The 66,729-nt window shown below is 58.6% G+C and overlaps 2 protein-coding genes and 1 long non-coding RNA gene across 3 annotated transcripts; all 3 read right to left on the reverse strand.

The window, feature by feature from the left end:
* Positions 1 to 3,019: 3,019 nt before the first annotated feature.
* LOC138068537 (protein maestro-like) lies at positions 3,020 to 9,027 on the reverse strand. Its single transcript, XM_068956369.1, has 10 exons — positions 8,923 to 9,027; positions 8,732 to 8,812; positions 8,489 to 8,635; positions 8,006 to 8,188; positions 7,707 to 7,859; positions 7,401 to 7,523; positions 7,156 to 7,258; positions 6,956 to 7,021; positions 3,574 to 3,657; positions 3,020 to 3,428 (listed from the first exon to the last, which is right to left on the reverse strand). Exons 1-10 carry the CDS (start codon positions 9,025 to 9,027, stop codon positions 3,379 to 3,381), a joined length of 1,095 nt encoding a protein of 364 aa, XP_068812470.1. The 3' UTR covers positions 3,020 to 3,378.
* A 2,684-nt stretch (positions 9,028 to 11,711) lies between these two features.
* LOC138068490 (uncharacterized) lies at positions 11,712 to 12,875 on the reverse strand. The gene is made up of 4 exons (XR_011143321.1): positions 12,826 to 12,875; positions 12,507 to 12,642; positions 12,282 to 12,377; positions 11,712 to 11,796 (listed from the first exon to the last, which is right to left on the reverse strand). It is a non-coding gene; the product is annotated as an uncharacterized lncRNA (long non-coding RNA).
* A 152-nt stretch (positions 12,876 to 13,027) lies between these two features.
* Positions 13,028 to 29,036, reverse strand: LOC138068538 (maestro heat-like repeat-containing protein family member 2B). The gene is made up of 21 exons (XM_068956370.1): positions 26,688 to 29,036; positions 21,601 to 21,740; positions 21,110 to 21,232; positions 20,690 to 20,855; positions 20,196 to 20,294; positions 19,483 to 19,634; positions 18,917 to 19,060; positions 18,293 to 18,385; positions 18,023 to 18,092; positions 17,797 to 17,910; positions 17,547 to 17,620; positions 17,173 to 17,292; positions 16,868 to 16,975; positions 16,071 to 16,230; positions 15,634 to 15,674; positions 14,611 to 14,718; positions 14,320 to 14,439; positions 14,041 to 14,136; positions 13,729 to 13,881; positions 13,258 to 13,380; positions 13,028 to 13,126 (listed from the first exon to the last, which is right to left on the reverse strand). Exons 4-21 carry the CDS (start codon positions 20,778 to 20,780, stop codon positions 13,028 to 13,030), a joined length of 1,965 nt encoding a protein of 654 aa, XP_068812471.1. The 5' UTR covers positions 20,781 to 20,855; positions 21,110 to 21,232; positions 21,601 to 21,740; positions 26,688 to 29,036.
* Positions 29,037 to 66,729: the final 37,693 nt, after the last annotated feature.

Raw genomic sequence — 66,729 nt, forward strand, 5'->3', positions numbered from 1 at the left:
GCCTGTTGCATGTTTGTAACACTGGTTTACAGCAGACAACTTGAACACCACAAACCCCAGGACAACAAGCGGTTTTAGTTAGTAGCCTGCAGCTGGGCAGGGAAAGAGCACTGGAGGCTGCCCAAAGGCAGCACCACAACTCGGGGAGGGAAGCAGAGCATTTCAGAGCACGACCGAGGAAGAGGCACAAAGCCCACAGAGCACAGGGACGCCTAGGGGAAATGGCCTCCCATTCTCTGAGTTGCCCCAGGCACCCTGCAGCACAGACCTGGCTGGCAGCAGAACCAGAGACCCAGACTTCTCCCTTGAGGCAGGCCTGACAAATGAAGGTTTTCCAACAGATGACCAATATCAGAAAGGCCCAGCAGGGAGCACAGATTTTGTTAGCTCAGTGCTCTCAAGGCAGCCCTTGAATTTGCTTGCTTGTTCCCTCATCATACCTTAGGGCCTGGGGTCTCTGGGAAAGCTTTCAGCTCCACAGGAGGCTGAGCTGGGGCCCCCTAAAAGGGAGGGCTAAACATGGGGCAGGGCCTCCAGGGGCAGGAGGCTGCACACTCTGGAGAAACACAGCTCTGACATGCTGCGCTGGAGCTACCCAGGCTCTGCCTTCCCTGGCCAGCATTACTGGTAATTAGGTAACCAAAGACAGAGAAATGCCATCTCTATCTTCTGAAGGGGTTGCGGAGGGCCTTGGAAATACACTTTGCTGCTATAACTGCGTGAGACTCTGCTCCACGCTTACCGAGGGTCAAACAGTTTCCATTTAAAAAAAAAAAAAAACAGCTCTGCAGGCATGCAGCTCCAAGGCCAAAAGAACCCACTCCACCAGGGCACAGCTGCTCAGGGAAACACAAAGAGCCCCTGAGCAAGCCTCCTTGGCTTCCTTTTGGTTTTCCCCTCTCTCATTTAGGCTTCTTAAGCTGGTGACAAGTAGTCAGAACTGACTGGGCTCTCCTGCCAAAAAGGCTTTCACAGCTCACCCAACACCTGAAAGCTGCACCTAGCCTATACCTTCACTGGGCAAGCACCACTCCTTCAGGGACTCAGGAGGCAACCTCAGGAAGAAACTTCCACCCAAGCTTACCAAGCCTCCTGCTCTGCACAGGCAGAACAGACCTGTGCCCACCAGGCTTGGAAAGAGTCCCAGGCTTAGTGCAAGGCAAATTCATATCACCCACCCAAGCTGAAGAGTCTCCTTTCAGAAGCTAGTGGCCTTCAAGAAGACACTTAAGCACACCGCTAGGAGTCCAAATGGGCACGCCAGAGGTGTCCCGAGCAAGGCTGAAGCGGGACACAGCTGCTTTCCTTCGCCAGGAAACCCCCAGGCTGGGCTGCAGCAGCCTCCTTGCCTGCCCTGGGGACACTGTGCTAGGAACTGCTGCTGGCAGCCTGCAAACACAAACACGGGTGCTCCCACATTAGCGGCCCTGGGGGGCAACAGCCTGCAGGCATCATGCTGCAGCAGAAAAGCCTCTCAGCTGCACCAAGAGCTACGAGGTTAAGGAAAGCACTCCCAATATGACACTGACTCGGCCCAAAGCTGCTTCAAAAGCCAAGTGTGCTCAGGGCAACCTCTCCGCTCTCCCCTCAACAGGCTCCCCCAAGTGCATGGCACAGGCAGCCAGGTGGCCACGCCTGCTGCTGCCCACCACACAGCCCCACTCACCTCCAGCGCCTTCATTTCCCCAGCGCCACCTTGGGCACCACCACCTCTTCCTTGCTCCCCAGGCACTGCTGAGTGGTGGCCATCTGCTGCTGGTATCGCTTCTGTGCTTGGCCACCACCTGGCACCTGCCCTCCCCTGAGGGGCCGAGAGCCCGGGCCCTCCACAGGGCCAGGACTTGCCCTCCCCTCCCTGTGCCAAAACGCTCCACAGTCACCACGCGCCCTGCAACCGCCCCACACCAACCCTCAACAGCCGCCACGTGCCTCAGCCACCTCGCTTTAATGGCTGCCACGCACTGCGGGCACCTGCTGTAACAGGTACCTGGTGGGTGAAACGTGACCCATTGCCCATGCAGTGATTTAGGAGCAGGTCTTCATACCAGCTCTTCTCACAGAGCTTGTGGTTTTTTTTTTCTCCTGTTAATGGAGAAGGATTTACAGGTGCAGAGAGAAGAGCCTACTCACCAGCAGGCAGTTGAAATGCTCAGTGACCTTGCCTTCCTAAGGGTCTTATTTTGCCCTTGAGCAGCTGAGGTTTCTGTCCCCTTCAGAGGGAGCTCAGCCCAGGAGTCAAGAGGAAATTCAGTGGTGAGCTGCCTCGTAAACATGTCTGGGGAGAACTTCCGTCGTGTCCTCAGGCAGCCTTTGTGGCAGTGGAGGGGGAGGCTCTGTGTCCTTGGCACAGGTGCCACCAAATGCCTGAATTGTTCACCCACCTGAGAGGCAGCTTGAAGAGGGTGCCAGCTGATGGTGGGTTACAGGACTGGGCCTGCTCAGAAGGTGTGCAGTTATTGGCAGTGGTGCAGTCTGGCTGGTCCTTGTGGGGCTAGTGTCTTCTGCTGCTGCTCCCCACTGCTGCCTGTGTCCTTGACTTCTGGGTGCAAGAGAGCTGGGGCAGCTTCTTGCAATGAATGCTGGCACACTCCCTCAGCAATCTGGTGAGGTACTCCAGAGGCACATGCTCACCCAGAGGGGCCTCCCCTTTGTCTCTGCCTTCTTCAGGCCACTCCGCAAGCACTCGTGTCCATCGCAGCCACAGTCCCTGGCGCTGCAGTCCAAAAGCATCCCCGTTATCACCAGTGCCACTAAAATTGCTTTTCAAAAAAAAAAATTTTTTTTCTTTTATTCTGTGGCAAGTGAACGGCCAGAGGTGGCTGTTCAGTGCTGTTCAAACTCAGTGAGGTACCTAGGGTTAATCCCACTTCTGTGGCATGCTCCTCGTGCAAGGTTTAGGCACTCTGCTCCTGTGCAAGCTGAAGGCTCTGTTGTTCGTGGGGGGCAGGAGGGAGCCCTGGATAGGCAGTTCTTCAGCTTGTTCTTTCGCCTGTTAAGGACAAGATACGATGTACGCGTGCTCTGCGAGTTGCTTGTGTGTCAAATGAGCCCTTATTAGAGGCAGGTATAGCGGGGTTTTTTAATGCCAGTGCCTAAAAAGAAATGGGGTTTTGTGGGTGTGACTGACCCGAAGGTGTTTGGTGGAGGATGGTATGTTTCTCCTGGAGATCTTGGATTCCTGTCCAGGCCAGGAAGTTGTTGCTCTCGGATACATGATGGTGTGTGCTGGAGAGCCTCAGTGTGAGGAGGGATGCTGTGTAGGAACCCAGAGGAGCAGGCCAAAGCAGCTAGGGGCCAAAGAGAACCATCTCCGAAGCTGCTTGCTTGGGGGACAGCAGATGCGTGGGTCCGTTTGCCACCAGCCTCGTGGCAGGAACACTATCCAGCCCCTCCACGCTGGGCTGGGTTGCTCTTGGCAGCGTTGTGTCCTGGGGACGGTAACAGGGCAGCAGCTGCAGGGCTGTTGCCAGTGGTATGCCTGCTGTGTGCACGTGTGTCATCTTCAGGCAAGCAGGGGAAGGAAGAGGAAAGCTGGAGGATGGCAATAAATTGGGAAGATGCCTTAGCACTTACCTAAAAACACGTCCTCTTCAGTGGTTGTATCTCTTGGTTTTTCGTTCTTGGTCCCCCTAACGCACACCGAGGCCCCCGTTGTTGCTGGGAAGGGTGAGCACCCAAGGGTGCAAGACACTCAGCCTCGTGTGCAAAGGAGGCCTGAGCTTTGGTGGTAGTGGCTCTCCTTACTTGTGCAGTGTGTGACAAGGCACGTGAGGTTGTAAGGTTCTTGCAAGGGATGTGAATCATGAGCACACAGGCCTTGGCAGGGCAGGCCACAGTCTGGTAATCTGTCTCAGAAACACTGGGCTATGTTGTGCTGTTTGGGCCTGAATTCATGAGCTAGCAGCTAATTGGTTAATAACCTGCAGCAGTCTGCCCCCCTCCCCTCCCTGACTACAAGAGTGACCTCTGAGGGACTCAGCATATCCCTGGTCAAACCACCTGGTGAACCTGTGAGGTGTGAATGGACAGGGAGATTCTGTGGTAACCACCTCCCATCTGTCAATCATAGTGAAGGGGCTGGAATATGCACATAAAGGGTTAGAACATACCTTCCTGATTGGCTAAAGGCCACATGCCCTAATTTGCATCAGCCTATAGAAAGAGAGTGGGGGGGGGGGGGGGTGAGGGGGACCTTGAGGTGAGCAGCTGGAGAGTGGGGGAGGTTTGGGGTGGAGGAGCCCCAGTGGCCTTTCTGAAGGCTTGAAGGAGCTTGGCAGCCTTTTTAAAGGCCGGGCTCCAGCTGAAGACATCAGGAGCAGGGGAATCATTGATGACCACAAGAGGGCCTGAATGGTGGTAGCTGACCACTGTCCCCTAACAGGGCCTTGCTCTGCCTCTTCCCCCTCAAGTCAGGCTGCTGGCTGGGACCACCATTGAATCTGACACCCAGGAGACCCCTCTCTGGGGGGCAGGCACATAAGTGTGGGTGTACCACTTCTTGAGGGTGTGGGTTTGAAGCTCCATTCTCATAACAACCTGAGACCAGTAGGGCCTTAGTGAGGTTCAGCTCACCCCTTGCCTATCAGGTGGCATGTTGTGCAGGTGTGACCCGATAGACCATCCTACTCTTTACTGTGCACTCTCTTGCTCTGTCTGTCTTCCTTTTTGGGGGTATGGGGATCTTACTTTTGAGCTAGCTAATAGAACAATGTAAGCCCTAGATATGTGGTATCTAAATGAGTTATTTGTGAATAAGTTGTTAGTGTTGTCACTCCTTCTTGCTTATTTGGAGAATCTCTGTAGACCTATGCACTCAGTAAAGCTCCCATCAGCCCCCAGGAACCTGTTAGTTGTGAGTGGTTAATGAAGTTGTTGAAGAGGCCTTTTGCTTGGCTCAGGCATGCTTCTTCATCCAACAGCACCATAAGCTTTCCAGGTGTTGTGCAACTGTTGACTCACTGCTGACTAATTGAACTAACTGAGCAATTAGCTTAGGAATGGTGGCTTGATATTGACTCCCTGGTCAATAGTGCTTCAGTACCTAGAAGCTAATTGCTTAAGTAGTGCTGAAAGTACTGGAGAAATGTTGAATAAATGCTGGACTTGGACAAGGGTGTGACCCCCCCCCCCCCCGTCTCCCCCAAAAGAACAGTTTCTGGCATGAAAGCATCTCAATGGGAGGTTTGTCCTGGTGCATGCTGGTCTCCTTGCCCTCTGGGTGCTTGCAGATGGACCCCCACCCCACCTCGAGGAGGGTCCATGCACCCTGTCCCCCACCTCAAAAAGGGCCCCCTCAGCCTCTGCTTTGGGGCTGGAAATGCCGGAGCTTGCCTCTGTTTCCAAGTCCCCACAAGGCAGGACTTAGCCCCAGTTTCCAGCCACAGAATCAGCCACCTCAGCCTCTGTTTGCGGACCCCAAAAGGCAGGACTTAGCCTCTCTTTTGGAGCCCAAAAGGCAGGACTCCTTCACCTGTTCTTGTGCTTGAAAACAGGGAAGCTTGAACACCAAGCTTCCCTTGGTGGCCCTAAAAACACAGCACTCGGCCTCTGCTTTTAGTCCCCACAACAGGCACCCTTGCCTCTGTTCTCAGAGTCCCAAAAACACAGGACTTGGTCTCTGTTTCTGGAGCTGGAAAACCTTGGACTCTGCTTGGAGGATGCGAAAGGGCCAACTACGCCTCCATTCCAGGCCCCCAAAACAGAGGCCTTAGTCGCTGTCTGCAACCACAAGCACAGCAAACTTAAAAGCCTCTGTTTCTGGCCCCCAAAATGCAGGACTTGGCCTGTCTTCAGACACAAAGGCAGCCAACTAAGGCTCCCTTTCTGGGCCTCAAAGTGGCCTAACTAGCCTGGGTTTGTGGCCCCAGGAACCCAGGATTTAGGCCCCCTTTAGGGCTCAGAAGTGGGGAACTTGCTCTCCGTTCTCAGCCAGAAACACAGCCAGCTCAGCCCCTGCTGCTGAGCTCCACAATGCCTCCCCAAGTCTCTGGTGGTGGCCCCCAAACCTCACCACTTCCTGCCTGCCCTGGCACCTGGCCCCCAAAGCCCCTGCCGTCGGGCTGCAAGTGCAGGGCTTGGGGCAGCAGCCTCCACCTGGGATGGCCCTGGGTGGCTCTGGGCTGTGCTTAGGGCCAGGGCCGGGGCGTCCCTGCTGGGAGGGCCCGGCCCCGGGTGTGGGGCAGCCTGGGGGCGTTGGGCTTGGGCCCTTCAGCCTTTATTCCCTGGCCTGGCCCCACTCCCAGCCCTGGGAGAGCGGCCCTGCCCCCTTCCCCTCTGCAGCCCCACTCACCCCCAGGGGCTCCCAGTGCCCCTCAATCCCTGCAGCCCCCACTCGCCCCTTGGGCCCTCCGCTCGCCCCGGGGCCCCTCTCAGCCTCAGGCCCCCCCTTACCCCACTGTCCCCAGTGGCCTCTCCAGTGTCTGCAGTGCCCTCCCTCACCCCATCTCTCTGCTTCCCATGGCCCCAGGCAGGGCCCCAGGCTGGGCCGGGGGCACTGGGGCCACATCCTGGGGGCAGCAGGGCCGGGGCCGGCGCAAGACCCCCACAGAGCCTGGAAACAAGCTGGCGCCTTCCTCATGCGGATGGAGCTTTATTGTCCTCCAGCCTCGGGCTACTGGGGCCCCCGGCACGGGGCACCGCTGCTGCCGCCAGCCACGCACGGGGGGGCCTTGGCGTGCCACTGCCTCTGCTGAGCTGCAATGACACCAGAGGGAGGCACCGTGGGTGCTCGGCTGCTGTTTCCCCATGGCCCCCCATGGCCTCCGGAGCTCCACAGTGCTCAGCTGGGGGCAGCTGTCCTGGTCAGGAGCCTGGGGGCTGTGCAAGTCCTCTCTCCCCATTCCACACCCCCCCCCGCCCCCCCCACTTTCGGCACCAGCCACCCTGGCCTGGTGCTCGCGGGGCCTCTGGACACCTCCCCAGGACGTGGGGTGGGAGCTCGGTCTCTGTCACCTACCTCCCCACAAGAACGCCAGGTCCCATCGCTGGAGCCACTCAGCTGGCGCTGTGTCCAGGATGATGCCTGGCACATGGGGAAGTGCAGCCATCAGGGCATGGCCCCAGTCCCAAACCCAGCTCCAGCCCTGAAGCCCAACCCCGGCCCCGACCCGAGGGACGTGACCGGGAGCAGCGCGACAGCCCTGCACTGCCTCTCACCCAGGACGGTGACGGCTGTCACCTGCGACGCCTGGCAGCTCCCCATGCAGCAGCTCCGGGCTGTGCTGAAGAGCCTCTCCAGCAGCGCGGGGCAGTCTTGGGCCTAGGGCAGAGCAGGCACGTGGGAGCTCATCTCTGGCTCCAAGCGCCACCCGCTCCCGGGTGCCCTGCAGCCGGCACAGGAGCCACAGGGCAGCCACCCGCCCGCCTGCAGGGACGCAGGCCCCAGTGCAGAGCTCGCTCACCAGGTGACTGCAGATCTCGTCCTGCAGCTCGGCCGCGCTCAGCCCAGCGCTCGTGGCAATGCGCCTCCGCACCCTCTTTGACCCCAGAAACGGGGCGCACAGGTGGAGAGCACCCTTGCACGCCTGGAAAAGAGCATTGGCCCGTCACAGGGACGCTGAGCGCCTGCCCGCAGCACCAAGGGAGGGAGAAACCTCGCTGCCGCGCTGTCAGCGAGGGCCTGCAGAGACACCAGCAACAGCAGCACCACAGCTCTCCTGGCACCACAGGGCTTTCTGCAGATCTGCAGATAGCAGAAAGCTGCTTACATCGGAGACAGCTGGGGCTGGGTCCCGCAGGTGCAGCACAAGGCTGGGAAACACTTCCTCCACCTCTCTGCTGAAACTGGACCTCCTCCCTGAGGCAGACGAGGCCAGAGTCCCATAGAGGGTGAAGGCCAAGCGACGCAGCACCTCTTCCTCCTGCGAACAAAAAAGCCTATGTGGCAGGTGCTAACAAGGGTGCCGCCTACAAACCCCTTGGCACTAGCGCGGCACTGCCCACAGGGGGATGGCAGCCCCAGGACGGCTCTTGCCTGCCCAACATGAGAACGAGTGGCTTCACTTACCGCCCCCAGGAACGCCCGGGTGGACCTGGCGATGTCTGCCAGGGCAGAGCCCACGGCACTCGCCTTCAGCTGCCCCAGCACCTTCACCAGCGCCAGCAGGCTCTCGGCAGCCACCTCCGCACCGGCCACATCCTCCAGGCCCCTGCACAGCACCTCCACCACGGCCGCCCTGTGCCCCCGCAGCTGCAGAGTGATGGGTGCACGAGCTGCTTGCTAGTCCTGCCCCTCACTGGGGCTCTTCATCACAGTGCCAAGGGCTGCGCTTGCTCGAGCAAGCCCAGAGCAACCCCCTGCCTGAGGAGCCCCGCTTTGCACCCACTTTCCCCTTTGCCACCCTGCTGACATCAGAGCAAGGAGCGTGGCCTTAGCACGGCCCCGCGTCCACCTCTGCTCGACACTCCAGGCTCTGCAAGCCCCGCGCACCTCTCCACTGGCACCTCTTGAGTTTGGGCTGTGTTCAGAGCACAGGAAAGGCCATCTCACCTTTGTGGGCGCTCCGCTGGCCACGTTGCCCACGCCTCTCATGGCCATTTGCCGCACGGTGTTGATGGGGTCACGTGATCTTTCTAGTAGGGCCTTCAGCAGGGGCTTCAGGAGCTTCGTCTTCTCCACCAGATGGTCCTTCACCAGCTGCAATAAAGCCACGGGGCTGCTAGCATCGGGACGCCATTCACGCCAGGCAAGACAGGACCCCTCCGAGCCCTCCCTGCCCTCCTGCTGCCTCACCTCAGCAAAGAAAGCCGTGGCCGTGAGCCGCAGGTTTGCCGAGGGTGAACCCAGCCACGGGAAGAGGCTCTGCACCAGGCGCTGCGGGACAAGCTCCGCGCGGATCAGCACGCTGCGCACAAAGCACGAGCAGGCTCGTGACACACAGTCACACAGGACGGCCACGGGCCACAACTCCCAAATTCACCGACTCCAATGCAGATGCTGCTCTGCACCTCAGCAGAGCTCCCGGGCATGAAGGAAGGTCCCAGCAGCCCTTTCCCTGGGCATAGCCCCCGCGACAAGGCAGGACACATTGTGGGGGCTCTCACCTCGCCAGGAGACACACGCCGGCGGTGTGAGCCTGGGGGTCTGCCAGGGATGCCCACACTCCCTGCTCCCGGAGCAGCCGCAGCCAGCGCTCCTCCAGGCACCTCGCCAGCACCAGCTCTAAGGTCTCCACAAAAAGACTGTGGGGGAAAAAAAAAAACCCCAAAGAAAGCTCCAGGGGCAGAAGTTTGGGGGCAGATTTCTCTTTGGCAGAGCTAAAGCAGCTCAGCCACTTGGGGAGCTGTTCCTCCGCTCATCCTAAACTCCACCAAGGGACAGGCAAAGTACCCCTGAAATGACGCTCCAAGGTCTTCAAGTCTCAAGCTAACTGAAAACTGGCATTTTTGCCCTTTGTCCTGCCCCAAACCCACAGACAGCAGGAGAAAGCCCAGAGTCCCTGGGCTGACTCCACGCCAGGCGCCCAAGGCACTCCCCAAGTGCTCTGCTCAGCAGCACTTTGGGGAGAGTGCCTTGTAGGTGGCACACAGCACCGATTTGCTCCTGCCGTTGCACAGCAGGAGCGTGGGCAGAGCATGGCACTGTGGGGAGCCTCACGATGGCCCCAGCTGGCGACACAGAGTTTACAGGCAGCCCTGCACCAGTGGGACAGTTGGGTGTGCCTGCAAGGCCATGAACCACACAAAGAGGCCAACCCCTGCCCCTGCCCCAGCCGCTCCTCACCTGCCCGGTGTGTCGTTGCTGCCCAGCTCCCCCAGGGACAGTGCCATCTCCTCCCCCAGAGTCTCGCTGACCTGCCCCAGGAGGCTGGGAAGCAGGGAGGGAAGCAGGTGCTGGACCAGCGTCTTGCTCCGCAGGACCACCAGCACCTCGGAGAGGGCGCGGGTGATCTACAGAGAAAGTCAACCAAGAACCACCTGGTAAAACAAGGGCTTTTCCCACTGTCCACGTCTCCCTGCCACCCTGGGGGGGCTTTTACTGTCTCCAATTCTCACTGCAGCGACAGCCTTGTGGCCCGGCAGCAGCAAACTGTCCCGACTCCCCACACCACTTACACTTCCACCCCCCTGGCACAGCACCCCGCCAGGCTCCACGGGTGCCCGCAAAGGGCACGAAACTCCCTCACGCTGAAGCACGAGTTGGAAAGCAGGCGTGAAGTGGCATAAATGCCTCTGCCGCTGACCGTACCGTGCGAGGCTCCAGGGCAGCCTGGCTGCTGCCCAGCTCTTGAGTGCAGCAGTCCCTCTGGTGGCTGCTCTTTCCAGCTGCCCTTAATTTTTTGGTTAAGCACACCAGGATGTGGCATCCCAGGGTGCTTCTTCCCAGGCTCCTCCACAGCTCCACCATGTCACTGCAAGAGAACAGACGCTCGCCCATGAGCCCCTAGCTAGCCTCGGGCACCTGCAACAGCCTCACGAGAGGCCAAAGGCTCTCCTTGTCTGCAACGGGGCTGGCCATGCCCAGCTCGGGACAGAGACACGAGCCCACGATGCTGCAGCGCTCAGCCTTTCCCCGGGGAAGAACCACCTGCTCCCTCGCGGGACCCCGCAGGCAGGTGCGCCCTGGGGCTGGCTCTGACTGCAGAGGGAAGGCCGAGGGCACAGACCTGTCCATGGGCAGGCGCTTCTGGAGGAGGCTGTCGAGCACCGGCTGTTGGTGAGAGCGGGCCAGGAGGAACATTGCCCGCAGCGCGAACCCCCTGGGCGTGCTCTGCCGGGTGCTGCGCAGGCAGCTGGAAAGGATGGTCACCATTTGGGGCACCTGAAAGCAGGAAGGCGAGAAAGAATGGCTCGGTGCGTCCTTTCCCCGTCCTTCTTCGGGGCCAATGGTCAACAACAGAGAGCAGCTAAAGGCGAATAGAAAAAACACCCCCCTCTCACCTCCTCCTGGAAGATTTGCTCCCCGCGCTCCCCCAGAAAGGTGAGCATCCACCGCCCAGCGGCCCACACACCCATGGGCCTGGCGCACAGCAAGCTCTCCACGATGGCGCTCGTGAAGTCTGTGGCCTGGGCTGCGGGGCAGGATTTGCAAACAAGCTGGGGAGAAATCAGGAACAGAAGAGACCACGTCATGGGTTGCTCAGATGCAAAACTCATGTCCTGACAGGAGTACTCGCATGCAAACTCGCACACACACACACATATACCGTGGCCCCCTCCCTGCTTTTTGGGGGCCAGTTACCTTCGCGATGTTGGTGGAGGTCGTGAGCAGAGACTCAGAGGTGACGGCGTTGAGCCTCTGACACAGGCGCCTGATCTCGTTGCTCCAGGCCGCCTCATCCGTGGTCTTGGCTGGAGCCAGGAGAAAGGGGAGTCACATTCAGGGGGAGCGAAACTCCGACCCCACGTGCTGGGGACGTGAAGTCTTGCCCACTCTCCTCACCTCCTATTTGGAGCAGGCGGCCGAGGCAGGTCGCTGCCCGCTGGCGGGACACGGCTGACGCGTCGCATGTCAGAGGCCCCAGCAGTCCTGCCAGGGAGCCGAACTGCTCGCACGCATGGCCTCGCTGCAGGAGCAAGAGGCAGGCAAAGAGGTCACTGGCAGCCCCCGCGGCCACTCGCCCTCTCCCGGCCACGCTGCCCCCGAGCTGTGGCTGGGCAGGGGGCAAACGAGGAGCCGTCCTGCAGCCCCAGGAGACCCACAACCCGGCGCCTGCTGGGGCAGCTCTCCCTACGCGCATGGTCCCTGCTCACCCTGTGCTCGCGTTGCTCTTCATAAGTGCCCAGCAGCTGGACGCAGACCTGCAGGGCCCTCTCCCGCTCGCATGCGTGGGCCGAGGTGAGCCAGCGCCGCAGGACCTGGGCACGGGCACACCTGTCTCACCACGGGCGTCTTTCCACCCGAAGCCCTTCGCCAGCCCCCTCCTTCCTCGGCCTTGCTGCTTGCACAGCCCCGGTCTCTCTGGGCACCCCAGCCCCAGGCGAGGAGCCCTTCCCCGTGGGGACCTCCCTGCTCTGGGCTCTCGCTGCGGGCAGCATTGACCTGTGCAGCACCCCTCGCACACGGCTGCGGCTGGGGAGAAGCTCTGGCTCATCCAGGGGGCTCGGCAGGACACTGCGAGCTGCCTGCAAGCAGGCTGCTGCCGATGGGAAAAAGCTTGGGTGCCAAATTAGGGCAAGGGGGCCTGAACCTAGGACCATTTCCCTGTCCGCCACAGCAGGGTGTTACCCCTAGTTGCAGGGAAGCTCCCCTCCTCACACCAGCCCTGCAGCAGGATCCCCACGCCTCTGTCCCGCTCTGACAGCAGCGACGCTTTCCCCGCCCCCGCCCCAGGGACACTCACCTGCACCAGGTCCTTAAAGCAGACAGGGGCCGGCTCCGCTCGGAGAAGGGCTGCCACGAGCTGCCCCAGCACTCGCAGAGACAGCGCGTGCACACCCTGGCACCAGAAAGGGGGACTGAGTTCGGGCACCCCATGCACTCGCCAGCACAGCCAGCGGCTGCCAGAGTGCGGGGCGCCCGCAGCTGGGCCCCCGCCCAGGGGTGGCCAAGAAGCGCCGGCAGGTACCGATGTGTGTGGAGCAGCTGCCCCCGTCTCCCCTTCCTTTGCCATCTGCTCCGGGCGACGAAGGCGCACGACGCCCTGGCAGCACTGAGCCAGGAGGTTGTGCTTTTCCTCCCTCCTCAGATGGGGCTTCAGCTTGCTGCCAGGAGAAAAAGGGAGGGACGACAGAGAGGGGGCTTACTAGCACTCTCCAGAGTGAGTCACACCACCACTGGCTTTGTCCCCATCGACAGCCCCAAATCCAACACCCTCAGCTCCAGCCACACCGGCTGTCTGGGCTGGGGCACGCAGCCACTCCCACAGTCCCGGGGACAGACCCTACCTCAACTGCTCGATGGCCACGATGGCCCGGGGGTGCACCGGCGACTCCTGCGGCTCCTCCTGAATCACCTCCTGCAAGTCACAGAGAGACACGCGCAAAGTGGGCAGCGGGCAGGGGTGAGGGAGAGCCTGCCCGCCCACCCCGGCCACGCGTTCTTCTGCAGGACCCTGCAGGCACTGGCCCCTCAACCCCCATGGCTCCCTCAAGGGTCCCGCAGGACGAGGCAGCAGCTCCCCAGCACCCAAATGTCCCACGCTCCCCTGCCACGGTTCCAAGTGCCAGCACCCAAGCACCCTGCCCCCTGGGAACGAGGCTCGGGGAGCTTGGGAGCTCGTGCACCGCCCCGGGAGACCATTGCTCCTCTGGGCAAACCTGCCCCACGGCAGAGCCCACAGCCACCCCTGCGTGACGGCCTCGGCTCTGGGCACTCACCAGCAGGGTCTGCAGCAGCTCCCGCTTGCGGCAGAGCTCAAACCTGGGGCAGGCGCCCACAGCCCCGATGGCGAGGCTGATCTCGGTGACACTCTGCACCAGGGAGAGCCTCAGCTGGGCATCCTGATTGCAGGGGAGGAAAACACACTTTGAGCTCCTTGAAGGGCTGAGGAACCTGCCTCCAAGCACAGTGCGGGGAGGAGACTGTGCCCTCTGGGAGCCCAGCAGACCCCAGCTCGGCACCCGCGGCCTAGGAAGGGACTCTCCTCGCCCCTCCTGGGAAGGAGCCTCTCACGGGGAGGCAAGCAGCTGCCCCAGCTGCTGGCCAGAAAGACCCACAGATCCCGGCCCAGAGGAGCAGGGCAAGCAGCGCTGGCGCGGCTACGATGGGAGAGGTGCGCATGGGAAGGGTGAGGAGAGGCCGGAGCTGGCAGCACCCGGCCGGCTATGCCCTGCGCCCCGAGCACCCACCTGGCGGCCCTCTCGGTAGAGCTGCAGGACGTTCCCCACGATGTCTCTCTCGATATGGGCCAGCAGCTGCTCCCTGGGGGCACGCAGCGCCATCCTGCCGTACACCACCATGAGCGCAGCGCGAGTAGCGCGGGTCCTCACCGTGTTGCTCTGCTGGGGGTTTGTCGGAGAAGCACCGAGACATCAGCCCACGGCCCCACTGTGCCCGGGACTCCGCACGCTCCCGAGGCAGGAGCTGCTCTGCACACGACCGGCAGCTCGGCTCCCTGCGCACCTCTAGCAGCTCTAACAACAACACCCTGGGCTCTTTACCTTCTGGTGTTTCAAAGTGCCCATGAACGCCTTCACCGAGGACAAGGCCAGCTGGAAGTGGCTCTCGGCACAGCGGGACACAACTGAAATCATTCCCTGCAACGCAGCAGAAACAGGGAGTTGCTCCCACCAGCTCCACTGGCCAGGCAGGACCTTTCCCACGGCAAACAGCAGTGAAGGGAAAACCAGCAAAGGCTGGAGCAGGCCACGCAGAGCCCCTCTGCCCTGGGGACACGCCGAGGACACTCGGCAAAGCAGGGCGACACGAGGAAAGCTCACCTGTGCCTGCCACAGCTCCAGGTAGTTGGCTTCTTGGAGATATCTCAGTGTCTGCTCTTGCACGTGCCTGAGACACCCACAAGCTGCCAGGGCCGTGCCGAGAGCCTTGTACAGGAAGCGCTGCAAGAGAAGAGGCCGAGCCCTGGCTGTGGGGACAGCCCAACCTGGCGGGAGAGGGCCAGGCCACGGCCAACCCCACCATGCTGGCACCCATGCCCAGCGACCCGAGGGCTCTCCGGCGCAGCCCTCGGACGCGTGAGCAGCGGCAGCGGCACCGCACAGGGAACAAACCTTCTCCCAGGACAGGCGGGGAGAGCTGCCCAGCTGCTGGCTCAGCTCCCGGCTCAGGCCCACCGTCCAGGCCTCACTCCCAACGACCTCCAGCGAAGTTCTCAGGAACTAGGGTGAAGAGGACGATGAAGCAAATGCTCACCTGCCCCTTACCAGGGTCTTGTGCACATCCTCTGAGCACGCAGCACCCACGGCCGGGGCAAGTGCAGGCTGCTCGGGAAGTGCCTGCCCTGCTCCGTCCTCCCACCATTTTTCCTGTCCCCTGCTTGCCCCATCCAGCTGGGGACCCCACACGCATGCCATACCTTAAGCAGAAGGCTCTCCCACTCGGCCACATGCAGGGAGCTTGCGGTTGTTCCTGCAAAGCCAGAGGAAGCAAAAGCCCTCGCCGTTATTCCAGCGGGCTCCACAGCAGAGCCCAGGGGTGGTCTTTGCCGTCCAAAGCCCCACAGCCTCAGGCCAGTGGGCTGACAAGAGCCAGCAAACCCAGGACCGTTCCCCTCCACCAGGCTGGGGAGCTGAAGGCATTTTCCTGCCCCTCCGCCGGCCCAGCCTCTCCCGCCTGCCCGCACCTTACCTGCCAGGTGCTGCAGCAGCAGGGGGATCTCTGCGGCCCACTTTGCTCCCACGGCTCCATGGATCGTGCTGGGGAGCGCCTGCAGCAGCTGCAGGGCCGCTGCTCCACGGCCACCGCCCGCGTGCGGAGACACCGCCGCCACCACCTAGGCCAGGGCAGCAGGGAGACGGGCTCACGCCTGCCCCAAGAGCTGCAGCTGCCCCCATAGGCAGGCAGGCAGGCAGGCAGGGAGGTTGGCACTGCCCCAGCTGGCAGCAGGCAGCTGACCCAGGTGCTGCCGTCCTCCAGGAGGAGCAGGAGCCCCTGAGGGGCAGGGGAGGCTCAGGCTGCCTCCGACAGCTCCTGCCTCCTCCCGGGGTGCCTGGCACTGGCCTCGGCACCATCTCTCCCCGCCTCTCCTCTTGCCCGGGCCTCAAAAGCTCTTTCCCTGGGGCCCCACTACTCACCAGCAGGCGAGCCAGCAGGGCCTGGGGAGCCGGCAGAGGGGCTGCGGGCAGAAGGAAAGGCTGCGTGAGACACCCAGCCCCTCCGGCCCTCCTCGTGCCGCATCCCACATCCCCGCATGTGGCTAAAGGGGACCCGGCTGCGCCGCCTCCACACCAGCTCTGCCGGGCTCCCGTGGCTGAACAGCCACCGCTGAAGGCAGCCCTGGCATGGCAGGAACAAGCCCCCAGGCCCCCGGCGAGAGCTGGCTGCAGCAGTGCCAGGCGGCTCCGCCAGGGAAGGGGCACGCGGGGCAGAGCCCTCGCACCCAGCGAAGGGCACTGCTCTGCCCTGCACTGCCCCGGGCCTCCTGCGTGGGGCCGCCAAGGGACAACAGGGATATGCGCTGCCCCGCTCACACCCAGCCTGGCGCAGCATGCCAGGACTTTCTGCTCCCCACCTAGCTCCTCAGATTCTAGAGCCTCGGGTGCCGCCTCCTCTTCCTCGCGCCCTGCGCTCTCCTGTCTCTCAGCCAGGGCACGCAGACAGCGGCAGAGTGGGACCAGCATGCCAGTGTACTGGGCTGGCACCACGTACCGCAGCAGCCTCGGCCACAGGAGCTGCAGGCAAGAACCAGGCCGTTCAGCACGCCGGCATTTCCACCTCTCCATCCCTGTTCCCCCATCATTGCCACTTCTCTGGCACCGGCCCAGCCCTTCAGCCTCGGGCCTCCCCTAACTCAGAGGTTTCGGTCTCGCCCTGCCTTTCTCCTCCACCTTCTCTCCCTCTTGCCCACCGTGCTTCACACTCCTTTCCCCCTCCCTTTGGCTGCCTGGTTGATGAGAGCTGCTGGCACAGCTCACCCCCAGGGGGCAGGTCACCTCTGCACTCCAAGGGGACACAGGATTCCTATGGCCCCACCAGCCCCTACATCTCATGTACGGGATGTGGCCAAGACACATGCCCAGTGGGCTCGAGTCAGCCGCAGCATGCGCTGAACAAGCAAGTCCGGCCCCACAAAGCTAAACCCCAGCTCTTCTCCGCTGCTTTAGTGGCTAAGACAGGGGTCCCAGTGCACAGAGGAAAGCCTCGGACACCCCCAACCCCACTGCTCACAGAGCTTGCACATGGAAAGGACTGGTGCGTTTCCGTGAGCCGCACACACTCCGCGGTGTGTCGGGGAGAGGTTCAGGCCACAGGGAGGGTGAGGAAGAGCGTCCCCAGGCAAGAAGCAGCGGCAGGCGGAGGACAACTCACTTTGGCCACCCCTCTGGCAGACATGTCCAGCGTGCCCAGGACATGCCCGCACAGCCGCTGAACAGCCCTTTCTTCCCGGGCTTCCACCGCACAAAGGCTTCCCATGGCCTGCGAGACAGAGGTGGGAAACACCCGTCACTGCCCCTTCCCAGACCCTATGGTGCACAGCGATGCAGAGCCCCCTCCCACCGTGGCACCGGTGTGGCGGCCCTGCTGCACCCAGCTCTCTGCTGCCAGGGACGCCCGTGGCAGCACAGCACAGTCGGAGCATGGGACGCAGCCCTGGCGCCTTGCTCTGCCCTTACCAGTCTGCCCGAGGCCCGGCTGAACTCGCTGAAGATGTGCCCCACCACGTCCCACGCCGAGCAGCCCGGGGCACTGGAGCGCAGCAGCTCCCCGATGAAATGCAGAACTGCCTTCCTCACCTGCCAGGGAGGCTGCTGTTATGACCCCGGCCCACAGCCCCAGGGCAGGCTGCCTTCGCAGCGCTGCAGCCCTTCTGGCTGGGCCAAGACGACAAGGGTGCAGCAGCAGCCCACACTCCACTGTCGCCACTGGGCTTTAGCCCTGTGCCCTGCCTTTGCCTGCTGCTACAGCCCCGCCAGGCTCTGCGCCAGGGAAAGGGTGGCTCTGCCCCCGCGGCAGCACCGTGGCACCATCCCTGCCCAAAACAGCTCACCTGGGCCGCGGGGTCGCCACGCACAGACTGCACAAGCTTCACAAACAGGGGCAGCTTCTCCCTCATCTCGGCAGCTGCAAGGGACAAGGAGAGGTGTGCGCTGAGGCCGAGCCCCCATTTCCGGAGGGATTCCTCACAGCTCCCTGGCTTTTTGTACACAAGTGGGACAGAAAAGCAGGGCCAGACTGCGATGGCAGAGGAAGCAGCAGCATCCCGGGGGGACTCCATTTCTCTCTCCTGGCACACTGACCATCAGAGCGGACCAGAGCTTGCAGCACTTCCACGGCTGCCACGCGATCAGCCTTGCTCCCGCTCCTCAGCTTGCAGTACAGGAACACGATTGTCTCCGCGGGGCAAATTTGGGCTGCGAGGAGGAAATCACGCTCAGCATTAGTGACCAGCATCTTCGCACCCGGGTAGGTTTGCGACACAGCTGCCAGCACACGGCGGCACGGCGCTGCCTCTCCTCTCCTCACCCTGCAGCACGGCGCAGCGGCACAGCTCTGCTCTGTGCTCTGGGCTGGGTGGCTCGATCTCGTCACAGAGCTGTGAGAACAAGGTGTGTTTCAGAGAAAGCCAGATCGGTGTGCAGAGGGACAGGAAAGAAACTGTGCTGTCAGCCCTCGTCTCACGGGCAGCTCTGGGCGCGGCCCCACCACCAAAGCCCAGAGCTCCGGGCGCACGCAGAGCTTTGCAGCTGAGGCTGCCCAGGAGCCTCAGGCCAGCAACGTGGCACCAGGCCTTACCTGCTGGTGCACAGCAGCGTTGATGGCCAGAAGCTTGGCCCGGGGCACGAGGGTCTGAACGTCCGCCACAGCCCCCAGGAAATAGCTGAGACTCTGCAAGGGAGCATGAGAGGGCGAGGGGGGCTCTCACCGCCAGCCGCCCGGAAAGGGAGAAACCGGCATCGCTGGGAGAGGCCATGGCCTGAACCCACGTCCAGGGAAAGCCCAGCCCCGCATGGGGCTTCTGGTTCGTCCTTCCCACAGAGCAGCAGGAGACCAGGAGGTCTCCTCTGCACAGCCCTGCTGGGACAGCCTTTCCTGGCACGTTTCCCCGCCCCCAACCTCTCCCTGTCCCAGGGGCAGGATGCAGCCCTGGGTGCGAGGGCAGAGCTCCTTGTGCACCCCCCCCCAGCCCGGGAAGTGGCGCAGCCTCCCGTCCTGAGCTGCTCGCTCCAGCGACTCACCGCTCCCTCCTGGCCCTCCTGCCTTGCTGATTTCTTCCAGCAAGAGCCCAGGAAGCCTCTGGCCTTTGTTCCCCATTCCTGCCCAAAGGGGTCCCAGCTCCTCCCGGCACCCCGCAGCTCCCCAACACCTTGCGGCACCCGCACAGCGCCCGGCTGCGCCGTGCCCTGCGCAACACCTCACCGTGGTCACCCCAAAGGGCTCCCGCACTTCTCGATACTGGTGCAGCAGCCAGAGGAGCTGCTCCCAGGCGCGCTCGCGGTGCTGCTCCGCGTGCAGGAGGACACCCATCATGGCACCCATCGCCCTGAGGACGGCCTGCTTGACCTGCCGAGGGTTGGCGACATGCGGCGGTGAGGGCTGAGGGTCTCTCCAGCACTCGCCTCCCCCAGACACCAGCCTGCCCTTCCCGCGCAGGGGACTGTCCCTTCTCCCTGGCCAGAAGGGCTCGCTCACCAGCACAGAGAGCATTTCCTCCCGGCACACCCTCAGCCTGCCCTGTCAAAAAGGCCCTGGGATTCCTACGCGGAGTAGCAGGCCGGGCACTGTTGCTTTCTGGCACAGAGCCGCGAAGGAGAGCTGCCGTCCTGCCTGCCAGCTGGCACTGCTGGCCCCGGCATGCTGCCCGCAGGCTCCCGGCTCGGGGCCCTTTCGCAGCCAGCCTGCTCCCTTTGACTCCTTGCAGAGCCCCACCGGCCCCTGCAGACGTCCCTGCTGCTGCCCACGGCTGCAGAAGCAGCAACGCTCACCTCTTCCTCCTCACAGCGCCGCCAGTTTCTGCCCACGTAGCGGAAGAGTGGGTAAACAGGGGCGCAGAGTTGGGCCGCCCCCAGGCGAGGGAAGGCACATTTCTCCCACTCGCGGAAGTACGTGTTTATCCCTCGGCACCACTGCTCCACAACTGCAGCATGAGAAGGGAAACAGGATCGTGGCAAAGTCTCTGACCAGCAGGAGACCTCGTTTCAACCAGGCCCCCGAGCCTGATTTAAGCCGACGCCAGGCTCGCCAGGCCTCAGGTCTGCCTTCAGGCACACGTTGCATGAGGGTCTGAGACACCTGGGTTGAAATGCTGCCTTGTTTCTCCCCTCTTCCGCCCCAGCACACCTTTTCCTCCACACAGCCTTGCTGCCCTCCACCACTGCCCGCTGCAGCCCCTGCCTCTTTCTTCCCAAACATTGGCCCCTCAGCACAAGCTTGGAGGCTTTGGCAATTCTTTCCTGTGCTCTCCCTTAAAGCCCACAAGCTCCTTGGGGCAGCCGCACCGAGCGCCGGCCCGGCCTGCCCACAGGCACCCCGGCAGCACCCGCTGCTCCTGCTCGTTCAGGGCAGTTGGGGGCTGCTGAGGCTGGAGCTCACTGCGGCTCAGCCCTGCCCTGCCTGCCCCGAGACCCCAGCGAGGCGCCCAGGGCCACCCTGGCCCCTTCCGCTCCCCGCGGGCCCTGGCCGCAGCGCCGACACTCACCGCCGCAGACAGTGCGCAGCAGCCGGCTGCTCCCCACCTCGCTCAGCACACCGTGCAGGGCTGACAGCGTCGTTTCCACGAAGGGCACGCACTGCAGGGCTGCAGAAAGGGCAGGGGCGGTGGGGCGGAGGGCGGCTGCCGTCAGCCGGAGCTGCCACGGCCCGTGGGCTCTGTCCCCCGGCAACGCTGCCAGACCAGGGCTGTGGGGCCATGCCAGAGGGCAGGGGGACGGGAGAGCTGCCGAAGCCCTGGGGGAGGCCCTGGCATGGGGAGGGTTCCTGCCAGGGCACCCATGTACCACCAGCTGCCTTCCCCGAGGGGTGCGGGGAAGCCCTGGGGCATGGGGAGGACAGCGTGGGGCAGAGCCCGGCACATTTGGTCTCCAGCAGGTTCCCTCCAGCCCAGCGCAGCCCAGACTGTTTTGGCCAGGGTGACGAATCCCTTCTCCTGCCTGTCACCCACTGTAACGCGGAGTAGCAGGCCGGGCACTGTACCGTAGCGGGCAGCGAGGTTGCGCAGGGTGATGAGGACGAACTCCTCCGACATCCCCTCCAGAGCCTTCAGGTGGCCCTGCAGCACCGACATCACGTCGTGCAAGTGGGAGCGGGCCAGTGCCACCAGGACACCACTAGCGTCCGTCCTCACAGCGGCTGTCACACCCTGAAAGACAGCAGTTTGCGCGTGACAGCAGCGTGACTGGCCGTCCCCCACAGCTTGGCCTCGAGGCAGGACAGAGAACCGGTAACTCGACTCCAACTGTCCCTCGCTCACAAACAGCCCTGCAGCCACCTCTCTGCACAGCTCCCGGGTCACTGCCCCAACCCCCTGCCAGGACCCGTCCCCGAAGCCTCTCCTGTAGGACAGACGTGCCAAGCGCAGGGGTCCGGGGTTACCCTCAGAGAGGACAAGCTCACCTGGGCAGCTTGCAGGTCCTCGAATGCCACCGCTATCACTCTGTCCACGACAGAGTTCTGCAAATGGCTCTCGTCGTGCCACAAGACGCTCTCCAGCTCGCGGTAAATCTCCGCTCTGCCATCCTGGGGACACACCGCACACGGCAGCAATGGGACGTGTCGCCCTCACATCAGCTCCGCCATGCTGACGCCAGGGACGAGCCGCCGCCACCGCTCAGCACAGCCGTCGGGAGTGGGCGAGAAATCCCACGCTGGGATTTCCCAACCCAAACCCTAACCCTAACCCCGGGGACGCTGCCACCTCCTGCAGGAAAGCAGGGTGCGCGGTAGTGTCCGCTCAGCGCCACCAGCAGCATCCGGTTTTTGGGAGGAGGCACGGCAGGAGGACAGAGGCGCCATTGAGCGAGATCAGCTCACAGCACCTGGGGAAGCTGGGCGCTACGGGGAGCCCTCGAAGCCCCACGCAGCCCCATGGGATGCCCCCACCTCACCTCGACGCCTTGCAGCCGGTCCAACAGAGAGGTCACGACGGCGGCAAAGGTAGCAACGGCCGCAGGGCCAGAGCCAGCCGCCCTGCCGCCGTCCTCACCCCGCGCAGGTCCGGACTGGGGACCTACACAAGTGAAGAAACCTGGAAGGAAAGAAGCGGAGGGTTTGCGTTGCTTCAGCAGCCGCAGGGGCGGGCCCTGAATTGGGGCAAACGTCTCCCCAGCTGGAGTACGGGGTAACAGGAGAGGCTGGCAGAGCCGGCTCTGTGTAATCTGGAGAAGAGCAGCCCGGGGGCAGCTTGGAGCTGGCCCCAAGCGCATGACCCCGACTCTCCCCGAGCCAGCAATGTGGGCACCAGCTGGTCCCCGTCACCCCCATCGAGCGGGCCGGCAGGCTGGGTGCCGAGTGCGGCACCAGCCCCCACCTCGGAGCACTCGCAGCACCCCCATCGCGGCAGGACTCCCTGGACGGATGCACTGCTCCGCCAGCACCTCCTCCCGCGGGAGCTACGAGCCACTGGGCCAGCGTGGGCCCTGGGAGGGAGAGGGGACCTGGCCACTGTGACCAGTGAGGGGCCACTGTGACCCGTGGGGGGCCCCGACACCTCACAGAGGGCTGCTGGCAACGCGGGGCTGCGGGGGGGGAGGGCAGGCACGGCCGCACCAGGGACCCCCCCCCGCCTCGCCCCAAATGTGGGCATATCCCCCAGGCGCCAGCGCTCGCAGTCACTCGTCGGCCTCCGGTGGTTCTGAGCAGTGACCGTCTCCAAACGCATCGGCCACTTTAGGTTATCTCCTAAGATAACCTCCTAAGTGCCCATCCCAAAAGAGCACCTCTTCTGAATTGCGCCACTCTTCTAAAGAGCTTCAGGCAAACCACCAGCAGCCACCCGGCAACTGCCAGCTCCCACATCATCCCCTCAGCAAACACTGCTGCAGACGAAAGCCCTAAACACGAAGAGCAAACAAAAAAGAGGGCAGGGAAAGTATGCTAGGGACGGATCTCAGGACAAGGAGAAAGACTGACTGGCGCTTGGTCAGGATCCTGGCTGGAGACACCAGGCAGTGCGTTAAGTCCTTCTGAACATGGCAAAAATTAAGATGCTTTCATCGTCCTGAGCACCACAGACAGAAATGGCAGCAGACCTGCTGTCATACCCCTTCTCCCAGGAAGCGGATGAAACAATATTGTAGCGTTAAGCTTCTGGGCAGCTGGACTAAATCCTTCAAGCAGAAACCTGGGGAGAAGGCTGTGCCTCGAGCGCCAGACCCAGGCTAAGCAGAGGGGAGCTTTGGTTTGGGAAGCCACGTGGCCTAACAGAGAATTGCTCGGGGCCTTGGGCAGCTGGAGGCATCCCCGGCCACCCTGACTGGTGGTGGGAGCCTCGGCTGCACTGCGGGGCCTCAGTACCCCTGTCCTGCATGGGCTGCCACTCGGCGGGCACCTCACACGACAAGAGAGCTGGATATTTATGTCCGTAACGAGGCCCGAAGAAAAGCACTCCTATAGAAAGCCACCTGCCAGACAGCAGCACTGCCTCTGTGCACCTCCAACCCCTCCAACTGGGTATGAAGCAGCTTGAGACACTTCCCAGCTGTCACTGGGACACCTCTGGGTTTCCACAGGTTTTATTAAAAGCGTGGCTTTTTGGCATTCCGACAGCTACTCTTTCCAAAAGGCGCTGCAGGGAGAGCAGCTGGCCTACGGAGGCCACGAAACAGCAGCGCCTGCCTTCGTGGCACCTGTAGCTCTGCACAGACCTTCCCAGCTCACGCAGAGGCACCTCCAGCTCCGCGTGCCCTTGGGACCCGCAGCAGCCCTGACAGCAGCCCCTGCTGATGCTCCCCGAGCTCCCAAAAACCAACTCTGGAGCATCAGGCCCTCTGGCACTGCCCGCAGGGACTTGCTCCGCTCTACCCACAGCTCACCCAGCTGGATGCTGGGTGACAGCTCCGTCCCACAGGTCTCCTCAGCACAGTGAGGGGAGATGACGGGGCCTTGGACTGACACTTCATTTGAAAAGTAAAACTCATCTCCACCTCTCTATTTCCTCCCTAACAGCCTCCCTTCCTGCCTCACCCTGTCACCTGACACAGCTCCTCTGCACCTCATTTCCTTCCTTTAGAGGGACAGGCAAGAGAGAAAGGCCCTTTCTTTTACTCCCTGAACTGAGAGGAAAACAAACTTTGTGTTTTCTACTAATGCCAAAGCAATGTATTAAGAGTAAATGGTTTCTCAAATGAAAGGGTAACTTCCTGTCTCCAGTTCTAGAGAAATGCCTGCGAGCGCTAAAAGGCTCATAAAAGGAGTGTGAGAAGGGACCTCAGGACCCTCAGGAGCGGGCAAGGAACTGTTGCCTCGCAACACTCCTGTTGCCTTGACAGCCAGGCTGGCCAAGGTGCAAGGAGGGAGGCCAGACTCCACAGTGTCCAGCTGACCACAGGACAGTGCTGAACTGGGATTGAGGAAGAAAGCTTTGTGCAGGGTAGCACGCTGGCAGACCAGGCCCATCATGCCCAGCATGTCGCTGTCCACCACTCCTCCATGGCGATTACAGCACAGCTCTATTTGTTTAAGGACAAAGCTGCGGGGCTGCCTGCTCCCTCTGTGTGGACCGGCCACCCAGCCGTCAATACATGGGGAGCACTGCTCTCCGGGCTCTCTCTGGGCAGCGGGGAAGCACAGCTGAAATGCGGCACCTTGGGACAGGCTCACACTCCCCAGGGCACGCTGTTCCCTGCAGGGCAGCTGACCCCAAACAGCTTGGACAGCCCAGGGACAGACCTGCTGCCCACATGGCCTGCAAAGCCCCCGGGACAGAGGCTCAGAGCTGCTCCTGCTCGAAGGCTTTTTGTGCCCCGTGACTGACTTCAGGAGGCAAAAGCTTGTAAGCACAAAAAAACGAACAAACAAGAAAAACAACCCCAGAAGGATATTTTGGTGCCAACCCTGCTGGTGCAGCTGCTAACATAACTGTTTTCCAACCAAAGTGCATTATCCCAAGCAGTGTGTCGTCACAGTTTACCCAGGAAGGCTTGTGCACAGAGAGCACGGTGTGGGGAGTGATTACCTTTGGCTGTATTGATTGGAGGTAGGTTTGCTAATTCTGCTTTGCCTCAATTTCTGCAACAATAACAAAGCCTTTCTGAAAGCCAGGCAGAGAGCTGATGTCATTGGAGCGACCCAGTCCCCGAGGAGAAATCCCACAGTACCTGACCAAAATAATATTGGAAGCACGGGCTTAGTGTTGCTGCCCACATCCCCCACTCAAAATGCCTCCGGGCTGTGTCCAGTCCCACTCCCCCATGCCTCCCCCATCCTTAGCCCTATGCTGGGAGCTACCAGAAGACTGAAGATCCTCCCTGCTCGCCCCAAGACACCCCCAGGCTGCAGAGGGTCATCTGGCAACAGCAGAGCAACTGCCCCATTGCTCAAAGGGGCCTTTCTGGAGGGCACGCTGGGCACAGAGGGCAATGACTGCCCCCAGCTGCCCTTTTGCAAAGCTCTCTGCCCTGGGGGGGTGCCAACCCAGGCAGATGGAGCAAGCATTTGTGAGAGACTGGTCTTCCCTTAAAGAAAAACAAACAAACAAAAAATCAACAACAAAACTAACTGCTTGCTGGTTCACACCACCTGAGTCCAAGAGGCCTGACGTAAACCGCATGAGGCAGTAAGTCTGAGCTCTTCCCAAGCTTGTTCAATAGCAGAAAGGGAAGATGCTCCTTTAAGAAACCCCTTTCCTTTCATTTGGGCTTTGCAAGCACTCATTCCTACGGCTGTCTGGTGACTGGGAACTGCATGCAAAGCCTGGGAAGCAGCAGGAAAAGCAATGCTGCATGACAGGCACTATCTGACCTTGGGGACTCGGGGGGGGGCAAAGCCTTTGTGGGGGACCTTTCAGCAGTAGGAAGGACAGTGGAAAAAGATGGGACGGTCTTAGAGGAGATCTTTTTCTGAGTCCTAGATGGGACAGTTGCAGTCTAATATTGCTCGCTTGAATTCGTGAGGGAGTGAAACAGGCCTTTGCTTTAAAGAAGAGAGGAAGAACTAGACTGTCTGTGTTTGCTCTGTAGCTCTGCAGGGGATGGGCTGAGCCTGTCCCTGCAGAGCACAACGCTGGGAGCAGGTTGTGGAGTCGAGGAAGACATTTGGAGGCCTGTCTCATCGCTGCTGCTGCTGCTGCTGCCTGGGCGGTCTGCGGCAGCTGCTCTTGCCCAGCTGCCCGGGTCCTTGCTCTGCGCCATGGCCACGGAGGTGAGGCGCTCTCTGGCGCAGGACTTCTCTCTCCCAAGGTGTTACAGCGCCTGGCACAAAGGGGCCTGGCTTTAACTACAGCCTCTTCAAGCAAAGGGAGGCAATGTTAACCCATTCTTCTTTTCTACTTTCCACCTGGCTTTTGAAGGTCTTCAGCTCCTCTGTGAGGGCTTAGACACAGTAATTCACCTCTCAGGGTGTCGGATCACTGTTTCAGTGCTTTTAAAATGCTATAGGTTTTACAGGGAGAAGCAAAGCCAGGGCAGCGAGGCCTTTTCAGGATTAAAACATTTCAACTTCTGTTTGTCCTTTCTAGTGAGCTGGTGTTAAGGGTTCCTTGCTGAGGTGCCTCACTCACATCAGGATGTGACCCTGTAGTGTTTTTGCACTTGAATGTTGAGGTGCAACTGCCTAGCGGCCCTTGAAACCACCATCTCTTATCTTGCCAAAAGAAGGATGGTGGGGGGAGGGGGGAGAAGAAGAAGTGGTATTTGAGGAAAAACAATGGGCGCGCTCTGGCCGTGGACACAATTTACCAAGAGAGCTACGTAAGCAAATGAAGACGGAATCTCAAGAGTCTGATTCTCAATTGCATTCAGCTCCCTTTGCACCACTGTGGAGATGGGATGCTCCCTTGCCAAGCGTGAACCCTAGGGGGAACCCTAGGGTTCAGCCCCATTGGGGGTGGGGTGGTATGAAGGGAACTGTGTGGAAGTGAGAATAAACCCTAGTGTTTGGAGGGGAGGGGGGGTTGTTCCTCCTCTGTGCTCAGTCCGGGCGTGTGATGGGTAGGGCTTGACTAGTTTCCTGTCAACGGGAGTGGAAAAGTACCTACTGAGTTGGAAGGAAACTCAACGAGGCTTTTGTGGACCATCTCCTTGACAAAGGAAAAGAACTCCGAATGGTGTTTCTGCGGTCTCTGGTAGCTGAACTGAAGAGCAGCTCGAAGGAGAAGCTCTTGATTCAGAGCAATGCAGCCCCAACCGTCTCTGTACAATATTGTCTGATCTGCTTTTTATGGGAAAAGCTACTTCATGACATGGAAATGCTCCAAGTTCATCAGGTTGTACCTTGAGGCAGCTTTTGCTGTGTTCTTTTCTGTTCATCTCTGACTTTCTCTGGCTGCTTTATTTTCATGCTCTTATCAAATTGTCAGCAGACAGATGTGCACAGCAGTTTCAAGAGGGGTGCCCCACAGAAAACCACTTCAAGAACTGCTGTTCCACTTGATCGCCGTTTCCTTTCACACCCTCTCATTTGTTTCATGGAAGTAGAATATATATAAAGTATGTTTGAATGTCTTACACTTGCTTGGAGAACCTTTCCCTCAGCCGACAACAGCATTGGTGAGGACCGGGACTAGAATGTGAGATGCGGGGGGAGGAGGGGGAAATCCTGTGAGCCCATCAGTGGATGAAACGTGACCCGTTGCCCATGCAGTGATTTAGGAGCAGGAATTCTTGCCAGCTCTTCTCCCAGTGATTATATATATATATATATATTTTTTTTTTTTTCTCCTGTTAATGGTAGAAGGATTTACAGGAGCACAGAGAAGAGCCTTCTCTCCAGCAGGCAATTGAAATGCTCGGTGACGGTGCCTTGATACATTGATGGTGTATCTTCTAGTCTGGTCACGAAGCAGTTTCACTGCCCGTTTATGCCACAATTTTTTGTTAGATTTAAAAGATGACCCAAGCGTTTCCCACGGCCGCGTAAGCCCTTGAATTGACACGAGGCTCAGTATGAGAGCACCTGGCCCCCATGATTTAAAAAAAAATCTTCCTGTATTATATGAAAACGAGGAGAAAAAAAAATGTTTTTCAACCTAAAATGTAGATGCTTCAATTACGTATTACTGCATTAAGTTCACTGAGAAACACGGGTGTGGCCCTTTCAATCAATATAGGTGGATATACCAGCAGTCTGATGTATACCATCAGCTGATGGCAAGAGGCTATGCAGAAATCCGAAGTGAGTGGAAATAATTTGCACTAATGGATTTTGTTTTGCTTTGCTTTGCCTTGCCAGAATGTCATAAACCAGCTACTCTTTCTCTGTGATTGAATCAGTGACGGTTTCCTTTGTAAGCATTGCTGGCTGCTTTTCTTGAAATGAGGTTGAGATGCAAAGTGAACTAGCTGCAAATTACTTTGAACGTTTACATGGGCCTACCCAGACTAGGAAAGTGAATGAGGTTAGTCTATAATTGGCTGCAACAGTAATAGCTTTATTTGTTTTTCTAGATGTTAAAAGAGAAAGTCCTGAGCAATAACTGAAAACTGCTCTAAAGAAATCATCTGTGGAAACGTTCATCCAGAGAGCCCATGTTCTGTTTCAGCCAAGACAGAGGTGCACACCCAGCCAATGGGGTGGAACTTCTCCATAGGTAAGATGGGAACGTTACATATTTCCACTTTAAATCTTCGCTTTGATTAAGGCTTTCTTACAGGGCCTTTCTTCATGTTCTACAACTGAGACCGCAGAGATGTCGAAACTGCCTCTGCCAACAGGTTGGGCACTTGGATAGGGATTACACAGGGAGAACTGGAAGTGCGAGGGTGTTTTTCCTCTCTCCTCTCATCTTCTTTGGAGTCCTTTGAGAAGTGGGACACAGCGCTTTGCAGGAGTGGAAAAGGAAAGCTGGAAAGTGTTCTCCTGCCAATTTCAAAACAGTACAGGATGTTATTAGCCGTCTGCAAATCTTCTCCCCCACCCCAATAAATTAACTCACAAGTTGCGTGCTGCAAGGAAAATACTTCATGACGTCCCTCTAGTTCTGTGTATATGCCTGAATGCTTTAATTTTATGGTTGGAGCACATACCCTAGCTGACTGCATTTCCCTCGGCAAACCACAAGGCTCTGGTTAGCTCTCACCTCAGTTACTAATAAGCAGGACTCAGTGTAGCACTGATCCTATTCACCTGACACTGAAGCTTGATCTTACTCCTCTGATATTCTAGGATTCTCCCCTGTGCTCTACAACACGGAAGCCCTTGGCTTTTTGGCCAGATGCATACTGCTCATAGATGGATTCATTTCTTTTTTCATATCTTCTATTAGAAAATATTCTTAGAAAAACTCCTTTGAGAGTCTGCACGGTTACCCCTCAGTTAGGGATTTGAGAAGACGACAGTCGGGATAGTAGCTGGTAACTTCTCAGCTGCATATTGCTGCCCTTGCAGCCTAAACCTTTCCCCCCCCCTCCCAGCGCTCCTTCCTTCCTCCCTCCCTCCCCCCCCACCCCCGCCGCTCTTTTCCCCTCTCTGAATAGCTCATACTTGCCAGTTAGCTTAGTCAAGATTTCAGCAAGAGCTACTCTCCTCCCTCTTTCCCCCTTTCTCTCTTGCTCTTTCTCTGTCCTCTCGCTCCTTTCCCCTCTCTTGCTCTCTCCCTTTCTCTCTCCTCACTCTTTCCCTTTTCCTCGCTCCTCCTTCTTCTTTCTCAGTCCTGCTCTCTTCCTTCCATCTTTGCTTTCTCTTCTCTCTTGTTCTCTCTTCCCCCCTCTGTTGTTCTCTGCCTCGTTCTCTATTTTCCTCTCTACACCTGTCCCACTCTTCCTCGCTTCTTCTTTCTCTTTCTCCCTTTCTTTTTCTTTCCTTTCTTCCTTTCCTTCCCCTTTCTTCCTTTCTCTACTCATTCTCTTTCTTTCTCTCTCTTGTTTGTTATATTTCTCTCTTGCTCTTTCTTCCCCTTTTTCTCTCTCTCTGTTCCCCTCTTCTTCCTTTCCCTTTTTCTCTCGCTCCTTCTCCCTCTCTCCTTCCTTTGCTCTCTTCTTTCTCTTTCTGTCTCTCTTACTTCTCTCTTCTCTGTCTCTCTCTTGCCTTCTCTCCCCATCTCGTTCCCTGTCTTTGCCTCTGTCCCTCTCTCTCTTTCTCCCTGAGTGCCTGGGCTGCCACGGGGGCACCGAGGGAGGCAGGGAGGGAGAGAGGGGGCAGCGGCCGCGAAGGACCAAACTGTGCTATCTGCACCCCATGCATGCACTCTGGCACCCGTAGTCTGGGGGACCTCCGCCTGCCATTAGGAGTGGATGGGGGAACCTCCATATGCCTTTCAGTGCACCTGGGTGGCCTCCGTGTGCCTTTCAGTAAGGCAGGGTAGCTCCCACATACCTTTTGGTGCAGTTGGGGGGCCTCCACATGCCATTCAGTGCGGCCATGAGGCTTCCATGTGCTTTTCAGTGAGGCCGGGGAGCCTCTGTGTGCCGTTCGCTGTGAACAGGTAGCTGCCTCGTGGCTCTTGGTGGGTTCAGGGGACCTCAGCGTGCCTTTTAGTGTGGCTGGGTGCCTCCATGTGCCTTTCTAGGAGGCCGGGTATTTTCCACGTGCCTTTCAGTGCAGCTGTGGTTCTTCTGCATGCCTTTCAGCGCGGCTGGGGGATCCTCCGTGTGCCTTTTGGTGAGGTCGAGGGGCCTCTGCGTGCTTTTCGGTGATGCCTGGGGGGCCTCAATGTGCCTTTCAGTGCAGCCAGGAGGCCTCCATGTGCCATTCAGTGAGGCTGGGTAGCCTCTGCGTGCCTATTGGTGCATTTGGGGAGCCTCGGCATGCCTTTCAGTGTGGCCAGGTAGTCTCCACATGCCTTTTGGTGCAGCCGGAGGGCCTCCACGTGCCTTTTGGTGTGGCCAGGTAGGCTCTGCATGCCTTCTGGTGAATTTGGGAGCTTCGGCATGCCTTTCAGTGTTGCCAGAGGTCCTCCGTGTGCCTTTTGGTGTGGCTGGGGTGCCTCTGCTTGGCTTTTGGTGTGGCCGGGGCACCTCTGCGTGGCTTTCGGTGTGGCCAGGGGGCCTCTGTTTGCTTTCAGTACAGCCAGGTAGCCTCTTCATGCCTTTCTGCAGCTGGGAAGCCTCCACGTCCCTTTCAGTGCAGCCTGTGGGGGGGAGGTGTAAGGTTTGGCAGGGGAGAAAGCCGAGCAGGGCAATTGTTTTGGGGCTGCCAAAGGCATGCAAAGGCAGATTGGCATGCCAAGAACTCTTCCCTGTGAGCCTTGGTTGGTAGAGGAGCCCTTTCAGTCCCTCTTAGAAATAAGCTGTGAGTAGGCCTGGTGTAAGGTTCGGTAGGGGAGGAAGCTGAGCAGGGCACTTGTTGTGGGGCTGCCTGAAGCATTGCAAGGCCAGAGTGGAGTGCCAAGAGCTCTTCCCTGTGAGGACTGGTTTGTTGGGGAGCCGTTTGAGGAGGGTGGCCATCCTAAGAGTAAGCTGTGAGTAGGCCTGGTGTAAGGTTTGACAGGGGAGGAAGCCCAGCAGACAACTTATATTAGCACTGCCATAGGCATGCCAAAGCCATATTGGCGGGTGAAGAGCTCTTGCCTGTGAGGACTGGTTTGTGGGGGAGCTGTTTGAGCAGGGTGGCCATCCTAGCAGTAAGCTGTGAGTAAGGCTGGTATAAGGCTTGTTCGGGGAAGAAGCTGAGCCAAGCACTTGTTGTGGGGCTGCCCGAGGCATTGCAAGGGCAGCTTGGCGTGGCAAGAGCTCTTTCCTGTGAGGCCTTGGTTGATGGAGAAGCCCTTTAGGCCCTCCTAGGATTAAGCTATGAGTAGGCCTAGTAAGGTCTGGCAGGGGAGCAAATCAAGCAGGCAACTTCTATTAGCACTGCCCAATACATGCCAAGACCATTCTGGAGTGCCTAGAGCTCTTCCCTGTGAGCCTTGGATGGTGGAGAAGCCTGTTTAGACCCTCCTAGTAGTATGCTGTGATTAGACCTGGTGTAAGTCTGGGCAGGGGAGAAAGTGGAGCAGGGAAGTTGTTGTGGAGCAGTCTGGGGAATGTCAAGACCAGACTGGCATGCCAAGAGCTCTTGCCTGTGAGGGCTGGTTGGTAGGGGAGCCATTTGAACATGCTGACCGTCCTAAGACAAAGCTGTGCATAGGCCTGGTGTAAGATTGTATGGGGAAGAAGCCACAAAGACAACAGCTTTTAGCTCTGCCCTAGGCATGCCAATGCCATATTGGTGTGCGAAGAACTCTTCCGTGTGAGGTCTGGTTTGTGGGGGGAGCCATTTGAGCATGGTTGGCCTCCTAGTAGTAAGCTGTGAGTAGGCCTGGTGTAAGGTTCGGCAGGGGAGCAAGATACTAAAGGCAGCTGTTCTGGTTCTCCCCAAAGGCAGCCAAAGTAAGAGTGGCATGCCAAGAGCTCTTGCCTGGGAGCCTTGTTTGTTGGGTAGCCCTTTAGGCCCTCCGAGGAGAAAGCTGTGAGTAGGCACAGTGTGCGTTTGGGCAGAGGAGGAAGGTGAGCAGGGCGCTTGTTGTGGGGCTGTCTGATGCATTGGAAGGGCAGCTTGGTTAGGCAAGAGCTGTTGCCTGTGAGGCTTGGTTGATGGGGGAGCCCTTTTAGTCGCTGCTAGGAGTATGCTGGGAGTGGGTGCAGTGTGCGTTTGGGCAGGGGAGGAAGCTGAGCAGGCACCTTTTACTAGCACTGGCCTTGACATGCCCAAGCCAGTTTGACATGCCAAGAACTCTTCCCTGGGAGCCTTGTTTTTTGGGTAGCCCTTTAGGTCCTCTGAGGAGTAACCTGTGAGTAGGCCCAGCGTCAGTTTTGGCAGGGGAGGAAGCTGAGCAGGCAGCTTCCCTTAGTGCTGCCCTAAGCATGCCAAGGGCAACTTGGTGTGCCAAGAGCTCTTGCCTGTGAGCCTTGGATGGTGGAGGAGCTTTTTAGTTCCACCTAGTAGTATGCTGTGAGTAGGCCAGGTGTAAGTTTGCATAGGGGAGGAAGCAGAGCAGAGCAGTTGTTGTGGAGCTGTTGAATGCATTGCAAGGGTAGATTCGCGTGCTATGAGTTCTGCCTTGTGAGCCTTGGTTGGTGAGGAAGTCCTTTTAGTTGCTGCTAGGAGGAAGCTGTGATTAGGCCTGTTGTCAGTTTGGGCAGGGGAGGAAGCTGAGCAGGGCACTTGTGGGGCTATCTGATGCATTGCAAGAGCAGCTGGGCATGGCAAGAACTCTTCCCTGTGAGCTTTTATAGGTGGAGAAGTCCTTTTAGTCACTGCTAGGAGTATGCTGTGAGTAGGCCTGGTGACAGTTTGGGCAGGGGAGGAGGCTGATCAGGCAACTTTTACTAGTGCTGACCTAGGCATGCCCAAGCCAGGTTGACATGCCAAGAGCTCTTCTGTGGGAGAGCTGGTTGATGGGGAAGGTGTCGGAGCAAGGTGGCCCTGCTTGTAGAAAGCTGTGAGTAGGCCTGGTGAAAGTTTGACAGGTGTAAGAAAACTACTGTTATTTCCATTGGCATAACCTTGATTCAACTTAGCATCAGTGCTTGGAGGCCTTCAGGCCTCAGCTTGAACTTTAACCAAACTTGTGGGATACTGCTCATAGAACAACTGCAGAACCAGCTAGAATCAGCCCTTGAAGATACAGAACACAATGGACAGAGCTATTGCTTATCCTCCAGATAAGATAAGACGCTGTGAAGCAGGAACATGCCAATCGTCCTGGGATGTACACATGAACCAATCAAAAGGATAGAGACCACCGACTCAGTAAAGAACTTTGGAAGAGACTGTCACTGGCAGGTGGGGAACTAAGACTGCAAGGAGTATAATTATCCTAGAATTCCTTTATTCTGGGTCCCTCTTCGGAGGCACCCAGCTCGAGCTGAAACAAACGATCGTATAACAGTCTGACTCCAACTTAGTGGTGAATGCCTGGGGCCCTTTTAACAGTTTGGCACCCCAGATGGGACTCAGGCTTCTCTGCTTTGTGTGACTTGTGGAGCAACTGCTGCTGGCAAATGGGTGAGTTCACCTTATGGAATGCTCCTCAGGGTTGTACCAATCCAGAGATACTAAATTTCCACCACTAGGTATTTTATTTGGGGTTCAAGTCCCTTGAAAAAGGAAAAAAAATGGGGTTTTCAGGGTTCAAGTCCCTTGAAAGGAGAAAAAGAAGAAGAAAAAGAAAAAGAAAAAAGTAGGGTTTGAAAGAGGGAAGAGGAAAAAAGTGGGTTCAAGTCCTATAGTGTGAACACTGAAGGGGATTGAGTAAAGGGGTTTGAGTTCCCCTAGGAAAAAAGAAAAAAAAAAAGAAAGAAATTTGAATATGAGTTTTGCGCCTCGGATAAAACACCTTCCGTGGACACTTCCTGAGACTGGGTGGGTACTATATTTTCTATGTTCCTATAAACTTTTACAATTAAGTGGGAGAGGAGAAGAGAAGAGAAAGAAAAATGGGAATTGGATTAAGTGCCCCAAAAGGGACACCCTTAGCAGAAATTGTTACTAATTACAAAACGTGTTCCAGGGATTGCCGGTATGTCATTGAGACGATTAATAACTTCGTGCTGGGAGGACTGGGCCTTTATTCCTCGTGATGGCAGTGCAGCTGAACACTGGCCACCGAGTGGTAGTTTTGATTCACAAGTATTAGCCTTCTTACGGCACCGTCTTGAGTATCGTTATCGTGGTCAAATGAATTACTGGTATGTGTGGGGCAACTGGGCATATGAACGCCAGAAGGATAGCACAGTCTGAACGATGATGCATACAGAAAGTAGCAGACGGTCAGTACGTGGTAGTAATAATAATGGCAATGGGAATGATAATAAGATTAGAAAGGTGAATGAGAATGGAAGTTATGAAGAATGTGAGGAAGGGAAAAATAATGATGAAGGAGGGGCTGCTTCCCCGTTGTACCCTGCACTCTCATTACCAACTGCGAATGCTGAAATAATACAAGCCCCCTTACAGGTAGTCTCAATACTGGTGTCCTGCGAGAGGGAGAAGCAGGAGTACCCCAAGTCTTTCCTGCTTGAGTTTACAGACCCTGGGGACCCCAAGATTTGATTATGTGGGGGCAACAGACCCCTCATTTGCAGGAGGATCCTGAGAAGGTCATTCGCATTGTGAAAGGCATATTTCAGGCATATGACCCTACCCAGGGAGATGTACAGATGTTAGTAGATGCTCTGTTTACACCCGATGAGAAACACGCAATTTTAGATGTCGATCGACACTGGGTAGAAGAGGGAGGGGATCCTGAGGCTCGTACTCCCTGGCCCGCTATAGATCGTGGGTGGGATTATTTGAATGATCCCAGATCCCAGATGCCTGTAGATCACAGGCAGCTTAGACAGGCTCGGAGAGGACTGGAAGAAGCTATTAGGCTTGCAGGTGTTAGACCAGGAAATTGGTCAAGGGTGAGGGAATGTCAACAACAGCCTACTGAACACCCATCCGCATATCTGTCGCGTTTGTTTAAGTAAATGTGACTGTATGGGAGTGGAGTGGACCCAGAAGCTGAAGCTAATAGATCATTAGTTGTGTCTGCTTATGTTGATCAAGCTACCATAGATATAAAAAAATATTATTCTAAACATGTGCCTGATTGACCAGGAAAGACTGTAGATGAGATTGTCCACTTGGCAACCTTTGTATGTAACAGGCATGATGCTAAGAAATTAGAGGAAAAACAGAAATTAAAAAAGGAAGAAGCAACAATTCTGGCTGCAGTCATGCAAGGAGGTACTCCCTGTGAGTGCGGAACTGGGTTTTTTAGAGGACAAGGTTGTGGATCTCTTCCTGGACAGTGGATGCATGGGATGGCAGCAGGATGAGGAGTCCTGAGGGGAGGAAGGGGAATTCCATTAACTTCTACATCTGGGTTAGGTTCTTGGGAATGTTATTATTGTGGGAACTTAGGACATATGCAGTGTGAGTGCCCAAGCCATCTACAAATTCAGCCACAGTCAGGGGTGAATCCTCCTTCGGAAGAAAATCAAGATTTAGGCCGAACTGATCAATGACTAGTTGAGGAGAAATATAATTGTCTTGTATTAAATGTGTATGTATGTTTTTGGCTGTAACCCCTTTGGAGAGTCAGGGCTGCATAACTGGGAAAGCTGCTGGAAAACAAGTAACCTATTTAGTGGATACAGGGGCTATTTTATCTCTTTTGAATTATACAGATAAACGTTTGTGTTCTGAGGAGGTCTGCAAAATATGGGGAGTGATGGGGGAGGAGAAAAACCTCTGAGCAAACCATTGCTGACAGTTATAGGTGCAAAATCAATATGGAATCAATATCTTTTGGTTGAAGAATCACCTGTGTGTTTATTAGGGCAGGATTTGTTACAAGCACTTGATGCAGAGATATGGGCAAGTCCAAACGGTATGGATTTGGTAATTATGGGTGTTTTAGAAGTTGATGTATCAGAAGTGCAAGTTCCAGTGGCAGATGTTCCTATTGAATTAGCCACTATGTGTGCTAAATTATGGAGTAGAAAAGGAACAGATGTGGGCTTGCTTTTATCTGCAGAGACTGTATACATAAAAACTCTCCAAGGTCCCCCTCTAGCTGTAAAACTATATCCTATCCCGCATGAGGCAAAGAAAAGTATTCAAAAATAAATTGATGCGTATTTAGAACAGGGGATTTTGAAGCCCTGCATTTCTCCTTTTAATACACCCATTTTACCAGTAAATAAACATTGTCTGGACAGCAATGGAGATCCTGAATATCAATTTGTACAGGATTTATGTGCTATTAATCAATATGTTGTCGCGCCTCACTCTGTAGTACCTGGCCCTTTTACAATTTTAACTCCAATTCCTGTATGGGCTAAGTGGTTTACAGTAATAGATTTAACTTCTGCTTTCTATAGTATATCTGTAGCAGAAGAGAGTCAACTTTTGTTCACATTTACCTGGAAAGGAACAACAACTGACCTGGATGTGACTTCCACAAGGATTCACTGGCTCACCAACTATTTTTGCTTGGTTGTTGCATAAAGATTTGCATAACATTGTTTTATCCTCTGATTCAGTGTTAATACAGTATGTAGACGATTTATTGCTTGCCAGCAGAACAAAAATTGTTTGTATTTCAGATACAATAATTTTGTGTACAGCCTTAGCTGCAAAGGACCATCGTGCATCCCCATCTAAACTCCAGTTCTGTCAAGAAAGAGTAAAATATTTAGGATTTATTCTAACTGAAGGAAAACGATCTATTGATCCTGAACACATGAAAGCAATTGAAGATTTACCTTGACCTGTGTCGAAAAAACAGATTAGAGGTTTTTTTAGGGTCAGTAGGCTTCTGCAGACCATGGATTCCCAGGTTGAGGGAATTAGTTAAACCATTAGTGGAAGCAACTAAACAGGAAGAAGTAGAACCTATAAAGTGGACACCTCAGAGAGATTTGGCATTTAAAAAAATTAAGGAGGCATTAAGTAAAGCCCTGGCTCTAGGGCTCCCCGATTATAAAAAGCCTTTCCAGCTGTACATTCATGAACAACAAGGAGTTGCCAGTGGAGTGCTGACTCAAATGCTAGGTCTTCAATCCAGACCAGTCACATATTATTCAGTACAATTGGAAGCTGTCCTTTTGGGGACTCCTGGACGTATCCGTGCAGTGGCTGCTGCAGCAACCATTGTTGAGAAATGTCAAACCAGAGTTCTGGGACACACTCTGACAGTAGACGTCCCACATGAAGTGGAAATGTTATTGAAGAATTTTATGTCTCAAGTTCTGTCTCCACAGTGAGCATATAAATACGAATTACTTCTGTTAATGATGGACAATGCAACTATACGACATTGTAATAAATTGAATCCGGCTACCCTACATCCCTTGCCTAGTGATGGAGAAAAACATTACCATAACTGCACTAGGGTAATGCAATTTGTGGAAAAACCTCCTCAAGCCTTACAAGAGACTTCCTTCCCTAACCCAGATTTAGTTTTGTACGTAGATGGATCTTCCTATTATCATGAGGGTAAGCGGCGAACTGGTTACGTGATAGTATCTGATTTCGAAATACTGGAAGCTTGGCCCCTAAAACCTACTATGAGTGCACAAGGGGCCAAATTGGTCACTTTAGTAAGAGCAGCAAGATTTTCTAAAGGTAAAACTGTTAATATTTATACTGATTCAAAGTATGCTTTTGGAGTTTGTCATGCAGTAGAGGCACTATGGAAAGAGCGAGGATTCTTAACCTCCAGCAGAAAGAACATCACAAATGGCCCACAAGTACGTGAATTGTTGGATGCTATTCAAGATCTAAACACATTGCTATTATTCATTGCCCTGCACTTCGCCAAGGTAGGACCACCATAGAAAAAGGGAACAACTATGCTGATTCAGCTGCCTCAGCAGCTGCCTTGCAATGGGAGGCTTTGTTATGCCCCACTGTGATGGATGGGCCAGACATGTCCCAGCTATTCAACATATATGATGAAGAATGTACCAAGGAAGAAAAGGATAGTTGGGAAAAACTTGGAGGGGGATGAGATGGAACCGGAATTTGGACAATCAGAGGTAAGCCTGTATTGTCTAGAAAATATCTGTTACCTTTGGCACGATGGTTTCATGAAAAAGGACATGGCAGAACTGAAGGTGTTGTAAAACAAATAAAAAGAGTATAGGCAGCTCCAGGGATATATGCAGTTACGAAGTTACGAAGCAAATAGTACCAAGTTGTGATCAATGTCAACGTTTTGCTGACAAACATAAAACAAAGTTTCAAAGAGCAAGGCCATGGGCTTACTTTCCTTTTCAGCATTTACAAATTGATTATGTAGACATGCCCCCAGCTTATGGGTATCATCATCTGTTGGTAATTGTAGATTAATTGACTGGTTGGGGGGAGGCATTTCCTACAAGGAAAGCGGATGCAGCTGGGGTGGTAAATGTTTTGTTAAAAGAAATTGTGCCACGTTATGGAATTCCAGAAAAAATTGATTCTGATAGGGGAACACATTTTGCAGCTCAAATATTACAAAATATTTGTAAGTCCTTAAAGATAGTATCGCAACTACATGTTTCATACCATCTGGAGTCTTCTGGACAACTAGAATGAATGACTAGAACAGTGAAAACAAAATTAGCAAAGCTGTGTGCAGAAACTAACCTAAAATGGCCAGAAGTTTAGTGTTATGGGACAGTAGAAACACACCTTGGAAAAGTGTTGATCTTACCTCTGCAGAAATACTATTTGGTAGATGTTTGGCTGTCCCAGGGACTTATTTACCTGTATAAGAAGAACGGGTGGATGGAGATGAACGTGTAACTAGGTATGTAATGTACCTTCAGAACGCGATTAACCGTTTACAGAAACAAGATGTTCTGTCACAGCCTGTATCTCTAGACTTACAAGTCCATACCTATGTACCAGGAGATTTGGTATTGATAAAAAGGTACATCTGAAAGCATACATGGGAACCAAAGTGGGAAGGACTGTATACTGGACTTATATGTTCCTATTTTGCAGTTAAAATTGCTGAGTGGGAATCCTGGATTCATCATTCGCATGTTAAGAAATACAATCCACCAGAATGCTTATCGGAAGAGTCTTCTTCATTATAGGATGTTGTTTGGAAGTGATGGAAGGATGGAGAGCAATTCGCTGGGAGGCTCTCACCAAAGATCCTTAGGTACGGCAACAGGCTGCTACCAAGAAGGCGACAGATACTACATGGGTAACTATGGTAGCCTCGACAAGGGGTCATAGAGATAATCAGATCTTTTGCTGTTTTACTGATAAAACAGTTAAATTGGAAATAGAAGAAGAAATGAGCCATAGTTTTAGTATGTTATGCTGAACAATGTTGTATAGAGGTTCCTGTGAATGCTCATGCGAGTCTTGATGAAATTTCTATGGAAGATCGACTTGTGTGTCAGGTAAAACATGATTTAACTACTCCTATGACACCTAGTAGCATTACTCCCACTATTCAACCTCCCATCCCTAAATTAAAAGTTTGGACATATCTAATAGGACCGTATGTGATGAAGAAAGGAGGTCAACAAACTGTGCTGCTTAATCCAACTTGGTCCTTAAAATGAGTAGAACTTAGTTTGCAAGTAAACATCACAGGGCTCAAACCCCAATGTGCGCCTTTCTTGCGAAATGTATACATTGGATGGGAGACATGGTTAAATAGCAGGGAACAAAACTGAAGAAAAAAGACATCACGGGCCTGATGGGTACTGGCCTAGGTGTATTAAATGGTATTGATGCAGAAGTGCTGATGAATAAAGTGGGTGCATCCACAACAGATTTGTATAAGTTGCAACATCCATTGCAGTCATCGTTGACCGCATTAGGGAAAGTACAACGGCTAATATCAGACATGTTACCTCGGTGGGAGGAGATTAATGAGCAAGATCACCAATTAATAATAGACAGGTTAGGGGTACTTCAAGGAAATATGTCACTTGCCCTTAGCTGCATACAAGCTCAACTTTGGATACAAACAATAGCAGCATCAAGAAAAGGGAAGGAGAGAATGGTATACTTCCAGCAGAAATGTGAAAATTAATATGGGAAAAGAGTACCATATTTGAACGGAAATATCAAGTTTGGTGGCAAATGCCTAAGTTTACATTCAGTAAGGAGCAAAAAGTGATAACTGCTTTTGTCCTCACTATTCAAGAAGCACTGGTATCTACAATTTATCCTATTATCCCTCTAGGCCTGATCCATGGGGATGTTACATTATATCCTTTGGAACACAGGGGATGGGTACAGCAAATTCATGATAAGTGGAACACTGTAGATTTAACCATGTGTACACTTTGGGATCAATTAGGATTTATATGTGAAGGTAATGCCCTACGAACTCAAGATATTTTTTTAGACACAGAACAAAGTGTTTGTCATTTTGGGGTGTAGACACAAAGTGAAAATGAGAATGTAACTTTGGCCTACATTGGAAAGGATTGTATATCTTTGCGGAGTCAGTGCAGAATTTTTGTAATTGTAATGTTATATCACAATAACAGTTTAAATTTGTGCATGTATAACTATACAATGGTAAAGGCATGTGGCTACAATTATTCAAGCCCAGTAACAACTCATCAGTTACTCCAGGAAAATTATTCATTGATTCATGAATTATCACCAGTACCTACTGGAATGAATCTCAGTCTAGTGAAGGAATTATTACACCATGACCAATTGCGGACATTGCTCCAAAAGGTGAAAGAAACAGGGAGAAGTACACTGACGACCGTAGAGCATTATACAAAACAAATGCAAATGGTACTTGAAAGAGTCAAAAAAGACATGGAGTGTAAATGCTGGGAAACTTTGGGTGGTCTCCCACCGCTTCTAGCTTGTATAATCATTTGCTGCATCCTGTAGTGATTCTGCTCTGTCTAGACATTGTGTGCTTTGTACTCACCTTGGGATGGTATATAAAATTATGGAGCTTGGCTGCTCATCTTGAAAAATGGATATATTACTAACATAAACAGCCAGAAAAAAAAATGGAGAATTTGTAAGAAAACTACTGTTATTTCCATTAGCATAACCTTGATTCAACTTAGCATCAGTGCTTGGAGTAGTGAAGCCTTCAGGCCTCAGTTTGAACTTTAACCAAACTTGTGGGATACTGCTCATAGAACAACTACAGAACAGCTAGAATCAGCCCTCAAACACACAGAACACAAAGGACAGAGCTATTGGTTAACCTTTGGATAAGATACAGAACACAATGGACAGAGGTAGAGGTTAACCTCCAGATAGGATAAGACGCTGTGAAGCAAGAAGATACCAATCGTCCTGGGATGTACACATGAACCAATCGAAAGGATAGAGACAACTGACTCAGAAAAGAATTTGGAAGAGACTGTCACTGGCAGGTGGGGAACTAAGACTGCAAGGAGTATAATTATCCTAGAATTCCTTTATTCTGGGTCCCTCTTCGGAGGCACCCAGCTCGAGCTGAAACAAACGATCGTATAACAAGGGCCAAATGGGGTGCCAGGAGGTGGGGGAGGGCGTATGAGGGCTGGTGGTTGGGGGAGGCGTTGGACCATGGTGGCCGTTCTGGTAGCTGGGCGCGAGTAAGGCTGGTGGCAGGTTTGGGCAGGGGAGGAGGCTGAACAGGTAACCTGTCGGTAGGGCTGGCCTAGGCATGCGCAAGGCGCCTTGATGGGCCAAGTGCTGTTCTGTGTGAGCGCTGGTTGATGGGAGGGGGCGTTGGATGAGGGTGGCGCTGCTAGTAGGAAGGTGTGAGTAAGGCTGGTGTCAGGTTTGGGCGGGGGACCAATCGGAGGCACGAGTTAGTTGTTGCAGGGTGCGAGAGGAGTGTGAAAGGCACGTGAGCGTAGCTGGAGGTGTTGCCTGAGAGGCCTGTTTGTGGTGGAGGAGGCGTTTGGGTGGCTGCCAGGAGTTTGGTGTAAGCAGGCTGGCTGTGATCTTGGCAGGGGAGGCAAGTGAGCAGGGCGCTTGTTGTGGGGCTGGCGGAGGCGTTGCAAGGGGAGCTTGGGGGTGGCCCGAGGTGTTGTCTGTGAGGCTTGTGTGGTGGAGGAGGCTGTTAGTTGCAGCCAGGGGTATGCTGGGAGGAGGCGTGGTGTGTGGTTTGGGGCGCGGGGCGGCAGGTTGTGAGGCAAGGTGTGTTAGGGCTGCCGTAGGCATGCCAAGGGCCGAATGGGGTGCCAGGAGGTGGGGGAGGGCGTATGAGGGCTGGTGGTTGGGGGAGGCGTTGGACCATGGTGGCCGTTCTGGTAGCTGGGCGTGCGTAAGGCTGGTGGCAGGTTTGGGCAGGGGAGGAGGCTGAACAGGTAACCTGTCGGTAGGGCTGGCCTAGGCATGCGCAAGGCGCCTTGATGGGCCAAGTGCTGTTCTGTGTGAGCGCTGGTTAATGGGGGGGGGGGCGTTGGATGAGGGTGGCGCTGCTAGTAGGAAGGTGTGAGTAAGGCTGGTGTCAGGTTTGGGCGGGGGACCAATCGGAGGCACGAGTTAGTTGTTGCAGGGTGCGAGAGGAGTGTGAAAGGCACGTGAGCGTAGCTGGAGGTGTTGCCTGAGAGGCCTGTTTGTGGTGGAGGAGACGTTTGGGTGGCTGCCAGGAGTTTGGTGTGAGCAGGCTGGCTGTGATCTTGGCAGGGGAGGCAAGTGAGCAGGGCGCTTGTTGTGGGGCTGGCGGAGGCGTTGCAAGGGGAGCTTGGGGGTGGCCCGAGGTGTTGTCTGTGAGGCTTGTGTGGTGGAGGAGGCTGTTAGTTGCAGCCAGGGGTATGCTGGGAGGAGGCGTGGTGTGTGGTTTGGGGCGCGGGGCGGCAGGTTGTGAGGCAAGGTGTGTTAGGGCTGCCGTGGGCATGCCAAGGGCCGAATGGGGTGCCAGGAGGTGGGGGAGGGCGTATGAGGGCTGGTGGTTGGGGGAGGCGTTGGACCATGGTGGCCGTTCTGGTAGCTGGGCGCGAGTAAGGCTGGTGTCAGGTTTGGGCGGGGGACCAATCGGAGGCACGAATTAGTTGTTGCAGGGTGCGAGAGGAGTGCGAAAGGCACGTGAGCGTAGCTGGAGGTGTTGCCTGAGAGGCCTGTTTGTGGTGGAGGAGGCGTTTGGGTGGCTGCCAGGAGTTTGGTGTGAGCAGGCTGGCTGTGATCTTGGCAGGGGAGGCAAGTGAGCAGGGCGCTTGTTGTGGGGCTGGCGGAGGCGTTGCAAGGGGAGCTTGGGGGTGGCCCGAGGTGTTGTCTGTGAGGCTTGTGTGGTGGAGGAGGCTGTTAGTTGCAGCCAGGGGTATGCTGGGAGGAGGCGTGGTGTGTGGTTTGGGGCGCGGGGCGGCAGGTTGTGAGGCAAGGTGTGTTAGGGCTGCCATAGGCATGCCAAGGGCCGAATGGGGTGCCAGGAGGTGGGGGAGGGCGTATGAGGGCTGGTGGTTGGGGGAGGCGTTGGACCATGGTGGCCGTTCTGGTAGCTGGGCGCGAGTAAGGCTGGTGGCAGGTTTGGGCAGGGGAGGAGGCTGAACAGGTAACCTGTCGGTAGGGCTGGCCTAGGCATGCGCAAGGCGCCTTGATGGGCCAAGTGCTGTTCTGTGTGAGCGCTGGTTAATGGGGGGGGGGGCGTTGGATGAGGGTGGCGCTGCTAGTAGGAAGGTGTGAGTAAGGCTGGTGTCAGGTTTGGGCGGGGGACCAATCGGAGGCACGAGTTAGTTGTTGCAGGGTGCGAGAGGAGTGCGAAAGGCACGTGAGTGTAGCTGGAGGTGTTGCCTGAGAGGCCTGTTTGTGGTGGAGGAGGCGTTTGGGTGGCTGCCAGGAGTTTGGTGTGAGCAGGCTGGCTGTGATCTTGGCAGGGGAGGCAAGTGAGCAGGGCGCTTGTTGTGGGGCTGGCGGAGGCGTTGCAAGGGGAGCTTGGGGGTGGCCCGAGGTGTTGTCTGTGAGGCTTGTGTGGTGGAGGAGGCTGTTAGTTGCAGCCAGGGGTATGCTGGGAGGAGGCGTGGTGTGTGGTTTGGGGCGCGGGGCGGCAGGTTGTGAGGCAAGGTGTGTTAGGGCTGCCGTAGGCATGCCAAGGGCCGAATGGGGTGCCAGGAGGTGGGGGAGGGCGTATGAGGGCTGGTGGTTGGGGGAGGCGTTGGACCATGGTGGCCGTTCTGGTAGCTGGGCGCGAGTAAGGCTGGTGGCAGGTTTGGGCGGGGGACCAATCGGAGGCACGAATTAGTTGTTGCAGGGTGCGAGAGGAGTGCGAAAGGCACGTGAGCGTAGCTGGAGGTGTTGCCTGAGAGGCCTGTTTGTGGTGGAGGAGGCGTTTGGGTGGCTGCCAGGAGTTTGGTGTGAGCAGGCTGGCTGTGATCTTGGCAGGGGAGGCAAGTGAGCAGGGCGCTTGTTGTGGGGCTGGCGGAGGCGTTGCAAGGGGAGCTTGGGGGTGGCCCGAGGTGTTGTCTGTGAGGCTTGTGTGGTGGAGGAGGCTGTTAGTTGCAGCCAGGGGTATGCTGGGAGGAGGCGTGGTGTGTGGTTTGGGGTGCGGGGCGGCAGGTTGTGAGGCAAGGTGTGTTAGGGCTGCCGTAGGCATGCCAAGGGCCGAATGGGGTGCCAGGAGGTGGGGGAGGGCGTATGAGGGCTGGTGGTTGGGGGAGGCGTTGGACCATGGTGGCCGTTCTGGTAGCTGGGCGCGAGTAAGGCTGGTGGCAGGTTTGGGCAGGGGAGGAGGCTGAACAGGTAACCTGTCGGTAGGGCTGGCCTAGGCATGTGCAAGGCGCCTTGATGGGCCAAGTGCTGTTCTGTGTGAGCGCTGGTTGATGGGAGGGGGCGTTGGATGAGGGTGGCGCTGCTAGTAGGAAAGTGTGAGTAAGGCTGGTGTCAGGTTTGGGCGGGGGACCAATCGGAGGCACGAGTTAGTTGTTGCAGGGTGCGAGAGGAGTGTGAAAGGCACGTGAGCGTAGCTGGAGGTGTTGCCTGAGAGGCCTGTTTGTGGTGGAGGAGGCGTTTGGGTGGCTGCCAGGAGTTTGGTGTGAGCAGGCTGGCTGTGATCTTGGCAGGGGAGGCAAGTGAGCAGGGCGCTTGTTGTGGGGCTGGCGGAGGCGTTGCAAGGGGAGCTTGGGGGTGGCCCGAGGTGTTGTCTGTGAGGCTTGTGTGGTGGAGGAGGCTGTTAGTTGCAGCCAGGGGTATGCTGGGAGGAGGCGTGGTGTGTGGTTTGGGGCGGGGGGGCGGCAGGTTGTGAGGCAAGGTGTGTTAGGGCTGCCATAGGCATGCCAAGGGCCGAATGGGGTGCCAGGAGGTGGGGGAGGGCGTATGAGGGCTGGTGGTTGGGGGAGGCGTTGGACCATGGTGGCCGTTCTGGTAGCTGGGCGTGCGTAAGGCTGGTGGCAGGTTTGGGCAGGGGAGGAGGCTGAACAGGTAACCTGTCGGTAGGGCTGGCCTAGGCATGCGCAAGGCGCCTTGATGGGCCAAGTGCTGTTCTGTGTGAGCGCTGGTTGATGGGGGGGGGCGTTGGATGAGGGTGGCGCTGCTAGTAGGAAAGTGTGAGTAAGGCTGGTGTCAGGTTTGGGCGGGGGACCAATCGGAGGCACGAGTTAGTTGTTGCAGGGTGCGAGAGGAGTGCGAAAGGCACGTGAGCGTAGCTGGAGGTGTTGCCTGAGAGGCCTGTTTGTGGTGGAGGAGGCGTTTGGGTGGCTGCCAGGAGTTTGGTGTGAGCAGGCTGGCTGTGATCTTGGCAGGGGAGGCAAGTGAGCAGGGCGCTTGTTGTGGGGCTGGCGGAGGCGTTGCAAGGGGAGCTTGGGGGTGGCCCGAGGTGTTGTCTGTGAGGCTTGTGTGGTGGAGGAGGCTGTTAGTTGCAGCCAGGGGTATGCTGGGAGGAGGCGTGGTGTGTGGTTTGGGGCGCGGGGCGGCAGGTTGTGAGGCAAGGTGTGTTAGGGCTGCCGTGGGCATGCCAAGGGCCGAATGGGGTGCCAGGAGGTGGGGGAGGGCGTATGAGGGCTGGTGGTTGGGGGAGGCGTTGGACCATGGTGGCCGTTCTGGTAGCTGGGTGCGAGTAAGGCTGGTGTCAGGTTTGGGCGGGGGACCAATCGGAGGCACGAATTAGTTGTTGCAGGGTGCGAGAGGAGTGCGAAAGGCACGTGAGCGTAGCTGGAGGTGTTGCCTGAGAGGCCTGTTTGTGGTGGAGGAGGCGTTTGGGTGGCTGCCAGGAGTTTGGTGTGAGCAGGCTGGCTGTGATCTTGGCAGGGGAGGCAAGTGAGCAGGGCGCTTGTTGTGGGGCTGGCGGAGGCGTTGCAAGGGGAGCTTGGGGGTGGCCCGAGGTGTTGTCTGTGAGGCTTGTGTGGTGGAGGAGGCTGTTAGTTGCAGCCAGGGGTATGCTGGGAGGAGGCGTGGTGTGTGGTTTGGGGCGCGGGGCGGCAGGTTGTGAGGCAAGGTGTGTTAGGGCTGCCATAGGCATGCCAAGGGCCGAATGGGGTGCCAGGAGGTGGGGGAGGGCGTATGAGGGCTGGTGGTTGGGGGAGGCGTTGGACCATGGTGGCCGTTCTGGTAGCTGGGCGCGAGTAAGGCTGGTGGCAGGTTTGGGCAGGGGAGGAGGCTGAACAGGTAACCTGTCGGTAGGGCTGGCCTAGGCATGCGCAAGGCGCCTTGATGGGCCAAGTGCTGTTCTGTGTGAGCGCTGGTTAATGGGGGGGGGGGCGTTGGATGAGGGTGGCGCTGCTAGTAGGAAGGTGTGAGTAAGGCTGGTGTCAGGTTTGGGCGGGGGACCAATCGGAGGCACGAGTTAGTTGTTGCAGGGTGCGAGAGGAGTGCGAAAGGCACGTGAGCGTAGCTGGAGGTGTTGCCTGAGAGGCCTGTTTGTGGTGGAGGAGGCGTTTGGGTGGCTGCCAGGAGTTTGGTGTGAGCAGGCTGGCTGTGATCTTGGCAGGGGAGGCAAGTGAGCAGGGCGCTTGTTGTGGGGCTGGCGGAGGCGTTGCAAGGGGAGCTTGGGGGTGGCCCGAGGTGTTGTCTGTGAGGCTTGTGTGGTGGAGGAGGCTGTTAGTTGCAGCCAGGGGTATGCTGGGAGGAGGCGTGGTGTGTGGTTTGGGGCGCGGGGCGGCAGGTTGTGAGGCAAGGTGTGTTAGGGCTGCCGTAGGCATGCCAAGGGCCGAATGGGGTGCCAGGAGGTGGGGGAGGGCGTATGAGGGCTGGTGGTTGGGGGAGGCGTTGGACCATGGTGGCCGTTCTGGTAGCTGGGCGCGAGTAAGGCTGGTGTCAGGTTTGGGCGGGGGACCAATCGGAGGCACGAATTAGTTGTTGCAGGGTGCGAGAGGAGTGCGAAAGGCATGTGAGCGTAGCTGGAGGTGTTGCCTGAGAGGCCTGTTTGTGGTGGAGGAGGCGTTTGGGTGGCTGCCAGGAGTTTGGTGTGAGCAGGCTGGCTGTGATCTTGGCAGGGGAGGCAAGTGAGCAGGGCGCTTGTTGTGGGGCTGGCGGAGGCGTTGCAAGGGGAGCTTGGGGGTGGCCCGAGGTGTTGTCTGTGAGGCTTGTGTGGTGGAGGAGGCTGTTAGTTGCAGCCAGGGGTATGCTGGGAGGAGGCGTGGTGTGTGGTTTGGGGCGCGGGGCGGCAGGTTGTGAGGCAAGGTGTGTGAGGGCTGCCATAGGCATGCCAAGGGCCGAATGGGGTGCCAGGAGGTGGGGGAGGGCGTATGAGGGCTGGTGGTTGGGGGAGGCGTTGGACCATGGTGGCCGTTCTGGTAGCTGGGCGCGAGTAAGGCTGGTGGCAGGTTTGGGCAGGGGAGGAGGCTGAACAGGTAACCTGTCGGTAGGGCTGGCCTAGGCATGTGCAAGGCGCCTTGATGGGCCAAGTGCTGTTCTGTGTGAGCGCTGGTTGATGGGAGGGGGCGTTGGATGAGGGTGGCGCTGCTAGTAGGAAAGTGTGAGTAAGGCTGGTGTCAGGTTTGGGCGGGGGACCAATCGGAGGCACGAGTTAGTTGTTGCAGGGTGCGAGAGGAGTGTGAAAGGCACGTGAGCGTAGCTGGAGGTGTTGCCTGAGAGGCCTGTTTGTGGTGGAGGAGGCGTTTGGGTGGCTGCCAGGAGTTTGGTGTGAGCAGGCTGGCTGTGATCTTGGCAGGGGAGGCAAGTGAGCAGGGCGCTTGTTGTGGGGCTGGCGGAGGCGTTGCAAGGGGAGCTTGGGGGTGGCCCGAGGTGTTGTCTGTGAGGCTTGTGTGGTGGAGGAGGCTGTTAGTTGCAGCCAGGGGTATGCTGGGAGGAGGCGTGGTGTGTGGTTTGGGGCGGGGGGGCGGCAGGTTGTGAGGCAAGGTGTGTTAGGGCTGCCATAGGCATGCCAAGGGCCGAATGGGGTGCCAGGAGGTGGGGGAGGGCGTATGAGGGCTGGTGGTTGGGGGAGGCGTTGGACCATGGTGGCCGTTCTGGTAGCTGGGCGTGCGTAAGGCTGGTGGCAGGTTTGGGCGGGGGACCAATCGGAGGCACGAATTAGTTGTTGCAGGGTGCGAGAGGAGTGCGAAAGGCACGTGAGCGTAGCTGGAGGTGTTGCCTGAGAGGCCTGTTTGTGGTGGAGGAGGCGTTTGGGTGGCTGCCAGGAGTTTGGTGTGAGCAGGCTGGCTGTGATCTTGGCAGGGGAGGCAAGTGAGCAGGGCGCTTGTTGTGGGGCTGGCGGAGGCGTTGCAAGGGGAGCTTGGGGGTGGCCCGAGGTGTTGTCTGTGAGGCTTGTGTGGTGGAGGAGGCTGTTAGTTGCAGCCAGGGGTATGCTGGGAGGAGGCGTGGTGTGTGGTTTGGGGCGCGGGGCGGCAGGTTGTGAGGCAAGGTGTGTTAGGGCTGCCGTAGGCATGCCAAGGGCCGAATGGGGTGCCAGGAGGTGGGGGAGGGCGTATGAGGGCTGGTGGTTGGGGGAGGTGTTGGACCATGGTGGCCGTTCTGGTAGCTGGGCGTGCGTAAGGCTGGTGGCAGGTTTGGGCAGGGGAGGAGGCTGAACAGGTAACCTGTCGGTAGGGCTGGCCTAGGCATGCGCAAGGCGCCTTGATGGGCCAAGTGCTGTTCTGTGTGAGCGCTGGTTAATGGGCGGGGGTGGGGCGTTGGATGAGGGTGGCGCTGCTAGTAGGAAAGTGTGAGTAAGGCTGGTGTCAGGTTTGGGCGGGGGACCAATCGGAGGCACGAGTTAGTTGTTGCAGGGTGCGAGAGGAGTGCGAAAGGCACGTGAGCGTAGCTGGAGGTGTTGCCTGAGAGGCCTGTTTGTGGTGGAGGCGGCGTTTGGGTGGCTGCCAGGAGTTTGGTGTGAGCAGGCTGGCTGTGATCTTGGCAGGGGAGGCAAGTGAGCAGGGCGCTTGTTGTGGGGCTGGCGGAGGCGTTGCAAGGGGAGCTTGGGGGTGGCCCGAGGTGTTGTCTGTGAGGCTTGTGTGGTGGAGGAGGCTGTTAGTTGCAGCCAGGGGTATGCTGGGAGGAGGCGTGGTGTGTGGTTTGGGGCGCGGGGCGGCAGGTTGTGAGGCAAGGTGTGTTAGGGCTGCCATAGGCATGCCAAGGGCCGAATGGGGTGCCAGGAGGTGGGGGAGGGCGTATGAGGGCTGGTGGTTGGGGGAGGCGTTGGACCATGGTGGCCGTTCTGGTAGCTGGGCGCGAGTAAGGCTGGTGGCAGGTTTGGGCGGGGGACCAATCGGAGGCACGAATTAGTTGTTGCAGGGTGCGAGAGGAGTGCGAAAGGCACGTGAGCGTAGCTGGAGGTGTTGCCTGAGAGGCCTGTTTGTGGTGGAGGAGGCGTTTGGGTGGCTGCCAGGAGTTTGGTGTGAGCAGGCTGGCTGTGATCTTGGCAGGGGAGGCAAGTGAGCAGGGCGCTTGTTGTGGGGCTGGCGGAGGCGTTGCAAGGGGAGCTTGGGGGTGGCCCGAGGTGTTGTCTGTGAGGCTTGTGTGGTGGAGGAGGCTGTTAGTTGCAGCCAGGGGTATGCTGGGAGGAGGCGTGGTGTGTGGTTTGGGGCGCGGGGCGGCAGGTTGTGAGGCAAGGTGTGTGAGGGCTGCCGTAGGCATGCCAAGGGCCGAATGGGGTGCCAGGAGGTGGGGGAGGGCGTATGAGGGCTGGTGGTTGGGGGAGGCGTTGGACCATGGTGGCCGTTCTGGTAGCTGGGCGCGAGTAAGGCTGGTGGCAGGTTTGGGCAGGGGAGGAGGCTGAACAGGTAACCTGTCGGTAGGGCTGGCCTAGGCATGCGCAAGGCGCCTTGATGGGCCAAGTGCTGTTCTGTGTGAGCGCTGGTTGATGGGAGGGGGCGTTGGATGAGGGTGGCGCTGCTAGTAGGAAAGTGTGAGTAAGGCTGGTGTCAGGTTTGGGCGGGGGACCAATCGGAGGCACGAGTTAGTTGTTGCAGGGTGCGAGAGGAGTGTGAAAGGCACGTGAGCGTAGCTGGAGGTGTTGCCTGAGAGGCCTGTTTGTGGTGGAGGAGGCGTTTGGGTGGCTGCCAGGAGTTTGGTGTGAGCAGGCTGGCTGTGATCTTGGCAGGGGAGGCAAGTGAGCAGGGCGCTTGTTGTGGGGCTGGCGGAGGCGTTGCAAGGGGAGCTTGGGGGTGGCCCGAGGTGTTGTCTGTGAGGCTTGTGTGGTGGAGGAGGCTGTTAGTTGCAGCCAGGGGTATGCTGGGAGGAGGCGTGGTGTGTGGTTTGGGGCGGGGGGGGCGGCAGGTTGTGAGGCAAGGTGTGTTAGGGCTGCCGTAGGCATGCCAAGGGCCGAATGGGGTGCCAGGAGGTGGGGGAGGGCGTATGAGGGCTGGTGGTTGGGGGAGGCGTTGGACCATGGTGGCCGTTCTGGTAGCTGGGCGCGAGTAAGGCTGGTGTCAGGTTTGGGCGGGGGACCAATCGGAGGCACGAATTAGTTGTTGCAGGGTGCGAGAGGAGTGCGAAAGGCATGTGAGCGTAGCTGGAGGTGTTGCCTGAGAGGCCTGTTTGTGGTGGAGGAGGCGTTTGGGTGGCTGCCAGGAGTTTGGTGTGAGCAGGCTGGCTGTGATCTTGGCAGGGGAGGCAAGTGAGCAGGGCGCTTGTTGTGGGGCTGGCGGAGGCGTTGCAAGGGGAGCTTGGGGGTGGCCCGAGGTGTTGTCTGTGAGGCTTGTGTGGTGGAGGAGGCTGTTAGTTGCAGCCAGGGGTATGCTGGGAGGAGGCGTGGTGTGTGGTTTGGGGCGCGGGGCGGCAGGTTGTGAGGCAAGGTGTGTTAGGGCTGCCGTAGGCATGCCAAGGGCCGAATGGGGTGCCAGGAGGTGGGGGAGGGCGTATGAGGGCTGGTGGTTGGGGGAGGCGTTGGACCATGGTGGCCGTTCTGGTAGCTGGGCGCGAGTAAGGCTGGTGGCAGGTTTGGGCAGGGGAGGAGGCTGAACAGGTAACCTGTCGGTAGGGCTGGCCTAGGCATGCGCAAGGCGCCTTGATGAGCCAAGTGCTGTTCTGTGTGAGCGCTGGTTGATGGGAGGGGGCGTTGGATGAGGGTGGCGCTGCTAGTAGGAAGGTGTGAGTAAGGCTGGTGTCAGGTTTGGGCGGGGGACCAATCGGAGGCACAAGTTAGTTGTTGCAGGGTGCGAGAGGAGTGCGAAAGGCACGTGAGCGTAGCTGGAGGTGTTGCCTGAGAGGCCTGTTTGTGGTGGAGGAGGCGTTTGGGTGGCTGCCAGGAGTTTGGTGTGAGCAGGCTGGCTGTGATCTTGGCAGGGGAGGCAAGTGAGCAGGGCGCTTGTTGTGGGGCTGGCGGAGGCGTTGCAAGGGGAGCTTGGGGGTGGCCCGAGGTGTTGTCTGTGAGGCTTGTGTGGTGGAGGAGGCTGTTAGTTGCAGCCAGGGGTATGCTGGGAGGAGGCGTGGTGTGTGGTTTGGGGCGCGGGGCGGCAGGTTGTGAGGCAAGGTGTGTTAGGGCTGCCGTAGGCATGCCAAGGGCCGAATGGGGTGCCAGGAGGTGGGGGAGGGCGTATGAGGGCTGGTGGTTGGGGGAGGCGTTGGACCATGGTGGCCGTTCTGGTAGCTGGGCGTGCGTAAGGCTGGTGGCAGGTTTGGGCAGGGGAGGAGGCTGAACAGGTAACCTGTCGGTAGGGCTGGCCTAGGCATGCGCAAGGCGCCTTGATGGGCCAAGTGCTGTTCTGTGTGAGCGCTGGTTAATGGGCGGGGGTGGGGCGTTGGATGAGGGTGGCGCTGCTAGTAGGAAGGTGTGAGTAAGGCTGGTGTCAGGTTTGGGCGGGGGACCAATCGGAGGCACGAGTTAGTTGTTGCAGGGTGTGAGAGGAGTGCGAAAGGCACGTGAGCGTAGCTGGAGGTGTTGCCTGAGAGGCCTGTTTGTGGTGGAGGCGGCGTTTGGGTGGCTGCCAGGAGTTTGGTGTGAGCAGGCTGGCTGTGATCTTGGCAGGGGAGGCAAGTGAGCAGGGCGCTTGTTGTGGGGCTGGCGGAGGCGTTGCAAGGGGAGCTTGGGGGTGGCCCGAGGTGTTGTCTGTGAGGCTTGTGTGGTGGAGGAGGCTGTTAGTTGCAGCCAGGGGTATGCTGGGAGGAGGCGTGGTGTGTGGTTTGGGGCGCGGGGCGGCAGGTTGTGAGGCAAGGTGTGTTAGGGCTGCCATAGGCATGCCAAGGGCTGAATGGGGTGCCAGGAAGTGGGGGAGGGCGTATGAGGGCTGGTGGTTGGGGGAGGCGTTGGACCATGGTGGCCGTTCTGGTAGCTGGGCGCGAGTAAGGCTGGTGTCAGGTTTGGGCGGGGGACCAATCGGAGGCACGAATTAGTTGTTGCAGGGTGCGAGAGGAGTGCGAAAGGCACGTGAGCGTAGCTGGAGGTGTTGCCTGAGAGGCCTGTTTGTGGTGGAGGAGGCGTTTGGGTGGCTGCCAGGAGTTTGGTGTGAGCAGGCTGGCTGTGATCTTGGCAGGGGAGGCAAGTGAGCAGGGCGCTTGTTGTGGGGCTGGCGGAGGCGTTGCAAGGGGAGCTTGGGGGTGGCCCGAGGTGTTGTCTGTGAGGCTTGTGTGGTGGAGGAGGCTGTTAGTTGCAGCCAGGGGTATGCTGGGAGGAGGCGTGGTGTGTGGTTTGGGGCGCGGGGCGGCAGGTTGTGAGGCAAGGTGTGTTAGGGCTGCCGTAGGCATGCCAAGGGCCGAATGGGGTGCCAGGAGGTGGGGGAGGGCGTATGAGGGCTGGTGGTTGGGGGAGGCGTTGGACCATGGTGGCCGTTCTGGTAGCTGGGCGCGAGTAAGGCTGGTGGCAGGTTTGGGCAGGGGAGGAGGCTGAACAGGTAACCTGTCGGTAGGGCTGGCCTAGGCATGTGCAAGGCGCCTTGATGGGCCAAGTGCTGTTCTGTGTGAGCGCTGGTTGATGGGAGGGGGCGTTGGATGAGGGTGGCGCTGCTAGTAGGAAAGTGTGAGTAAGGCTGGTGTCAGGTTTGGGCGGGGGACCAATCGGAGGCACGAGTTAGTTGTTGCAGGGTGCGAGAGGAGTGCGAAAGGCATGTGAGCGTAGGTGGAGGTGTTGCCTGAGAGGCCTGTTTGTGGTGGAGGAGGCGTTTGGGTGGCTGCCAGGAGTTTGGTGTGAGCAGGCTGGCTGTGATCTTGGCAGGCGAGGCAAGTGAGCAGGGCGCTTGTTGTGGGGCTGGCGGAGGCGTTGCAAGGGGAGCTTGGGGGTGGCCCGAGGTGTTGTCTGTGAGGCTTGTGTGGTGGAGGAGGCTGTTAGTTGCAGCCAGGGGTATGCTGGGAGGAGGCGTGGTGTGTGGTTTGGGGCGCGGGGCGGCAGGTTGTGAGGCAAGGTGTGTTAGGGCTGCCGTAGGCATGCCAAGGGCCGAATGGGGTGCCAGGAGGTGGGGGAGGGCGTATGAGGGCTGGTGGTTGGGGGAGGCGTTGGACCATGGTGGCCGTTCTGGTAGCTGGGCGCGAGTAAGGCTGGTGTCTAGGTTTCGGCTGGGGACCAATCGGAGGCACGAATTAGTTGTTGCAGGGTGCGAGAGGAGTGCGAAAGGCACGTGAGCGTAGCTGGAGGTGTTGCCTGAGAGGCCTGTTTGTGGTGGAGGAGGCGTTTGGGTGGCTGCCAGGAGTTTGGTGTGAGCAGGCTGGCTGTGATCTTGGCAGGGGAGGCAAGTGAGCAGGGCGCTTGTTGTGGGGCTGGCGGAGGCGTTGCAAGGGGAGCTTGGGGGTGGCCCGAGGTGTTGTCTGTGAGGCTTGTGTGGTGGAGGAGGCTGTTAGTTGCAGCCAGGGGTATGCTGGGAGGAGGTGTGGTGTGTGGTTTGGGGCAGGGGGGCGGCAGGTTGTGAGGCAAGGTGTGTGAGGGCTGCCGTAGGCATGCCAAGGGCCGAATGGGGTGCCAGGAGGTGGGGGAGGGCGTATGAGGGCTGGTGGTTGGGGGAGGCGTTGGACCATGGTGGCCGTTCTGGTAGCTGGGCGCGAGTAAGGCTGGTGTCAGGTTTGGGCGGGGGACCAATCGGAGGCACGAATTAGTTGTTGCAGGGTGCGAGAGGAGTGCGAAAGGCATGTGAGCGTAGCTGGAGGTGTTGCCTGAGAGGCCTGTTTGTGGTGGAGGAGGCGTTTGGGTGGCTGCCAGGAGTTTGGTGTGAGCAGGCTGGCTGTGATCTTGGCAGGGGAGGCAAGTGAGCAGGGCGCTTGTTGTGGGGCTGGCGGAGGCGTTGCAAGGGGAGCTTGGGGGTGGCCCGAGGTGTTGTCTGTGAGGCTTGTGTGGTGGAGGAGGCTGTTAGTTGCAGCCAGGGGTATGCTGGGAGGAGGCGTGGTGTGTGGTTTGGGGCGCGGGGCGGCAGGTTGTGAGGCAAGGTGTGTGAGGGCTGCCGTAGGCATGTCAAGGGCCGAATGGGGTGCCAGGAGGTGGGGGAGGGCGTATGAGGGCTGGTGGTTGGGGGAGGCGTTGGACCATGGTGGCCGTTCTGGTAGCTGGGCGCGAGTAAGGCTGGTGGCAGGTTTGGGCAGGGGAGGAGGCTGAACAGGTAACCTGTCGGTAGGGCTGGCCTAGGCATGCGCAAGGCGCCTTGATGGGCCAAGTGCTGTTCTGTGTGAGCGCTGGTTGATGGGAGGGGGCGTTGGATGAGGGTGGCGCTGCTAGTAGGAAGGTGTGAGTAAGGCTGGTGTCAGGTTTGGGCGGGGGACCAATCGGAGGCACGAGTTAGTTGTTGCAGGGTGCGAGAGGAGTGCGAAAGGCACGTGAGCGTAGCTGGAGGTGTTGCCTGAGAGGCCTGTTTGTGGTGGAGGAGGCGTTTGGGTGGCTGCCAGGAGTTTGGTGTGAGCAGGCTGGCTGTGATCTTGGCAGGGGAGGCAAGTGAGCAGGGCGTTTGTTGTGGGGCTGGCGGAGGCGTTGCAAGGGGAGCTTGGGGGTGGCCCGAGGTGTTGTCTGTGAGGCTTGTGTGGTGGAGGAGGCTGTTAGTTGCAGCCAGGGGTATGCTGGGAGGAGGCGTGGTGTGTTGTTTTGGGGCGCGGGGTGGCAGGTTGTGAGGCAAGGTGTGTGAGGGCTGCCGTAGGCATGCCAAGGGCCGAATGGGGTGCCAGGAGGTGGGGGAGGGCGTATGAGGGCTGGTGGTTGGGGGAGGCGTTGGACCATGGTGGCCGTTCTGGTAGCTGGGCGCAAGTAAGGCTGGTGGCAGGTTTGGGCAGGGGAGGAGGCTGAACAGGTAACCTGTCGGTAGGGCTGGCCTAGGCATGCGCAAGGCGCCTTGATGGGCCAAGTGCTGTTCTGTGTGAGCGCTGGTTGATGGGGGGGGGCGTTGGATGAGGGTTGCTCTGCTAGTAGGAAGGTGTGAGTAAGGCTGGTGTCAGGTTTGGGTGGGGGACCAATCGGAGGCACGAGTTAGTTGTTGCAGGGTGCGAGAGGAGTGTGAAAGGCACGTGAGCGTAGCTGGAGGTGTTGCCTGAGAGGCCTGTTTGTGGTGGAGGAGGCGTTTGGGTGGCTGCCAGGAGTTTGGTGTGAGCAGGCTGGCTGTGATCTTGGCAGGGGAGGCAAGTGAGCAGGGCGCTTGTTGTGGGGCTGGCGGAGGCGTTGCAAGGGGAGCTTGGGGGTGGCCCGAGGTGTTGTCTGTGAGGCTTGTGTGGTGGAGGAGGCTGTTAGTTGCAGCCAGGGGTATGCTGGGAGGAGGCGTGGTGTGTGGTTTGGGGCGGGGGGGCGGCAGGTTGTGAGGCAAGGTGTGTGAGGGCTGCCGTAGGCATGCCAAGGGCCGAATGGGGTGCCAGGAGGTGGGGGAGGGCGTATGAGGGCTGGTGGTTGGGGGAGGCGTTGGACCATGGTGGCCGTTCTGGTAGCTGGGCGCGAGTAAGGCTGGTGTCAGGTTTGGGCGGGGGACCAATCGGAGGCACGAATTAGTTGTTGCAGGGTGCGAGAGGAGTGCGAAAGGCACGTGAGCGTAGGTGGAGGTGTTGCCTGAGAGGCCTGTTTGTGGTGGAGGAGGCGTTTGGGTGGCTGCCAGGAGTTTGGTGTGAGCAGGCTGGCTGTGATCTTGGCAGGGGAGGCAAGTGAGCAGGGCGCTTGTTGTGGGGCTGGCGGAGGCGTTGCAAGGGGAGCTTGGGGGTGGCCCGAGGTGTTGTCTGTGAGGCTTGTGTGGTGGAGGAGGCTGTTAGTTGCAGCCAGGGGTATGCTGGGAGGAGGCGTGGTGTGTGGTTTGGGGCGGGGGGCGGCAGGTTGTGAGGCAAGGTGTGTTAGGGCTGCCGTAGGCATGCCAAGGGCCGAATGGGGTGCCAGGAGGTGGGGGAGGGCGTATGAGGGCTGGTGGTTGGGGGAGGCGTTGGACCATGGTGGCCGTTCTGGTAGCTGGGCGCGAGTAAGGCTGGTGGCAGGTTTGGGCAGAGGAGGAGGCTGAACAGGTAACCTGTCGGTAGGGCTGGCCTAGGCATGCGCAAGGCGCCTTGATGGGCCAAGTGCTGTTCTGTGTGAGCGCTGGTTGATGGGAGGGGGCGTTGGATGAGGGTGGCGCTGCTAGTAGGAAGGTGTGAGTAAGGCTGGTGTCAGGTTTGGGCGGGGGACCAATCGGAGGCACGAGTTAGTTGTTGCAGGGTGCGAGAGGAGTGCGAAAGGCACGTGAGCGTAGCTGGAGGTGTTGCCTGAGAGGCCTGTTTGTGGTGGAGGAGGCGTTTGGGTGGCTGCCAGGAGTTTGGTGTGAGCAGGCTGGCTGTGATCTTGGCAGGGGAGGCAAGTGAGCAGGGCGCTTGTTGTGGGGCTGGCGGAGGCGTTGCAAGGGGAGCTTGGGGGTGGCCCGAGGTGTTGTCTGTGAGGCTTGTGTGGTGGAGGAGGCTGTTAGTTGCAGCCAGGGGTATGCTGGGAGGAGGCGTGGTGTGTGGTTTGGGGCGCGGGGCGGCAGGTTGTGAGGCAAGGTGTGTGAGGGCTGCCGTAGGCATGCCAAGGGCCGAATGGGGTGCCAGGAGGTGGGGGAGGGCGTATGAGGGCTGGTGGTTGGGGGAGGCGTTGGACCATGGTGGCCGTTCTGGTAGCTGGGCGCGAGTAAGGCTGGTGTCAGGTTTGGGCGGGGGACCAATCGGAGGCACGAATTAGTTGTTGCAGGGTGCGAGAGGAGTGCGAAAGGCACGTGAGCGTAGGTGGAGGTGTTGCCTGAGAGGCCTGTTTGTGGTGGAGGAGGCGTTTGGGTGGCTGCCAGGAGTTTGGTGTGAGCAGGCTGGCTGTGATCTTGGCAGGGGAGGCAAGTGAGCAGGGCGCTTGTTGTGGGGCTGGCGGAGGCGTTGCAAGGGGAGCTTGGGGGTGGCCCGAGGTGTTGTCTGTGAGGCTTGTGTGGTGGAGGAGGCTGTTAGTTGCAGCCAGGGGTATGCTGGGAGGAGGCGTGGTGTGTGGTTTGGGGCGCGGGGCGGCAGGTTGTGAGGCAAGGTGTGTTAGGGCTGCCGTAGGCATGCCAAGGGCCGAATGGGGTGCCAGGAGGTGGGGGAGGGCGTATGAGGGCTGGTGGTTGGGGGAGGCGTTGGACCATGGTGGCCGTTCTGGTAGCTGGGCGCGAGTAAGGCTGGTGGCAGGTTTGGGCAGGGGAGGAGGCTGAACAGGTAACCTGTCGGTAGGGCTGGCCTAGGCATGCGCAAGGCGCCTTGATGGGCCAAGTGCTGTTCTGTGTGAGCGCTGGTTGATGGGGTGGGGGGGGGCGTTGGATGAGGGTGGCGCTGCTAGTAGGAAGGTGTGAGTAAGGCTGGTGTCAGGTTTGGGCGGGGGACCAATCGGAGGCACGAGTTAGTTGTTGCAGGGTGCGAGAGGAGTGTGAAAGGCACGTGAGCGTAGCTGGAGGTGTTGCCTGAGAGGCCTGTTTGTGGTGGAGGAGGCGTTTGGGTGGCTGCCAGGAGTTTGGTGTGAGCAGGCTGGCTGTGATCTTGGCAGGGGAGGCAAGTGAGCAGGGCGCTTGTTGTGGGGCTGGCGGAGGCGTTGCAAGGGGAGCTTGGGGGTGGCCCGAGGTGTTGTCTGTGAGGCTTGTGTGGTGGAGGAGGCTGTTAGTTGCAGCCAGGGGTATGCTGGGAGGAGGCGTGGTGTGTGGTTTGGGGCGGGGGGGCGGCAGGTTGTGAGGCAAGGTGTGTTAGGGCTGCCGTGGGCATGCCAAGGGCCGAATGGGGTGCCAGGAGGTGGGGGAGGGCGTATGAGGGCTGGTGGTTGGGGGAGGCGTTGGACCATGGTGGCCGTTCTGGTAGCTGGGCGCGAGTAAGGCTGGTGTCAGGTTTGGGCGGGGGACCAATCGGAGGCACGAATTAGTTGTTGCAGGGTGCGAGAGGAGTGCGAAAGGCACGTGAGCGTAGCTGGAGGTGTTGCCTGAGAGGCCTGTTTGTGGTGGAGGAGGCGTTTGGGTGGCTGCCAGGAGTTTGGTGTGAGCAGGCTGGCTGTGATCTTGGCAGGGGAGGCAAGTGAGCAGGGCGCTTGTTGTGGGGCTGGCGGAGGCGTTGCAAGGGGAGCTTGGGGGTGGCCCGAGGTGTTGTCTGTGAGGCTTGTGTGGTGGAGGAGGCTGTTAGTTGCAGCCAGGGGTATGCTGGGAGGAGGCGTGGTGTGTGGTTTGGGGCGCGGGGCGGCAGGTTGTGAGGCAAGGTGTGTTAGGGCTGCCGTAGGCATGCCAAGGGCCGAATGGGGTGCCAGGAGGTGGGGGAGGGCGTATGAGGGCTGGTGGTTGGGGGAGGCGTTGGACCATGGTGGCCGTTCTGGTAGCTGGGCGCGAGTAAGGCTGGTGGCAGGTTTGGGCAGGGGAGGAGGCTGAACAGGTAACCTGTCGGTAGGGCTGGCCTAGGCATGCGCAAGGCGCCTTGATGGGCCAAGTGCTGTTCTGTGTGAGCGCTGGTTGATGGGGTGGGGGGGGGCGTTGGATGAGGGTGGCGCTGCTAGTAGGAAGGTGTGAGTAAGGCTGGTGTCAGGTTTGGGCGGGGGACCAATTGGAGGCACGAGTTAGTTGTTGCAGGGTGCGAGAGGAGTGTGAAAGGCACGTGAGCGTAGCTGGAGGTGTTGCCTGAGAGGCCTGTTTGTGGTGGAGGAGGCGTTTGGGTGGCTGCCAGGAGTTTGGTGTGAGCAGGCTGGCTGTGATCTTGGCAGGGGAGGCAAGTGAGCAGGGCGCTTGTTGTGGGGCTGGCGGAGGCGTTGCAAGGGGAGCTTGGGGGTGGCCCGAGGTGTTGTCTGTGAGGCTTGTGTGGTGGAGGAGGCTGTTAGTTGCAGCCAGGGGTATGCTGGGAGGAGGCGTGGTGTGTGGTTTGGGGCGGGGGGGCGGCAGGTTGTGAGGCAAGGTGTGTTAGGGCTGCCGTGGGCATGCCAAGGGCCGAATGGGGTGCCAGGAGGTGGGGGAGGGCGTATGAGGGCTGGTGGTTGGGGGAGGCGTTGGACCATGGTGGCCGTTCTGGTAGCTGGGCACGAGTAAGGCTGGTGTCAGGTTTGGGCGGGGGACCAATCGGAGGCACGAATTAGTTGTTGCAGGGTGCGAGAGGAGTGCGAAAGGCATGTGAGCGTAGGTGGAGGTGTTGCCTGAGAGGCCTGTTTGTGGTGGAGGAGGCGTTTGGGTGGCTGCCAGGAGTTTGGTGTGAGCAGGCTGGCTGTGATCTTGGCAGGGGAGGCAAGTGAGCAGGGCGCTTGTTGTGGGGCTGGCGGAGGCGTTGCAAGGGGAGCTTGGGGGTGGCCCGAGGTGTTGTCTGTGAGGCTTGTGTGGTGGAGGAGGCTGTTAGTTGCAGCCAGGGGTATGCTGGGAGGAGGCGTGGTGTGTGGTTTGGGGCGGGGGGGCGGCAGGTTGTGAGGCAAGGTGTGTTAGGGCTGCCGTAGGCATGCCAAGGGCCGAATGGGGTGCCAGGAGGTGGGGGAGGGCGTATGAGGGCTGGTGGTTGGGGGAGGCGTTGGACCATGGTGGCCGTTCTGGTAGCTGGGCGCGAGTAAGGCTAGTGGCAGGTTTGGGCAGGGGAGGAGGCTGAACAGGTAACCTGTCGGTAGGGCTGGCCTAGGCATGCGCAAGGCGCCTTGATGGGCCAAGTGCTGTTCTGTGTGAGCGCTGGTTAATGGGGGGGGGGGGCGTTGGATGAGGGTGGCGCTGCTAGTAGGAAAGTGTGAGTAAGGCTGGTGTCAGGTTTGGGCGGGGGACCAATCGGAGGCACGAGTTAGTTGTTGCAGGGTGCGAGAGGAGTGCGAAAGGCACGTGAGCGTAGCTGGAGGTGTTGCCTGAGAGGCCTGTTTGTGGTGGAGGAGGCGTTTGGGTGGCTGCCAGGAGTTTGGTGTGAGCAGGCTGGCTGTGATCTTGGCAGGGGAGGCAAGTGAGCAGGGCGCTTGTTGTGGGGCTGGCGGAGGCGTTGCAAGGGGAGCTTGGGGGTGGCCCGAGGTGTTGTCTGTGAGGCTTGTGTGGTGGAGGAGGCTGTTAGTTGCAGCCAGGGGTATGCTGGGAGGAGGCGTGGTGTGTGGTTTGGGGCGGGGGGGCGGCAGGTTGTGAGGCAAGGTGTGTTAGGGCTGCCGTAGGCATGCCAAGGGCCGAATGGGGTGCCAGGAGGTGGGGGAGGGCGTATGAGGGCTGGTGGTTGGGGGAGGCGTTGGACCATGGTGGCCGTTCTGGTAGCTGGGCGCGAGTAAGGCTGGTGGCAGGTTTGGGCAGGGGAGGAGGCTGAACAGGTAACCTGTCGGTAGGGCTGGCCTAGGCATGCGCAAGGCGCCTTGATGGGCCAAGTGCTGTTCTGTGTGAGCGCTGGTTAATGGGGGGGGGGGGGGCGTTGGATGAGGGTGGCGCTGCTAGTAGGAAAGTGTGAGTAAGGCTGGTGTCAGGTTTGGGCGGGGGACCAATCGGAGGCACGAGTTAGTTGTTGCAGGGTGCGAGAGGAGTGCGAAAGGCACGTGAGCGTAGCTGGAGGTGTTGCCTGAGAGGCCTGTTTGTGGTGGAGGAGGCGTTTGGGTGGCTGCCAGGAGTTTGGTGTGAGCAGGCTGGCTGTGATCTTGGCAGGGGAGGCAAGTGAGCAGGGCGCTTGTTGTGGGGCTGGCGGAGGCGTTGCAAGGGGAGCTTGGGGGTGGCCCGAGGTGTTGTCTGTGAGGCTTGTGTGGTGGAGGAGGCTGTTAGTTGCAGCCAGGGGTATGCTGGGAGGAGGCGTGGTGTGTGGTTTGGGGCGGGGGGGCGGCAGGTTGTGAGGCAAGGTGTGTTAGGGCTGCCGTAGGCATGCCAAGGGCCGAATGGGGTGCCAGGAGGTGGGGGAAGGCGTATGAGGGCTGGTGGTTGGGGGAGGCGTTGGACCATGGTGGCCGTTCTGGTAGCTGGGCGCGAGTAAGGCTGGTGTCAGGTTTGGGCGGGGGACCAATCGGAGGCACGAGTTAGTTGTTGCAGGGTGCGAGAGGAGTGTGAAAGGCATTTTAGTGTAGGTGGAGGTGTTGCCTGAGAGGCCTGTTTGTGGTGGAGGAGGCGTTTGGGTGGCTGCCAGGAGTTTGGTGTGAGCAGGCTGGCTGTGATCTTGGCAGGGGAGGCAAGTGAGCAGGGCGCTTGTTGTGGGGCTGGCGGAGGCGTTGCAAGGGGAGCTTGGGGGTGGCCCGAGGTGTTGTCTGTGAGGCTTGTGTGGTGGAGGAGGCTGTTAGTTGCAGCCAGGGGTATGCTGGGAGGAGGCGTGGTGTGTGGTTTGGGGCGGGGGGGGCGGCAGGTTGTGAGGCAAGGTGTGTTAGGGCTGCCGTAGGCATGCCAAGGGCCGAATGGGGTGCCAGGAGGTGGGGGAGGGCGTATGAGGGCTGGTGGTTGGGGGAGGCGTTGGACCATGGTGGCCGTTCTGGTAGCTGGGCGCGAGTAAGGCTGGTGGCAGGTTTGGGCAGGGGAGGAGGCTGAACAGGTAACCTGTCGGTAGGGCTGGCCTAGGCATGCGCAAGGCGCCTTGATGGGCCAAGTGCTGTTCTGTGTGAGCGCTGGTTAATGGGGGGGGGGGGTGTTGGATGAGGGTGGCGCTGCTAGTAGGAAAGTGTGAGTAAGGCTGGTGTCAGGTTTGGGCGGGGGACCAATCGGAGGCACGAGTTAGTTGTTGCAGGGTGCGAGAGGAGTGCGAAAGGCACGTGAGCGTAGCTGGAGGTGTTGCCTGAGAGGCCTGTTTGTGGTGGAGGAGGCGTTTGGGTGGCTGCCAGGAGTTTGGTGTGAGCAGGCTGGCTGTGATCTTGGCAGGGGAGGCAAGTGAGCAGGGCGCTTGTTGTGGGGCTGGCGGAGGCGTTGCAAGGGGAGCTTGGGGGTGGCCCGAGGTGTTGTCTGTGAGGCTTGTGTGGTGGAGGAGGCTGTTAGTTGCAGCCAGGGGTATGCTGGGAGGAGGCGTGGTGTGTGGTTTGGGGCGGGGGGGCGGCAGGTTGTGAGGCAAGGTGTTTTAGGGCTGCCGTAGGCATGCCAAGGGCCGAATGGGGTGCCAGGAGGTGGGGGAAGGCGTATGAGGGCTGGTGGTTGGGGGAGGCGTTGGACCATGGTGGCCGTTCTGGTAGCTGGGCACGAGTAAGGCTGGTGTCAGGTTTGGGCGGGGGACCAATCGGAGGCACGAGTTAGTTGTTGCAGGGTGCGAGAGGAGTGCGAAAGGCATGTGAGCGTAGGTGGAGGTGTTGCCTGAGAGGCCTGTTTGTGGTGGAGGAGGCGTTTGGGTGGCTGCCAGGAGTTTGGTGTGAGCAGGCTGGCTGTGATCTTGGCAGGGGAGGCAAGTGAGCAGGGCGCTTGTTGTGGGGCTGGCGGAGGCGTTGCAAGGGGAGCTTGGGGGTGGCCCGAGGTGTTGTCTGTGAGGCTTGTGTGGTGGAGGAGGCTGTTAGTTGCAGCCAGGGGTATGCTGGGAGGAGGCGTGGTGTGTGGTTTGGGGCGGGGGGGCAGCAGGTTGTGAGGCAAGGTGTGTGAGGGCTGCCGTAGGCATGCCAAGGGCCGAATGGGGTGCCAGGAGGTGGGGGAGGGCGTATGAGGGCTGGTGGTTGGGGGAGGCGTTGGACCATGGTGGCCGTTCTGGTAGCTGGGCGCGAGTAAGGCTGGTGGCAGGTTTGGGCAGGGGAGGAGGCTGAACAGGTAACCTGTCGGTAGGGCTGGCCTAGGCATGCGCAAGGCGCCTTGATGGGCCAAGTGCTGTTCTGTGTGAGCGCTGGTTGATGGGAGGGGGCGTTGGATGAGGGTGGCGCTGCTAGTAGGAAGGTGTGAGTAAGGCTGGTGTCAGGTTTGGGCGGGGGACCAATCGGAGGCACGAGTTAGTTGTTGCAGGGTGCGAGAGGAGTGCGAAAGGCACGTGAGCGTAGCTGGAGGTGTTGCCTGAGAGGCCTGTTTGTGGTGGAGGAGGCGTTTGGGTGGCTGCCAGGAGTTTGGTGTGAGCAGGCTGGCTGTGATCTTGGCAGGGGAGGCAAGTGAGCAGGGCGCTTGTTGTGGGGCTGGCGGAGGCGTTGCAAGGGGAGCTTGGGGGTGGCCCGAGGTGTTGTCTGTGAGGCTTGTGTGGTGGAGGAGGCTGTTAGTTGCAGCCAGGGGTATGCTGGGAGGAGGCGTGGTGTGTGGTTTGGGGCGGGGGGGCGGCAGGTTGTGAGGCAAGGTGTGTGAGGGCTGCCGTGGGCATGCCAAGGGCCGAATGGGGTGCCAGGAGGTGGGGGAGGGTGTATGAGGGCTGGTGGTTGGGGGAGGCGTTGGACCATGGTGGCCGTTCTGGTAGCTGGGCGCGAGTAAGGCTGGTGTCAGGTTTGGGCGGGGGACCAATCGGAGGCACGAATTAGTTGTTGCAGGGTGCGAGAGGAGTGCGAAAGGCATGTGAGCGTAGCTGGAGGTGTTGCCTGAGAGGCCTGTTTGTGGTGGAGGAGGCGTTTGGGTGGCTGCCAGGAGTTTGGTGTGAGCAGGCTGGCTGTGATCTTGGCAGGGGAGGCAAGTGAGCAGGGCGCTTGTTGTGGGGCTGGCGGAGGCGTTGCAAGGGGAGCTTGGGGGTGGCCCGAGGTGTTGTCTGTGAGGCTTGTGTGGTGGAGGAGGCTGTTAGTTGCAGCCAGGGGTATGCTGGGAGGAGGCGTGGTGTGTGGTTTGGGGCGCGGGGCGGCAGGTTGTGAGGCAAGGTGTGTTAGGGCTGCCGTAGGCATGCCAAGGGCCGAATGGGGTGCCAGGAGGTGGGGGAAGGCGTATGAGGGCTGGTGGTTGGGGGAGGCGTTGGACCATGGTGGCCGTTCTGGTAGCTGGGCACGAGTAAGGCTGGTGTCAGGTTTGGGCGGGGGACCAATCGGAGGCACGAGTTAGTTGTTGCAGGGTGCGAGAGGAGTGCGAAAGGCATGTGAGCGTAGGTGGAGGTGTTGCCTGAGAGGCCTGTTTGTGGTGGAGGAGGCGTTTGGGTGGCTGCCAGGAGTTTGGTGTGAGCAGGCTGGCTGTGATCTTGGCAGGGGAGGCAAGTGAGCAGGGCGCTTGTTGTGGGGCTGGCGGAGGCGTTGCAAGGGGAGCTTGGGGGTGGCCCGAGGTGTTGTCTGTGAGGCTTGTGTGGTGGAGGAGGCTGTTAGTTGCAGCCAGGGGTATGCTGGGAGGAGGCGTGGTGTGTGGTTTGGGGCGGGGGGGCAGCAGGTTGTGAGGCAAGGTGTGTGAGGGCTGCCGTAGGCATGCCAAGGGCCGAATGGGGTGCCAGGAGGTGGGGGAGGGCGTATGAGGGCTGGTGGTTGGGGGAGGCGTTGGACCATGGTGGCCGTTCTGGTAGCTGGGCGCGAGTAAGGCTGGTGGCAGGTTTGGGCAGGGGAGGAGGCTGAACAGGTAACCTGTCGGTAGGGCTGGCCTAGGCATGCGCAAGGCGCCTTGATGGGCCAAGTGCTGTTCTGTGTGAGCGCTGGTTGATGGGAGGGGGCGTTGGATGAGGGTGGCGCTGCTAGTAGGAAGGTGTGAGTAAGGCTGGTGTCAGGTTTGGGCGGGGGACCAATCGGAGGCACGAGTTAGTTGTTGCAGGGTGCGAGAGGAGTGCGAAAGGCACGTGAGCGTAGCTGGAGGTGTTGCCTGAGAGGCCTGTTTGTGGTGGAGGAGGCGTTTGGGTGGCTGCCAGGAGTTTGGTGTGAGCAGGCTGGCTGTGATCTTGGCAGGGGAGGCAAGTGAGCAGGGCGCTTGTTGTGGGGCTGGCGGAGGCGTTGCAAGGGGAGCTTGGGGGTGGCCCGAGGTGTTGTCTGTGAGGCTTGTGTGGTGGAGGAGGCTGTTAGTTGCAGCCAGGGGTATGCTGGGAGGAGGCGTGGTGTGTGGTTTGGGGCGCGGGGCGGCAGGTTGTGAGGCAAGGTGTGTTAGGGCTGCCGTAGGCATGCCAAGGGCCGAATGGGGTGCCAGGAGGTGGGGGAGGGCGTATGAGGGCTGGTGGTTGGGGGAGGCGTTGGACCATGGTGGCCGTTCTGGTAGCTGGGCGCGAGTAAGGCTAGTGGCAGGTTTGGGCAGGGGAGGAGGCTGAACAGGTAACCTGTCGGTAGGGCTGGCCTAGGCATGCGCAAGGCGCCTTGATGGGCCAAGTGCTGTTCTGTGTGAGCGCTGGTTGATGGGGGGGGGGGGCGTTGGATGAGGGTGGCGCTGCTAGTAGGAAAGTGTGAGTAAGGCTGGTGTCAGGTTTGGGCGGGGGACCAATCGGAGGCACGAGTTAGTTGTTGCAGGGTGCGAGAGGAGTGTGAAAGGCACGTGAGCGTAGCTGGAGGTGTTGCCTGAGAGGCCTATTTGTGGTGGAGGAGGCGTTTGGGTGGCTGCCAGGAGTTTGGTGTGAGCAGGCTGGCTGTGATCTTGGCAGGGGAGGCAAGTGAGCAGGGCGCTTGTTGTGGGGCTGGCGGAGGCGTTGCAAGGGGAGCTTGGGGGTGGCCCGAGGTGTTGTCTGTGAGGCTTGTGTGGTGGAGGAGGCTGTTAGTTGCAGCCAGGGGTATGCTGGGAGGAGGCGTGGTGTGTGGTTTGGGGCGGGGGGGCGGCAGGTTGTGAGGCAAGGTGTGTGAGGGCTGCCGTAGGCATGCCAAGGGCCGAATGGGGTGCCAGGAGGTGGGGGAGGGCGTATGAGGGCTGGTGGTTGGGGGAAGCGTTGGACCATGGTGGCCGTTCTGGTAGCTGGGCGCGAGTAAGGCTGGTGTCAGGTTTGGGCGGGGGACCAATCGGAGGCACGAATTAGTTGTTGCAGGGTGCGAGAGGAGTGCGAAAGGCACGTGAGCGTAGCTGGAGGTGTTGCCTGAGAGGCCTGTTTGTGGTGGAGGAGGCGTTTGGGTGGCTGCCAGGAGTTTGGTGTGAGCAGGCTGGCTGTGATCTTGGCAGGGGAGGCAAGTGAGCAGGGCGCTTGTTGTGGGGCTGGCGGAGGCGTTGCAAGGGGAGCTTGGGGGTGGCCCGAGGTGTTGTCTGTGAGGCTTGTGTGGTGGAGGAGGCTGTTAGTTGCAGCCAGGGGTATGCTGGGAGGAGGTGTGGTGTGTGGTTTGGGGCGGGGGGCGGCAGGTTGTGAGGCAAGGT

This window comes from Struthio camelus, chromosome 10 (assembly GCF_040807025.1).
Source record: "Struthio camelus isolate bStrCam1 chromosome 10, bStrCam1.hap1, whole genome shotgun sequence".
Classification (NCBI taxonomy): Eukaryota; Metazoa; Chordata; class Aves; order Struthioniformes; family Struthionidae; genus Struthio; species Struthio camelus.

Bases quoted from the DNA above. Each gene is read 5' to 3' on its own strand.
- LOC138068537 (XM_068956369.1), bottom strand. From the start codon at position 9,027: ATGTGTCCTGCCTTGTCGCGGGGGCTATGCCCAGGGAAAGGGCTGCTG. The intron at 8,189-8,488 runs GTGAGATGGCCT...ATCACTCTGCAG, and splicing joins CCAGCGGAGCGCCCACAAAG to CTGCGGGGGCACAGGGCGGC. The intron at 7,022-7,155 runs GTGAGAGGCAGT...CCCATGTGCCAG, and splicing joins GACAGCCGTCACCGTCCTGG to GCATCATCCTGGACACAGCG.
- LOC138068538 (XM_068956370.1), bottom strand. From the start codon at position 20,780: ATGTCGGTGCTGCAGGGCCACCTGAAGGCTCTGGAGGGGATGTCGGAG. The intron at 18,093-18,292 runs GTAAGGCCTGGT...TTGTTCTCACAG, and splicing joins ACGCTGCTGTGCACCAGCAG to CTCTGTGACGAGATCGAGCC. The intron at 13,127-13,257 runs GTGAGTGCCCAG...CCTCGTTCCCAG, and splicing joins AGCTGCTGCAGACCCTGCTG to GGGGCAGGGTGCTTGGGTGC.